The sequence below is a fragment of the Medicago truncatula genome, chromosome 4 (genome assembly GCF_003473485.1).
Source record: "Medicago truncatula cultivar Jemalong A17 chromosome 4, MtrunA17r5.0-ANR, whole genome shotgun sequence".
NCBI lineage: Eukaryota > Viridiplantae > Streptophyta > Magnoliopsida > Fabales > Fabaceae > Medicago > Medicago truncatula.
The window spans coordinates 12,425,127-12,497,215 of record NC_053045.1 but is presented as its reverse complement, the minus strand read 5'-3'; the positions used below and the strand labels follow the sequence as shown (position 1 = coordinate 12,497,215).

The 72,089-nt window shown below is 35.4% G+C and overlaps 5 protein-coding genes and 2 non-coding genes across 7 annotated transcripts; 4 read left to right on the top strand and 3 right to left on the bottom strand.

Moving 5' to 3' along the window:
* Window positions 1–21: 21 nt before the first annotated feature.
* On the top strand, window positions 22–12,868 carry LOC25491813 (phospholipase SGR2). The gene is made up of 21 exons (XM_013599843.3): window positions 22–424; window positions 638–738; window positions 828–980; window positions 1,088–1,243; window positions 1,373–1,444; window positions 1,569–1,721; window positions 2,344–2,394; window positions 2,541–2,711; window positions 3,707–3,856; window positions 4,802–4,867; window positions 4,953–5,504; window positions 7,870–7,945; window positions 8,030–8,145; window positions 8,334–8,406; window positions 8,600–8,702; window positions 9,729–9,822; window positions 9,906–9,968; window positions 10,396–10,444; window positions 11,166–11,263; window positions 12,174–12,220; window positions 12,335–12,868. The coding sequence occupies exons 1-21, from the start codon at window positions 235–237 to the stop codon at window positions 12,588–12,590; spliced, it is 2,790 nt and encodes a 929-aa protein (XP_013455297.1). The 5' UTR covers window positions 22–234; the 3' UTR covers window positions 12,591–12,868.
* A 5,695-nt stretch (window positions 12,869–18,563) lies between these two features.
* LOC25491811 (uncharacterized) lies at window positions 18,564–25,600 on the bottom strand. The gene is made up of 4 exons (XM_013599840.3): window positions 25,146–25,600; window positions 24,988–25,041; window positions 19,781–19,906; window positions 18,564–19,177 (listed from the first exon to the last, which is right to left on the bottom strand). Exons 1-4 carry the CDS (start codon window positions 25,515–25,517, stop codon window positions 18,992–18,994), a joined length of 738 nt encoding a protein of 245 aa, XP_013455294.1. The 5' UTR covers window positions 25,518–25,600; the 3' UTR covers window positions 18,564–18,991.
* Window positions 25,601–33,488: 7,888 nt separating this feature from the next.
* On the top strand, window positions 33,489–34,359 carry LOC25491809 (SKP1-like protein 1B). The gene has a single exon (XM_024780982.2). The coding sequence runs from the start codon at window positions 33,656–33,658 to the stop codon at window positions 34,136–34,138; it is 483 nt and encodes a 160-aa protein (XP_024636750.1). The 5' UTR covers window positions 33,489–33,655; the 3' UTR covers window positions 34,139–34,359.
* On the top strand, window positions 34,209–34,798 carry LOC112416105 (SKP1-like protein 4). The gene is made up of 2 exons (XM_024780454.1): window positions 34,209–34,296; window positions 34,491–34,798. Exons 1-2 carry the CDS (start codon window positions 34,209–34,211, stop codon window positions 34,796–34,798), a joined length of 396 nt encoding a protein of 131 aa, XP_024636222.1.
* Window positions 34,799–37,197: 2,399 nt separating this feature from the next.
* On the top strand, window positions 37,198–38,037 carry LOC25491808 (SKP1-like protein 14). Its single transcript, XM_013599837.3, has one exon. It carries the CDS (start codon window positions 37,304–37,306, stop codon window positions 37,784–37,786), a length of 483 nt encoding a protein of 160 aa, XP_013455291.1. The 5' UTR covers window positions 37,198–37,303; the 3' UTR covers window positions 37,787–38,037.
* Window positions 38,038–45,710: 7,673 nt separating this feature from the next.
* On the bottom strand, window positions 45,711–45,817 carry LOC120580372 (small nucleolar RNA R71). The gene has a single exon (XR_005646096.1). It is a non-coding gene; the product is annotated as a small nucleolar RNA R71 (small nucleolar RNA).
* An 18,984-nt stretch (window positions 45,818–64,801) lies between these two features.
* On the bottom strand, window positions 64,802–64,908 carry LOC112421477 (small nucleolar RNA R71). The gene has a single exon (XR_003011803.1). It is a non-coding gene; the product is annotated as a small nucleolar RNA R71 (small nucleolar RNA).
* Between the last annotated feature and the right edge of the window lie 7,181 nt (window positions 64,909–72,089).

The following is a 72,089-nucleotide window of genomic DNA, read 5'->3' as shown; positions in this document are numbered from 1 at the left end:
AACTAAAAATTGAGAAAAGAGGAGTTTTGGGAAACAACGACAACAACAACCAGGCAGCGGTGAAGCGGTTGAATTTCACCTGACATTCAACAATATCATCATCATCATCATCATTCCTTTCTTTCTCTCTTTCTTTCTTTCTTCCAAATTTTCAATTGAATTTCTCAAATTCGTGTTGTTCACGTCACGCAAAGAATTGATTGATCATCATCGAAGAGAAGTTGTTGTTTAACAATGGCGGAAGGGAGTAATACTCCTGTTCTTCTTCCTGATTTGTTGAAAAACACGCCTTCCAATATAGCTAGATTGGAAGATGTTATTGAACAATCTAAAGCTAGACAAAAGTATCTCGCTCATACTAACAGTTCTTCTGATGGCGGTGATGTTCGTTGGTATTTTTGTAAAACCTCTTTAGCCCCTAATGGTATGTATCATCAATTTCTAGTTTTTGTTCTATTAATTTACTACTTTATTAGTATCTATCCCTTTTGATTGATTAGTATGTTTTGTTCTTCTTTGACAATGATTATGACAATGATTTAGGAACTGTATTAGATTTGTGTGACTGTATTAGATGTATCAGCACCTAACTCCACTATATGTATTTTGAATTGGTTTAACTGGTATTCTGTTGCAGAGTTGGCGGCGTCAGTCCCGAGCACTGAGATAGTCGGGAAGAGTGACTATTTTCGTTTTGGCATGAGAGATTCTCTGGCAATTGAGGCATCTTTCTTGCAGGTACTTTTATAAAACGTATCTTGATTTGAATCATGGCCTTGGTGATCTTTAGATAGTGAGATTCTTTGTTTGTGTTTGTTTATTCATAGAGAGAGGAAGAATTGCTTTCTAGTTGGTGGAGAGAATATGCAGAGTGTAGTGTTGGACCAAGAGAACGACAAACTACCAAGTTAGATAGACATCAATTTTGTGAAATTGAGGAAGAGAGAGTTGGAGTTCCTGTCAAGGGAGGACTGTACGAGGTACTTGTTTTAAACATATTCATAACTTGAGTGAATACGACTTTCCTTTCTTTAAAAAGAAACAAATTGGGAACTTCTTTCCAAGGTTGTGATGCTCATCAATACAGGTAGATTTGATCAAGAGACATTGTTTCCCTGTTTATTGGAATGGAGAAAATCGACGTGTTCTAAGAGGCCATTGGTTTGCTCGTAAAGGGGGCCTCGACTGGCTACCACTTCGCGAAGATGTTGCAGAACAACTAGAGATTGCGTATCGTAGTCAGGTCTGAATAATTGTTCAAATTACATTTTTTTAATATAGAAGTCATTGCTAAAATTTTACAAATGATTAGCTGTATGTAAGTGTGGTTCTGAAAGCAAAAAATTTATTTATTTTTGACGTGGGTCTGTAGGTTTGGCACCGGAGAACATTTCAACTGTCAGGACTTTTTGCTGCTCGAGTTGATTTGCAAGGCTCCACCCAAGTATGCAGATTATTTTGACAATGATGATCTGTTTATTTTTTTATTTTTTTATTGTTTTATGGATCGAGATTGTTTTGCATTTAAATGCATGGTATGTTATTGTATATTGATGTTGAACATGCAGGGCCTGCATGCCCTTTTCACAGGAGAAGATGATACCTGGGAAGCCTGGCTAAATGTTGATGCTTCTGGTTTTGCTAATTTTGTGAGTCTTACTGGACATGGAATCAAACTAAGACGTGGTTACTCCCCATCAAATTCGCCAAAACCAACCCAGGTTTCTAATTTTTTTCCTTGGTAGTAGTGCTATAATGTAGTGATAGTCTGCCATTAGAGTAGTAATAGCAAATATAAAGACACACACACCCCTTATGACTATAAAATCATGTTTATATTGACATAAAAAGAACTTTGGTATAGTAATATCCACCGTGCCATATTTATCTTTTATTCTTCAATACACATTTTATAATATAAAATTAGGAGCTGCATCATAATCAACAGTGATAACTGTTGAAAAATATATCTGAATATTATTGAAAATATGTAGATACAATCACAATGCTTATATAAACTACACTATACTTAACGGGCCGGATTAACCCACCGAGAACAATTATTATTATAATTACATGATATACACCTATTTACAACAACAACGTTGGTAATGGGAAAATTTTCTTGTCTTGTTATAACAATATTACAATATTATCTATTCACACACACACACACACACACACACGCACACGCGCACCTTGTTTTCATTGTAATGAAGTGTTCATCTTGTATTTGTGTATGATATTCTACTGTAGATAGTTGAATAAACTAAGCACCAGTTCTTTTTTGAAGAATGTAAGTGCAGATCCGTTCTATTTGTATTAACTTGTAACTTCTAATAGGATGAATTAAGGCAAAAGAAGGAGGAGGAGATGGATGATTACTGTTCGCAGGTATGTAATCAGAAGTCCAGGTTATGATCATCATTATACTAATGTTTCTAGACTCTAGTCTCCTTGTGTTCTCTATGGGGATCCATACGTTTCTTCTGAAACCTGGAACTCTTAATGTCATCTAATTCAAACAACTGAATTTGTAGGTTCCTGTTCGACATTTGGTGTTTATGGTTCATGGGATTGGGCAAAGGTTGGAAAAATCTAATTTGGTTGACGATGTGGGCAATTTTCGCCATATTACAGCAAGTCTTGCGGAGCAGCATCTTACTTCACACCAACTTGGCACTCAAAGGGTCCTCTATATCCCATGCCAGGTATTGGATGTGTTTATCTTTCACTGTTTGTGTTCTGAGCCTTTTATGATGCTTTTGTCCCTCTGTTTTAAGGCCTTTTGCAATGTACCCGTCTACAAAATTAAGCTGTCTCACCCCTGGCATTTCATTTTGGCACATTGGACCTTATTTTATATTCTGTTAATATTAAATCTGATTGTATGCTAATTTGTAGTGATTGAATTGCCAATATGTATCATTGATTTGATCTTCTAAACTACTGTTTTCTGAAATGTAACCTGTACTGCCTGATGAGAAACGTGCACCAGCTCCCTAGATATCCCTGTAAATCTTTGCAGGAGTTGTGAAAATTTGTTTGCCAGTTTCACTTGCTTTCCTTTCCTACCATTTTGAGTTTTTGTGGTGCTGTTGGATTTTTGTTTCCTGGAAACATGCATTATTTAGAATAAAAGTGGTATGGTAATTTGAGCTACTTATATACTGAATGCCAGAATTGTTTTTTTAGAACTGGAATTAAGTATGAAGTGAGAAATCATACAAAATTAACATACTTTTTTTTTTTCTTACAAAGGATAAGAAAAAAAGAAGAAAAGCAAAGTAACGAAACACAACTAACACTAACAACCGAGTAAAAGATACCTTCATTGTATCAGCCAGTAAACACGGCTCATATCAGAAGGAGGTTCATGAAGCATTGCCTTTTTTTTTGTTTGCCATTTTTTAAATTTATATGTTTATTTTTAAAAGACGACGTGTTCTCTCTCGTAGCATGCTGGTACAGTCTATCATGTCAGATAAAACAATTCTTTAAACATCCATAATTTGAACGCCTTCAATCCCAAAGCTTGTTTAAGGGCAAAGAGAAATACTTTGAAATCCTTGTAGCGTATTTGTGACATTTCTCTTTTTTTGTTGAAACCTTACTATTACTTCAGTCAGTGTTTTGAAACTTTTGTTATAATCAATCATTTATTTGACTATAATTAATAATTAATTGTTGATTTCATGTTATCTAGTGGAGGAAAGGTTTGAAGCTGAGTGGTGAAACGGCTGTTGAGAAAATAACCTTGGATGGAGTTCGAGGATTGCGTGTCACGCTAAGTGCAACTGTTCATGATGTTTTGTATTACATGAGCCCAATTTACTGTCAAGACATAATTGACTCGGTAAGAAATTCTGTGCCAGTGTTCACTGCTATCATTGTTTGTTTAAATCTTCCTAAAAGATAATCATCAGATCATTTCATTTTTTTTCTTATTTTTCTTCATTTAAAGTTTTGACATTTGCATAGCACATAAGACATATAAAGAAAAGAAATGAAATAAGGAAACATAAAGAGGCAGTTCACTAATTCCACAATGCCAATATTTGAAAAATTTGGATGATTACTAGGGTACATCATTTAGCTGCAGATGTTTTGATAGAAACTTGGTATTTTATTAGAAAAAGTAAGGAAACAGAACAGCAATGCTGATTTATGCACGAGTTCAACTGTCTGCAAAACTTCCATAAAACGTTTAGCTTATTCATACTTCTTACTTTAATCTTCTCTAGATTCTGTAGATCACACAAGCTATAAATTTCTTATTTTAAAAGCTATCAAGAGTTTTAGTTCTGTGAACCTCCTTGTATGTGCATGCTTGTATCTTTACATGTTCTGCAATTACAAAACCTGCAGTGCAAAATAAATAAATAAATGGAACGTACTTTGATAGGAACTGATATCAAAATATAAACTAATAGTTAGATTACAATATAATCCCAAGAAATTCGAGAGTCTTGGTTCTCTCCCCTCCAAGTGTTCGAGAGCTTGGTCTATCCCTACCAATCCTTTACCCCAATGCCTGAATACCTTTCTTTTCCTCTGCATCTTATTTATAATACTAAGTCCTATAGCTGTTACATAGAAGTTTAGTAGACAGCAATTACTACACACAAGTAACAGTTACTTATTTATAATATTATTAAATAAACTACTATTATTCTATAACTGCTGCCCTTAGGAGTCCTATTACTAACATACTTTTCATTTTAGAATCACTTATAACTGCAGTGCAGATAGAGAACTAAACAATGTTCATTCTTTGACCTGTGAATTTACACTTCTCTAGGTATCCAACCAACTGAACCGACTATATCTGAAATTTATTAAGAGGAATCCTGGATATGATGGAAAGGTATGCTTGTGGAAAATTGCTTCGTTTTTCCCTCTATGCATTTTTAATATCTATAGTGGTTGACTTTATGGCGACTTTTATGTAGATTTCTTTATATGGTCATTCTCTGGGAAGTGTTCTCTCATATGATATCCTCTGCCATCAAGACAATTTGTCATCCCCATTTCCAATGGACTGGATGTACAGGGAACATAGTGAAGACGAAGAACCCGTCCCTGATGAGAAAAATAATTATTTTCAGCACTCATCGGTCAATCAGGATGACACATTGAGTGGGAGGATCTCGTCTAATGAAAAGAAGAGTACACAACAGACTTCTTCAGAAATGGAGGCAGAATTTTCCGAGGAGTCCTCCATTTTATGCCCTGCTTCATCAAGTGGGCACAACTTCATTGCAGAACCCAACTCCGTGAGCCCAGGTAACGAGCGAGATGTCTCTGACTGCATTTCTGATTCTAGTGACACGTTTTTTGCGAAAACGGATGCATCGGATAAACTAGAGAGTGTGAATCTTGGGCTACCGGTGCCTAATGCATCGGATAAACTTGAGAGTGTGAATCTTGGGCTACCGGTGCCTAAGGAAAAATGTAATGGGACAAACAACAAAGATGAAGAAATAAAAAAGCTCCGGGAAGAGGTTGGTTTCCGATTTCTACTTTCTTTTATTTTGGTTTTTTTTAGACTTCTCTAGCAAGAGAGGCATGTTGAGAGGCCTTAAAATAAGGAACCATGCCCTGGAATGCTTTTGTTAGGAACTCAGAAAATAAGATGGAAAACCAAATATAGAGTCAAAAGATTGGAGATATTCTTTTACAAGGGATATTTCTTTTCACTCAAAAGCAGTCAAATGTACATAATGCCCCTCCTCATTCTGATTTCCCCTATTTAGCTAATTGTTTTGTGGAAAAACTATTTATCGAATTGTTCTCTTCTAACTAATTAACCAATCTAAATAAATAAGAGAAAATTACATTTACCTCCCTTGAGGTTTTACTTAATGACACTCACACCCCCTCTAGTTTTAAAAAACATTTACCTCCCCGCATGTTTACTCTGTTAGTCACCATCGTTACCAAACTTTCAAGGTTCCTTCCATGGCACCTCTAAATTTGACACTCATTCTCAGGTTCCTTACAAGAAATCGAAGAAAAATCCATCATATTTCCTCAAATCAAAGCATAGCAACATGAGATAAAAAAGATAGTATTTTTAAATTGGTAGATTTATAAATCAATTTGTCAGGACAAAATAAATCAATTAGTTGAATAAAGATTGCCATTGAGTGACTTATATTTGCCGTCATGTGCTATAGTTATATTTTTTGAGTCTAATTCTCTTTCAAAATTTACAGGTTCATCATTTTAATTGGTTGATCTGCATATTTACAAAATTCAATTAATAAACAACTTCAAATTAAAATTCATGTTGGATTGAACTTGATACAAGACCTGGACCATGATGAATACGACAAAACAGAATTTAAAGTGCAACCTGGTTAAACAAAAATCAACGTGGAAGAGTTCATGGTAGTAGTAGGAAAGTTACAGAGTTAACGGTGATTAAACGGTGTTAAAGTGGAAGGGTGGTGTTTTTCAATTTGATAACAAAATAAGGGAGGTTTGTGTTTAGTTTAAAACTAGAGGGGGTGTTTGTGCTATTTAACTAAACCTCAAGGGAGGTTAATGTAATTTGCCCAATAAATAATAGTCTGCTTGATTAATAGATTTCGTTGTTATGCACATCGCTTCTTGCGGTAGTGTTGAAATATATATTGTTTTCTTTTATTATTATTCTATTTTAATGGTTGTTTATTTTTCATTATATCACTCCTTAAATTAAGGAGTTGATTAGTTGTATTCTCTCCTATAAATGGAGCACCATTTTCATTGAAATAAAATACTCTTAAGTTAATAGAGTAATTTCTACATGTAGTCTCCCCATCTGTTCATGAAAGCAGAAACAAAGAAGTTGTGGAGTGATATAGGGTATGTAATCCAGGGCAATGCTAGGATCTTGATTCCATACATAGCGAGGGAGGAGAGAGAGCTTGAGCTATATCATAATTTCATAGTACAAATTTAGTTTGGATGCTAGTGTGTGTGTGTGTGTGTGTCTGTGTGTGAATTGCCTCAAATTGTGAAGTTTTGTAATGTATGTTTATTCTTTGAACCAAAAATTAAATATTATTAAATCATATTTGATATTAATTACATATTTTAGCAGATATGTTATATTTATATATAAACATGTTCGGTAAGAAAAATAGTAGCGATTTATACTAATAATTTCCGTATAATGGTTTATTCAGCTATTAGGACTTAGTTGTGTTAACTTAAATGTTTTTGGCTTTGTATTGCTTCATTAGTAGGCCATCTGTAAGTACTATAGTTCGTTTTGGATGGGTAACCTAACCTGTCCTCGTCCTAAATATCTCATAACAAAAAAAAGGCAAAAATGAAGTTATTGTTTTCATGAAATTTGAATATTGTTTTTAATTTTAACCAAACTTCGACTTATATATACACACACAAGACATGATTCAACTTATGATATGACACGGCATACATGTTCACAACTTCTCATGTACTGGTGAGCAGGTTGCAGTGGTTGCACAGTGAAACAAAAATTTCATGATAAATGTCTGAATTATTTGCGCAAAACTATTTTACTAATTCAACAAAGCTAATATCGACTTATCCTTCAACGTGCTTCCAATATGTTAAATAACGTGTGGTGTACAATTCTTTGGGTTATATAAACATCTTGCGACCTAGATACTTGGAAGCAGTAATTCATTTGGGTTTGGTGTGTATATTTGTACACTACATACAAAGGGTGCATTGTTGAACTCATATGAGTGATGAAAATGAAAAACCTTCATATTTATGACTATACAAAGGGTGCATTGTTGAACTCATGAGTAATGAAAATGAAATACCTTCATACTACTAACATTGACTTCCTTTATAACTTGGCCTTCAGCTGACAATTTGTTTGTTTAGATTGATTCGTTGAGCGGGAAGCTAGCTGATCTGGAATCATGTGATGGTGATCATACGAAAGAAGAATTGGATTCTGGTAATTACTAGATTTTGTGTCCAATAAAAAGCTTAAGATGTTTTCCCATGTTCGTCTTGATTTCTAATATATAACAAAATTCAGTTAAAGATGTTCACATGAATGTGGAAGTACCAGAGTCATCTCAAAAGTTGCCTCCTATGCAAGATGTAATAAAGCCTTACACTCCGTATATCAATTATACAAAGCTTCTATTCAAGGTATTAAAACTACCACAAACTCTGTTTCTAGGATATGAACTCTTGGATGGCTTTATCGAGAAGTACATTTGCTTTAGTATTTTTAACATATTCAACTCTTGAAAAAAAAGGGTCATTGATAATTCTTAAGTATATGTCATACAATATATACTGTGTTGCTCATATGACTAACAATGAATTTATGGCAGGTTGATACATTCTTTGCTGTTGGATCCCCTCTAGGTGTATTTCTTGCACTCCGCAATATCCGAATTGGCATTGGTAACAATTTCTTAGCTTGTCTTTGATACAGTAATAAACAATTTATTTCGGGTATTGATAGATCTCTTTGAAGTAAAATAGGAGGACCAAAAGTGCATTTAAGCCTAAAAAAATTATGATTGCAAATGGCAGTTACTTTTAAAGGTCCAAATTTTTATATGCATATAAGTTGATAAATTCTTGTTAATTCCAGGAAGAGGCCAAGAATATTGGGAACAGGAAAATATTATCGAAGAAATGCCAGCTTGTCGGCAGATGTTTAACATTTTTCACCCATATGATCCAGTAGCATACAGGTTTGTTATAATTCTATCCCTAATGAACTTTCCCGGGTGAATGTGTTAGAGGTTCCTAAACATTGATAATTTTCTACAAGTAATTTAAGTAGAGCATAACTACCAGCTTGTTATATCAATTAATTTGTTAAGAGAGGTTAGAAGGACGAGCGATTTAGCATAAATAGGAGCAAGATTGAGATTTATTACTTTGAAACATTAGAGCAGTGGTTTAGTTGTAGAAGGATCAACCCTTGTAGAAGAGTTATTTTCCGATGTTTTTATTCTATTTTACTCAATCAATAAGAATCATCTTTACTTGTACACAATTCTTTTCGAGGTTCCATTCAACGTGAGTACACAATATAAAGTCTTGCCACCAGTCAATTTATGCAATTTTCCTGATTGTTTATATTTTCCGTCTCTTCATTAAATTCTTCCGCCGCTTTTTGGAGCATCTGTTCTAATGTTTTGATTGTGTTGAAATAGAGAAAACATGCATGAGATGGTAAAAAACCGTGTTTCAGCTACAGTGCTACACAACATAGCCATTTATATAGGCCTAATGTGATAAATATATGACCTAATTGTCTACAACAATATATAAAGGCGATGCAATTTTCGATGTACACATTTTCTTTACAATTTTGCCCTTGCCTCCAAGTCAATAAATAGATATTGTTTTCCAAAAATAAGTAATACTTTAAATTTAAATCTACTTGAGGAGAGTGAAACTAAAAATGTAGATAGAGAGATTGAAAAGTAATATACTGCAGTTATTGTGCTTGTCTTTCCTGTAGTTGTATAAATAGGAGTATTATGTTACATAACATGTTACATGACCTTTAACTCTGTTACATAACCAGTAATATATTCGGTCTTATATAAGCTATAGTTCTTTAGTGTATGCACACCAGCATGTGGAATGATATTAAATCAATTGAGATTTAGCTAATCTTTTCTATTTTCTGATACCGTATCTGCTGTGTGAAAATTTATACAAACGTAAATTTGTGACATCACATGCTATTTTTAAATTCACAACAGGGTAGAGCCACTTGTCTGCAAAGAATACATTGGCAAACGCCCTGTCTTGATTCCTTATCACAGAGGAGGAAAGAGGCTGCATATAGGATTTCAGGTGAGGCAGCAGAGATACTAGTGTTACAATCCTAGATTGAACAATTTTATCCGTCTCAAATAACACTGCAAGTCTTTTTGTAGGAATTCACTGAAAATCTAGCAGTTCGCACTCACGCAGTGAAGAGATACATGAAATCTGCAAGGGTGAGCTCCTCTCTTCTCGTTGTATAATAATGTAGTGAGAAATGCTAGCTAAACTAACACACTCTTTATCGATTGAAATTTATATTGCTCTACTAAATTCATCTGGGAACCACGTGATTTAGTGGGGCTTATTCCCAAAATGGTGGGACTGAAATTTTAGGAGTAAGAAATCCTGTTGAAAGTAGATAATTATTAACAAACTTATTACAAGTGTGGTAACTTGGTAACAGGCCCAGCTCAATATGGATTCCGCACATTAATATTATTCTGATTGGCAGAATTGAAGTTTGAAACTGAAGAAACAAATAATTTATGATGAACCTGTCAAATTAATTAGAAAACACACACGAATGCCCACGCACTGTCTTCTGATATTCACTTTTGTACTCGTGCATGGTAACAGTTGTAATTTCTGTTTCCTAAGCAGGATAGGGTACTAGCAGTTTGTCAATCAAAACTTTCAGAGAACATAGAAGGTAATATAGTCTCAGGTTCCTTTTTATTTGATAGCCATTTTATGAATGTCATATTTATATAACAAGTTTGGGAATTCTATCGCTGTTCAGAACATTGACGTAGTAGCCATTAAAATGACTAGTAGTCTTTATATGGCTTTTCCTGCTTGCTGTTTATTTAGAAAAAGCTTTTATTTTGACAGGCTTGTGAACAGATATGATGTTATGCTTTTCCTGTTTTGTTTTTGTTCAAAAGGACGTCTTTCCTCATTGTTTTTTATGTCTCGTAAGGAAACTTACTCCTATACACCCCTTCCCACCAATAAAGTTAGAAACTGTAATGCTACAGTACGTAGTTTTGGTAAATATTTTAGAAGGCAATGTAATTTCTTTGTCTTCTACATTCTTTTTTAATTATGTCTCTTAAAACAACTATTTAAGTCTTATAATGACAAACCTCAAAAGTGTAAGGCATATACGACCTTACGTTTCTATGAAGTGTCCATGGCATATCCTAGAAGTGTTGGTGTCTGAGACAAGGGTCCAAGGTGTCTTAGAAGCGTCACTGTCTAATACATGTTTGACACCTGACACAAGTTTGGAAAGCTGTATGTGCTTTATAGTTCCTCACGTAGATATATATGTTGGTGCATCTATGGTTTGATTGTAAAATGTGTATTACATTACATACTAGATTGTTCCCTCATGTTTTTGTTCAAATTCCTATCTATCTGCATTTCAGGTGAGAGCTCTGAAGAGGAGGAAGAGACATCATATGGATCTTTAATGATGGAGAGGTTGACTGGAAGCAAAACTGGACGAGTTGATCACATGCTTCAGGTATGGAGTTATTACATTCCATTATCTATCTAGTTTTTGAAACACTTTGGTGTCAGGAGTATTGTGCAAAATGACAACACACATAACTGAGTTATAAAACTTTTGGTGCTCAAATTGATGTATTTGATTGTATATTTGTATCCATGGATGAAGTCGATTTGAAATAAAACCGACATTTTGTCCTTGGATATATACATTGCCCCATCTTTATTTTCAAGGACCAGTAAAACTGAGAGATAAGGTCACTGTAATGTAATGACTTATATTATTGAGTCTGGAATCTTCTACTACTTGGTTTAATAAAATAGTTGTTGCCTCCATAAAAAAATTCTTTTAAGAAAATAATAAATGTAGACAGCTATAAGAGATAAAGTAAAACAAGTTTATACTAATTTTAATAATTTATCCTTCTAATTTTCATCATTCCTTTAACAGTAAGCACATACATTGATACAAAATATATTATAGCTCATTTTGGAGGATTTTGTCTATAAAATTGTGTAATTTGTAAAAGCTTAATATACTTTTCTATTATTATATCCTCACCACGAAAAGTTACTGGATCCTCCATTGGGTGAAACAATATCTTAAGAATACTTGTCCAACTTTTAGTCTGTATCCTAGATGTTTTATTTTTAACTAATATTCATATCAGGTCGTTTTTCCTTATTCTCAATACAAGATTTGAAATAAGATATTGGTTGCAAGAGAAAATGAGAGTTTAGTCATAAATATTGAACCATATTCTAAATTGAAAATACAATTTTTTTTTGCAAAATTTAACATGGGCAAAAAAAGTTTCGAATGAAATGGCTACCTTATCCCTAGGTTCTTTCATTTGGGTATTTTTATGTCCAATATAGTGGTCTTTTCAGTTTTTTTATTAATTCAACCTGTTTTTGCAATGCAGGATAAGACATTTGAGCATCCATATCTGCAAGCCCTCGGATCACACACGTAAGTGTATTTAGAATTTCTCATTGTTGTCATACTATCAAGATCATATTTATTGGAATGGTTTCGTTTTAGGACTCAACTTAAGGCAATTTCCAATGTGTATCTGGTTTACAGGAACTATTGGCGAGACTATGATACTGCTCTTTTTATATTAAAACATTTGTATCGAGATATACCAGAAGAACACAATTCGTCAACTGTGTATAGCGCTGGAAGCTCGCATCATGAGACTACTTCTGTTGGTTGGTATGATCCAAGAGACACTGTTGAGGAAGACGCTCCTTTGACTTTCACCGACAAGGTCAAGGCCAGAAATTTCTCAACCAAAGCTAGAAGGTTTCTTGCAAAGAACACTGCATCCGATTTCTAAACACATTATTTTAGATACATGTTGGGATGATATTTCCATGCATACGTAGTTGATGTTATCTCCTTCTACACGATGTAATTAAGATTATGTAATGTAATATACGAAAGAATGTAACATTAGAAGGATTCTCTATATTAGAGTAGTTTCATACGACTGACTCGAGTTAATGTTAGATTAGTCCAACTTCCACTGTACATAACAAAATTGAAATCATCTATGTAAATTATGGTGGGTTGTATCAATTTATATAGCACTACAATCTTACTGCTTGTAGAGTATGTTTATGGTTTTTTTTTTTGGTTTATGGTGCCTCTATTTTTTAGGCTTTAGATGATTATTTTCCTTATGGTTATACAATGGAACCTTTATACTAAATTGTTCCTCCTTTTCCCTCCAAATTTTATCCTTCCTACCTCCATTCTTGGAGTACTCCATGGCCGTATTTGTGCATCTGCCAAACAAATGCATTCTTTGTGCTCAAGCAAACAAAACAGAATCATCTATTTGGTTTAGACATAAAATTGCAATACCAGGTGTGGAAGGAGATTTATTCTCCTTCCACAAACACACTAGTTTAACGAAACTTCTCCGCTCATTGCCAAACAAAAGCGAAGAATATAATCTCAGCCACATATCTTATTTTCATCCTGCGGTGTGTATTCCACTACGTCCTACTTGTTTTGTTTTTGTTCCTTGTGTAAAAGTAATTATTGCATTTCTTGCTGATTGTTTTCGTGATAAATAACACAACCCCTAGTTTAAAGAAGAGTACGTAGTGCTATTTATGAAAACTATCGGCAAGAAAGAAAAAAATTACTGACAAAAACAAAATAGTGAGTTGTGACGCAATACATGCGGTAGTTTGAAATAAGATCAATGGTTGCGATTCATTCTTCACTTTCGTCTTGGCAATTGCTATTTGACGGTAACAACTAGCATTTTCCTTTAAGTAAATGAATTAAGTTCAAATGGTATATTTTTCTCACAAAGAAAACTCTACTTGATTACGGTCCTACTCCCAACTATACTCTCATTTCCAAATTCAAGAATATTCTCAACTGAAAAAGAAATCAATAACAAGTAATTGCTATTAAAAAAAAAAAAAAACAAGTAATTCCATTTACACACGCTTGTGCAACAAATTAACCAAGAATAAATGTCACACTATAAATATACCTAGAAATATATATGAGAGCAGAAATAAAATCAACAACAAGTGTCCATATTTGAAGTGAAGACAAATTCATAATCAATGGCCAAAACTCATCATCACACTAAATTTCCATTTGCTAACCATTTTCCCATATCATTTAACTAAATAATTTCTAATAACCATTCCATAACAATCAACCACTCAACCCACATTAATTTTGTGAACATAATTTATCCTCACAAAATCAAACTAATTCATTCACTTCTCATTTAAGGAAATCACTAGTTCTATAAATTAGACTAATTTAGAGCCCTTTTATTCCATGCAAAGCAATATGGCAAAACTTATTGGTTCACTTGTTCTAATTCTCTTTGTTGTAGCAATTATTAATGTCTATAGTGCTGAGGGTTTGGAGACAGATTGTCCCCATTTGTATAAAATGTGTACTATTTTCCATGATCCTAATGCTTGTTCTCTGTATCATGAGTTTTGTACTCCTAACAGTAGCTAAAAGTGGTGATTCTAAAGGTGAAATTCTTCCATGATGAGAGCAAGATTGTTGTCATGGTTTGTGTGTGAGTGTGAAAATATTATGATATCAAATATTATATAGCTAAATAATACCCTTTATGGACCTTTATTGGTTGTGCTTTACCTAGACAGCTAGCATCTTGGGTGTATATATATATATATATTATTACTATTATTATTGTGCTATAGATTTGTATAAGTGTTATATGTTATGGTTATATATAATTTAAATAAAATTTGTGCGTGGTTTTGTTTCACATAGTATCACAATACTTGAATTTTTTTTTTTCCTTGACATATTATTTTAGTTCCTATAAATTTCCATCATTTCTTCACCAATTAGAGGGAAGAAAAATACGAGTTTATAAATCACGGTAGTGTTCACATAAAATTTACATGCTTGAAGTTTCAACTTTCAACGATGGTTGAAATTGAATCGAGCCTTAAAAATCATTATATTTTATTGTGAGCTATTGCAACTATATACGTATTGAAATATATATTATATAATTCTCGTCAAGAAAAATCATTATATTTTGTTTTGATGAATATGATTAGTATTATTTTATTTTTGACGGAAATACATCTTTGTTTTTTTTTTGTCTGAAAGAAGGTGGTATATCTTTGTTATGCACCAATAATTTATAAAAAACTTATTAAGTTTCATTTTAATACATTGTCAGTGTTCAATAATCGGTATATACAATTTTTCAACCGAATAAACTACCAATTTAGCTCTTTAAGCTATCACACTTTCACCAAATTATTCTTTAACTATTAAAATCAACGAAAAGACCTTTAAACTATACTTTCATCCATCAAGTTATTACCCCTGATGAGGATTAAAATGATGGATGAAAGTATAGTTTGTAGACCTTTTAATTGATATTAATAATATAGGGATCAAGGCCAAGGGCTACATCGAATCGGAGGCGTTTGGATGTAAAGGAAGAACGGACGGCGCGGTTTGGAAGTGTTTTTTTTTTTTTTTTTTTTGTGGTGATCGGGGTTTGAATCTCGGACCTTGCATATATATTATACGTTGTTCCTACCAACTGAGCTTAACTCACGATGACAGTTTAAAAGTGTTTTGTTGCCACATGTTTGCGCATCCAGAATAATGTATTTGTTGTGATCTTCAAGCAAAGAAACAAAAACAAAGACCTAAATTGCAATACCAGTTACAATGTATATCCGAGGAGATCTATAATAGAGATTACAAAATAGGGTAAGGACAAAAAAGATGTTCCAATCCTATGAATTGAATAACATGATATCAAAGTCGTGTTAAAGATTGCAATTAGCAACGGCGAAGTAGAAATTTTTTTATGCAAGGGCCAACTATATAAAAAAAAAAATTATGCAGGAGTCAACACATTAAATTTAAAGATAAAATATGTTTTTAGTCTTATAAATTATAATTTTTTAGGTTTTGTCCTTACAAAGAGATTTATTCAACTTTTGTCTCTATTTTTTCAAATTTTCCAAAAAAAAAAAAACGGTTTTTGGTCTTGGATTTAATCTTTGACAAAAAATTAAGGATTAAAATTAAACAAAAACTTAGAAATTTAACTTAAAAATCGTAAGTGTTGAAAAGACTAAAAACAAAATAATCTAAAAATTAACCAATACATGAAAATTAACTAAGAGCAGTAACAAATGATAAAAATTGACAATAGCTATTTAGAAAAGTTGGACAAAATCTGCTTCAAGAAGCCAATTTAATTCATAAATGACTATTTACAAAATAGATTAATGATGTCTTTTCCGATGTACACATATTGTCTTGGTAATTATTATTGTTGAAAATGTTTTCTCTATAATTGTTAAGTACCAAACCAATACAAATAAATCTATGTAATAATTTTTTTACTTTCTTATTTATGCTAATTTTCGACAATTAAACTTGTTTAAGGTAGATAACTGTTTATTATTTGGGGTATCCTTGACAATGAAAGGATACGCCCCTGGCAATTAGGGAATTGGAGTCATGATGTTAGGCGCAAGGGTGGGTATTGAAGTTGTTTGAAGTCTCTCATTACTCAGATTCTAAACTGTTGGATGTATAAATATATGATTGAACATCCTCATCTTTTCAACCAACTTTCGAGATGAGATTTCAGTATATTTAATAAGATATCTACAAACAACGTTATTTTCAACGACTTCTTAAAAAAAACGTTATTTGAGTGAAGAAAAATCTTATCGATTGGTCCTATAAATGTGTTGGTATAGGGTTCAATCGTGGAAGGAGGAAAATTTAATCCCACCCATTTAAATTGTAACTCATAGGAGAAATCGTGATTGGAGAGTGAAATATTATTAGCACTCATCTTATGAACACCATTATTAGCATTTCTCTAAATAGATTAACTAATGAAATTGAAAAATGTGCATAATGGAGAGAAAAAAAGGGAAATGTTAACATATATATATTAAACTATGTTAACTTATTTCTTAAAATTTTCCTTAAAAAAAAAACTTATTTCTTAAAATTTGAAAATTATTATTGTTACGATAAATACTTACTATTTGTGTCCTCATGAGCTTAGCTCAGTTGGTATGGACAATGCATAATATATGCAAGGTCCGGGGTTCAAACCCCGACCACCACAAAAAAAAAAGACTTACTATTTATCCTCGTGAGCTTAGCTCAGTTGATAAGAACAATACATAATATATACAAAATTCGGGGTTCAAACATCGACCTCTAAAAAAAATATACTTAGTATATGTGGAATCCTTTAACCCATAAAGTTAAATGCAGCCAACTAGAAGATGTAAGTTGGACTCTACTTGATTACGACCCTACTCCCAACTACACTCCCATTTTCAAATTGAAGAGTACTCCCAACTGAGAAAAAAATAATCAACAACAAAAAACTAATTCCATTTACATAAGCTTGTGCAACAAATTAATCAAGAATACATGTTACACTATAGTCTATAAATATGACTTGAAAATATATATGAGAGCAGAAATATAATCAACAAATAAATTTCCTAAAAAAATGTGTACTTTTTTCGATGATCCTTATGCTTGTGTTCTGTATCATCAGATATGTTCTCCTAACAAAGATCTCAAATCAACCGTAGCTAAAAGTGGTGATCCTAAAGGTGAAATTTTTCCATGATGAGAGAGAGATTGCTGTCTAATTTCCATCTTTTCTTCACCAATTACAGGGAACAAAAGACGAGTTTATAAACCATGGTAGTGTTCATATAAAATTTGCATACATGCTTCAGGTTTCAACTATGATTGAAATTGAATCCAGCCTTAAAAATGATTATATTTTATTGCGAAAAAGAATTAATTACAGAGATAAATGTCGAGCAAAATATTGTGAGCTGCAGAGCTGGTGTAACTATATAATTCACGTACTGAAATAGATTATAAAATTCTTGTCAAGGCAAATCATTATATTATATTTTGTTTTGATGAATATGATTAGTATATCGTTGTTATGCACTAAGAATTTATAAAAATATTATCAAGTTTCATTTTAATATATTGTCGGTGTTCATGATACACAAATTTTAATAAACTATCTCTAAACTATTAAAATCAACCAAAAGACCTATAAACTACATTTTTACCCATCAATATAGTCCCTTGGTATAGACCAAATTAATCGATAAAAGTATAATTTAAAGACCTTTTAGTTGATTTTAATAGTATAGAGATCAAATTCCTTCAAAAAATAGTATAGAAATCAAATTGACCAGAAAGTGATAGTTTAGAGACTAGATTGACTATTTATTCATTTCCAACATATACTTTCATTACTACAAGCAACGTGCAAATACATATCACATATTTTGTGATTAAAAAATAATCACATATTCTCTTATGATGAGTGACTTTATTTGATCTTCTAAAAAGTGACATTGTATTGCATGCATTACAAAACACATAATTTATAACTATTATTGGACTTAAGAGGAAAAAAAAAATTAAACAACAAAGTCGTATGTATATATGGTATTGTATACATATACGGTGTTGGACAACTAAAAATTATCAATTATTACTGAAAGAAACATGTTCAATCGTCGTAAACATAACTGAATTGATAGAGACATTACATGTAATATACAAGGGTTGAGATTCGAATCCCAGATTCTTCATTTATGCACTTTATGGGTGACTATCTAACCACTAAACAACTTGAATAAAGAAAAAGAAGAAACATGTTCAGTATCCACTACCCAGTTAGAAACTTCACATTATTCCTTGGAGAGAGTAAATAATGATAAAAAGGTAAAAGGGAATACTGCAGCAACGTAAATAATACCCAAAATGGAAATCATGTCATTTAAGAGGTATAAATTATTTGGAATAAGTAATGCTAATCCTTGAGAATTTGAAACCCTCCCATTATTTTTAGGGGAGAATTTGAAATCCTCTCAATACAGTAAATATCCAAAACTTATGAATCCTGCCTATATGGCTCCAAAACTGTATGCATTTTGAACAAACATTTTTTATTGTTTCTTTTGTTTCATGTTTCATGTTCTTTCCCATCTATGCTATCATCATATTATAAAGATTTACAACTACACCGAAACTATATGCGCTTCATATAGAACAAATGTAAGAACAAACTTCAATCAAGGAATAACCCGGAGATAATAAACGAATATATATGAGCACTGTTATCCATCTGTTTGCAGAGTCAGATCCAGAATGAGAATCGGTAACTTGATAATGTCATCATCATTTCTCCTCGAAGTCAACATCAATGATGTTAGGGTCTGACTTCGATGATGAGTTATTTCTACCGCCTCTTGTGAAGAAATCCCCTTTACCTTTAGGTTGCCACACAGTGTTGCCGCATTTTGTACATCGAACTACTTGATTCTTGTAACCGGCAAACTGCGTCTTGCAATTTGGACAAGAGCCCTGTCCAATTACAGCAGGAGCATAATTTTTTAGCGAATTTCAAAACGAAGCACATAAAACGTTAAAATTCAAATGGTCATTAGAACACAACTAAATTAACTACACACTTTAACTACCATAAATAACTTCCATAGTATTCTAATCCGATGTACTTAAGTATGTGCTAATTAGCATGAATTCGAGTTAACTAAGATTTTAGCCCAACTTACATAAGCTTCACATAATTGGTATGACCAAGCTAACATAAAATTAATTGAATATATACAGTACCTCAGTTTTTGAATAAAACTAATGAAAACTTGGTATTACTGTTTCAAGGAAAATGTAATTTTAAAAAAAAAATTACAATATTGGCATGCAAGGCTATTTTTGTAATATTTCACACTATTATCCATGTGTTTTTCTTAAGAGAATTTCACATCCTCCTTTATTATTCCCCTTTTTCCCTTCTTCATGGAATTCTCTTCTAGAGGATACTCAAAGAAAAAGCAAAAGTTCATGCTCATTGGAATTGATTAAAACCGTATACTGTTGAGTACAATTGTCATTCAGGTATTATATACATGCACATATTATAAGTTAAAAATCCAATAGCAATGATACCTTAATAACTAAGTTGTTGGCCAATGTCCCAATTAGAAGAGGTCCAGCAAATGGAAGTACCCATGTTGCGATTATCAGGAACCGAAAAAGCCAGCCAGAGAATGCAAACCAGATGAAAAAAATTGTCTGCAAAAAGAAAATCAATTGGTAACATGGATATTGAGTACAATGAAAAAGATAAAGACTAGAAGAAATAATATATACCAAATATCAAATAATACACTATGTATGTTTGATATGAACAAAACTCAAAACATATGATAAATAAAATTCAAGACAAAACAGGACTAAGTGATAAATATTTGATATGTATACTGTTGGCTTCTTTAGGACTAACTAGTTAGAGTTCAAATTGGCTTTTACATCTTAAAAAGGAACACAAATAAGTGGAACAGAAAACAAATGGATATAACTTAAATAAGATTAGAAAAAGCAAAAGAAAAAGTCCATCCTCGTGTGTTTTACACAATTTCCTTACAATTATAGCGACTCGCATGTATGCTTAGTTTTTTTCTCAAGTAAAAGAAAGTTATCACATTTGGAGCAAAACAAATGAGAGGGAAGACCAAAAATTTTCTCCTTTATAAGAGAAACAACTGCAACTATTGATATGCATGTTATTTAAGAAGTCCAGGACATGGAAACAACAATACAAGGCATTGCACCTAGCTTAATCCAATCAAGAAGGCAATACTAATCCTAGTTTTTTTTTTCTCTCTCTCTCTCAGCCACCACACTTTTTTCACAGTTCTAGTTTCCTTCTCTCCCAGCCGCCACACTTTTTCACATATTTAGTTTCCATCTTCACTTTTCTCATGATTTTTTTGTACGATTTGCTTGTTGTTTCATAAATTAAAGCATGTAAATCACAATCATCTTCATCATTTTTATTCCCAGATCTCTACTCATTCTTTCACTTCTTCTCCTTCTTCTTCATTTTGACTGTAAAAAGGATGATGCACCCATTTTGACCCGATTTTGGCTGCTCCGCTCCACCCAAATGTGTCCGCTTTGACCGCTTCGTCCAAACACAACGCTCCGGAGCGCTGGGTAGCATTATGGCCTCTGTTGTCAATAGCAGCCGCTACCGGCGCTATCGCGGCCAAAACGCTACACAACGCGATGATGCGGAGCGTTTGGAGAAAGTGGGCATTTTTGCGGAGCGGAGCGGCCAAAACCGGGTCAAAGCGGGCGCTATTTGGGTTGTGTTTAAATCCTGGATTGTCCTTCACTTAAAACCATTTGGAGGGTCGATTTAGTAATTTTCGAAACCCTAACTTACTCTTCTCCATCAGAAGCAACACACAACCTCTTCTCTTCATCGTACAACAACACATCCCTTGTCTTCACAACCTCTCTGTTCTCTCTTCATCTCTGTTCTCTCTTCACCTCTTCATCTTTGATCTCTGTTCTAGTGATGGTGGAAGTGATGATGAAGATTTTCATGATTTTTGAACTTTTATTTCATGTTTAGTACTTTTAGGAATCTGGGCTCAAATTAATGTTTAGTACTTTTGTTACTTTAAGCTTTAGAGGCTTAAAGTGTTGGTTTCCTTGAATTTTATTTGTATTTTTTGCAAGTATGTTCTTATGTTTTGCTTAGGACTTGTGGCTTTTATTTCGAATTATGAATACTTCATGAATTTTGAGTAATGTTTAAGGTATTTTAGTATTTGTTTTTGAACAGTATAGTATTTTAATATTAAATATATTAATTATGAATACTTCATGAATTTTGAGTAATGTTTAAGGTATTTTAGTATTTGTTTTTGAACAGTATAGTATTTTAATATTAAATATATTAGTGCCTGCATCACCGAAATAGCGCCCGATATGCGCCTGCATCCCGCGCCGCATTTCCGCTTTGACAACAGAGGTTATGGCTGATTTGGTCGCTCCGCGCCGCGATAGCGCCGGTAGCGGCCGCTATTGACAACAGAGCGTGAACTCAGAAAATGTGCAAATCAGAGCAACAAATATGAACGAATTACATCAGTGAGAATAAAGCGAGAACAACAGTAGAAACAAAGTAAACAATAAACAACAGCTGCTCTGCAGCTCCAAACTATAAAACTATGAAACCAGAGCAACAACACAGATGCAGAAAAGAGTAGAGCTTGAGAGGAGCTCAGGCAAGAAAATGACACGGGAACGCTGAAAACGGATCTAGAAGACCATGCAATTACAATCCCTAACCGGTAAAAAGGAGCTCCGTTTTGATGTGCTGAGCGATATGGAAGTACAAAAAGTTTTTTTATGGGTTGTGAAGTAAGGAAACAGAGTTAAGTGGCAAAAAAAAAGTAAGTAAAAAGTGGTGCTACCAGTGTCATGCGGTATCTGGGACTGGGTGACAATTGTTTTTAGTTGGTAAGATGTATCACATATATATCCGAGATACATAGGGAAATTATTAGAAAAAAAAAGTATAATGATTAGTTTCTTTCTGGATACGTATTGCGACATATAAGGATGCATATTATTATCTGATACTCGTTAGACGGCAATACTTTTCCATTTCTGAAGTATTTAATGTAAGGGGATGAAATGAAGTGGAATCATAACAGGTTTCATTGCTTACAACAGAACAAAATGGAATGCGCATTGCGATCCATTCTATCCAATACAATGTTTTTCCCTCCCTTTCAATTCGGGCAAAATGAGATAAAACAAGCTAGGATTTTCAAAAAGGACTTGCAGCCATGAATCTATTATGACCATGAGGTCAAAAAAAAATTATTTTTACAATTGCCGAAGCATCAGTCGTATCCGACTTGACCACAATTATTAGCAATATCAATCAACACAATCACAATGGCAAAGATTGGCTCAATTTAAGTATATACACATTGTGACATGTAAACAAGTATTTACAGCACCCGGTGTCAGTGTAGCAATACGGAGCAGCACAGTGGTAAGGATATTTTTGTAAACAAGGCAAACCACGTTGGATTTCATGAAGACACACTTGTCAATTTGTTAATCAATTTTTTAGTGTGTAAATGCGAAAAAAAACAATCCTTAGGAACCGATAGCAATACCAGGAATGTACAAAAGCAAGGATTAGCCACTGCACACCACCCCCAATACATATATCTTAGAAGACCAGATACATATATATAATAAGTTTCAGGGTATAAAAGGATACAGGGCATTTTAAAAAAAATCAAGATATGACACCACCTAGATATGTAAACAGATATTTATAAATAAGCATATATGAACATAAATGGACAATCGTTAAAAAGAGATACATAAAAAGTAAACCAAGAAAGGATCTTAGGGAAGCAAAATAAGAACATGTGAACACAGGAAATGTGCAAATCAGAGAAACAAAGGTGCACAAAATACACAGTGAGAATGAAGCGAGAATAACAGTGAAAACAATATAATCAATGAACAACAGCTGCACAACTCTACAGCTCAGAACTTCCCAACTCTGCAGATGGACCAAAGAGTAGAGCAAGACAAGAGCTTGGACAAGAAACTGACATGGAGAAGCAGAAAATGTATGAAGCAGAACAATGACACAGGTGCACTAAACACAAGCAACATGTCATAAAGAAGTTCCAACCAGAGCAAAAATAGACCTAACAGTGCATGTAATTACATTCCCTGAATGGAAAAGTAGGGATTGTGAAGTAAGGAAACAAGGTTAAATGGGAAAAGAGTAAGTAAAAAAGACGCCGCTATCAGTATTATGCAGTATCCGGGTGACAGTGGTGTCTTATGTTGGTTAGATGTATCAAAGTTGTATATGGAATTTATAGGGAAATTAAAAAAATATAATTATTTGTTTCTTTCTGAATACATATTGTGACATATCAGAATGCATATCAGTATCGGATATGTATCAAGACATTGATACTGTTCTATTTACTAAGTATTTAAGTGAAATTAAGTGGAATCATAACAAGTCTCATTGTTAAGAGATTGAAATAAAATGGAACACGCATTCCATCCATTCAATCAAATACTCTGTTTTTTCCTGCCTTTCAATTTGGGCAAAATGGGATAAAACAAACTAGGTTCCAAAAAAGGGTCTGCAGCCGCGATTATGGCCACGATGTCAAGATTCCTTATTCTTTGCAATTGCAACCACATCAGTTATATTTGACTTGACCAAAATTATTTGCAATCTCACGACACGCAACCACAATAACAAAGATTAGCTCAATTTTTTAGGGAACCGAATAAACATTTTTAAGCAGCTCTCATAGCTCTCAGTTGGTTAGATCACCCGTTTAGTAAGCGGGACGTCTTGAGTTCGACTCTCAACGAGAGCTAGTACATATTTCTTAGGGAACCAGATTTAAGTATATATACATTGCGACGCCTAAGCAAATATATACTGTGCCCAGTGTCAATGTAGCATTACAGCATAACATGATGGTACAGATATTTTTGTAAACAAGCCGAACCACGTTTGATTCCAAGAAGACACGTTTGTTATTTTTAATCAAATTTATAAAGTGCAATTGCAAAATACAAACAAGTAGGAATCGAAACTAGGAACGTTACAAAAGCAAGGCTTAGCCATTAAACCAATAGAAATATTAGCAATTATTAACGCTGAACATAGTATGCATTTATATATAACCATGCAACTATCTGTATATAAAGCCAAGATCCGTTGACACCCACGACGAAATAAACTTCAATTTGACGCCAAAATGATGAGTTAAATTAACTCACATATTTTGTCTAGACAATTGAGATTGGTGTCAACGAATCCTGACTCATATATTCATACATTTTTCCAGAGCCATGACTCCCACCCACCTATCATTAAGAATCTCCGCACCTAGCAATGAAAACCTATAAAACTAATCTTTTTCCTTCATTCCATCCTTACAATATCAAAAGGATATGATAGTAATTCTAATTTCCTCTCACGCAATTCTATCTTACTGCTACTTCACTTTTCATTACATATATCCACAAACACAAAATGCAAAAGAGTAAAAAAGAACAAGAAAAGATCAATGCTAACCTTAAAACCTAGAAAATCAAGTATTTTTTTCCTCCATTCAATCCATCCTTACAAAATCTAAAGCATATAATAGTAATTCTAATTTCATTTCATGCAATTTTATCTTACTACTAATCCACTCTTCATTACATATCCTATCCACAAACACACAATGCAAAAGGGTATAAACAAGAACAAGAATACATCAAAAGAAGAACAAGAAATTATCAATACTAACCGTAAAGCTTTTTCCAACTGGGCTATCCAAAAATTTACTAATCTGCATCCTATACTGCAAAAAACAAAAAACCCACAAAAAAACGATGTTGATATTGTTATCCCAAAACACAAAAATGAAAAGAATTAAAAAAAAAAAAAATGTAGAAAGTAACAAACCCTAGGCCAGTTAAGGGCAAAATCGGAAGAAAAGTTACGATATTTAACACCAATTTCAAAATCACGATCAATTTCACGAGCTCTATCAGCAGCAGCAGAAGCAACAGAAGCAAAACGTTTAGACACGGAATACTGACGGTCAATCCTTTCAGCGGTTTTCTTAGCTTCAAATAAAAACCGCTCAAAACCATCGTTTGCGTTTTGCCACGCTTCTTTCAAAACCCTATCCATATCATTTGGTTTATTGTTATTGTTGTTGTTCTTGAAAGATACTGTCACGGGTTGCCGGTGACGGCGGTTGAAGGGTGGGAGGTGTGGTTGTTGTTGCCATCGGAGTGATGTACCTGTGCATGTGTTTGTCATTGTGAACATTCTTGTGTTTTTAGATTGTTGCGTCTGTTTGGTTTGGTAAATGGAGTGTTTGTGTTTGTGTTTGTGTTTGGTTTTTCTTTCTTCCCTTGCTGGCACCTCCACTCCCTCCACTTTTACATGGAGATAATAATATAATATTAATTAATTAATTAATTAATAATATAATAATAATAATAATAATTGATAATAAAAGAGTCTTGTGAACATGAGTCAATTGAACGTTGGAGTATATAAAAGTTGAGGTGTTTTCATGAGCTTAACTTAGTTGGTAGGGATAATGCATAGTATATGTAAAGTTTGAAGTTTAAACCTCAGTTACCACAAAAAAAAAATATGGGTTAGGGTTGAAACCCGGTTCTTCATTTCTTCACTTTTATTTTTGAATGAAAGTATGCTTATGACATTTCATTAATAATAAGATTGTTACTGCAATGGAGAATATCAAAATAAATGTTAGGGCTTGCTAATAATGTTGCATCTCCTGCAAAGACATAAACTACCTCATTTGTTTGTTCTCGATTAATCTTGACTAAAAGTTTGTAAATTGAGTAGTAAAGGACTTTTACAAGCTCTAATAATATGACTGAATTCTATATTGTCATTTTGGTTGGAATAAAAAGCATCATTGGTTATTTTTTAATCCACCATGAAATTGATATTTTCAAACAGCACGTCGTTCAACTATTACCTATTTATATCTTTATTTTTCTGTCATTTACTTTTCAGTCACTTATTTTTTCGTATTTTATTTTTCTGTTTTCAAAAATTCAAAAATATCAAAAAAAGATAATCCAAAAATACATTTTTTTTTTAGAAGAGATGGACATTTTGGGTAACTTAGAAGCCTTCCCGTAGCTCAAAAACATAGAACTCGGAGAAATCGCAGCGCTGCGCTTTAGTTGGGGCGCATAGCGCCCACAAACCCGAGAGCTAACGCCTCAGGTGTCTGTCCCTGGCGCCTAGCACCCAATTATGGTGTTCTTGACCCATTTCTGTTCCGAACTGGGTTTTGCTGTAAACATAAAAGTTGTAGGTATGGATGTAAGCTTTCCAATGGTTTTTATCTCACCTCCATAAGACATCTACATCGTGAGTTATGATCAAAATAATACACAGGGGTCAACACGGTCATGCAATCTGCCTAGGTCCAGAAAAACTAATATGTCCTCCCTTCTCTGTACCGAATTGAATTTAAGTCTCTTTGTATAAAATGTAGATATGAATGTTAGATGTATTTTTGTTTTGGTCATTTTAGACTTCTACAACTTGATTTATGATCAAATTACTGTACCCAAGTCATGCTGCATTTTTCGTGGAACTTCAGCATAATCTTTTCTATGAGCCTTAAAAAAATCCTAGAGAATAATAGCAATTTTAAGAAGGTTGTTAACGTGAAAGGTAAGGGTAAGGGTCCTAAACTATATAACTAAACGAGGAAGTGGGTTTAAGCGTAATTAGAAGTAATCATCCCAAAAATAATATTAAGCCTAAAGGATGAAGTAGTTAAACAGTAGGAGGAGAAAACTAGGGAGATATAGATTTGTAACTCATGAAAATTAATAATGTCGGTGATGAAAATGGTATGTATATATATATATATATATATATATATATATATATATATATAGTTAGGATCCGTTGACACCTAGTGTCAACGGATTCGTTGACACGAAATCTCAACCTTCAATTTAGTTTGATCATAAGGTTGAAATTAATTCACTTAAAGTCCCATCGTGTACCCTCTCTCCTGATATGTGTGTTGCTTGCTTCCTTTAGAAATTTCATTGAAGCATGTGTCTTCTCTCTAATATCAATTTTACAATTGCCTCTTTATTCAGACACAACAATTATAGTGATTCATGATTCCTCTGCACACTGAGATTGGCTAGCAATCCAATTCAATTCAATATAAAGGGTTTTCTATACAAAATTTAATGGGTTTTCTATCGTAAACCACAAATTGATTTTATAGGTCCAATTGAAGCCAATATTTTAATTGTTCCATAATTGCAAAAATCTGAATCTGCGGCATCTGCAAAATTAATAATCAAAATAAAACTATATCCCAGAATCCATGAAATAGAAAGAGTAACGTTTATGTTGTATATTATACCAATAAGATGTTTATATGAGCAAGGACATGAAAAGAGTAATGGAGAGAGCACAAATCAAAGAGAGTGAAATTGTATTAAAAGGAATATGTCATGAGAGGTGAAGCCAATTCTTCACCGTTAAAAACAGAGGTACTAGGGCAAAGTGAAATTTCTGAAAGAAGCAAGAAACATATCTAGAGAGAGGACAACATGGTAGTACTTTAAGTGAATTAATTTCAACCGTAGGATCAAATTCAATTGAAGGTTGAGATTTGGTGTCAACGAATTCGTTGACACCTGGTGTGAACAGATCCTAACTCATATATATATATATATATATATATATATATATATATATATATATATATATATGTTAATAACGAAGATGTATAGAGTTGAAGTTTGATGACAAGGAGAGTAATAATTCTATATGTTGTTATGAGAAAGAGAGTCATTAACATAAAAACTATTATGGTGATGAGAATGATGATGTTTTTCTATGATGATGATGATGAGAGTTGTAACGCCCTAGTTATTTATTTAATTAATTTAAAATTATGTGGAGTATATATATATATATTTATATATGATGGTTTGATGATTTATGTGGAGTATATGAATATGTTTATATATATGTGATTTTTGGGTGATTTATGTGGTGTATTATTTTATTATATGGTTTATTTAACAATAATTAGAATAAGTATGAAATATTAATTATTTTGGAGTTAGGGGAGTTATTTAATAATTATTAAAATTAATGGGGAGCTAAGGGAAATATTAGGGAGTTAAGTAAGAGGGAAGTTGGAAAATAGATGTCAGAAGCAGTTTACGTGAAACCAAACCAAGGGAGAGAAAACCAGGAACAAGAGAGAAGAACCAAGAGTTGATCATTGATGTGCATTTCTTCTTCAATTTCTAAGGTAAGGGTGAGGTTTACTTCAATAATGTAGTTACTGATTTCTGATTTTGAGTTTAACAGGTTTTGGTGAGGAATTGGGAATTTGGGGTTTTATGTTAAAATGATGATTTTGAAGTTGTAAGCATGATTTTGGGGTTAGAATTAGTTTCTGGTCGCATAGAACACTTAATTATGTATCTGTAAACTGATTTGGGGAGTGATTGGAAGAAAAATGGGATTTTTGGGTAAAACCAGTTTTCTGCCCGTACAGAAGTTCATCGCTCGCCTCGCGAGCATTCATGCCTCGCCTCGCGAGTGAGCAACTTCATCACTCGCCTCGCGAGCAGTCCAACTCGCCATGGCGAGTAGCCCAGATTAAAACTTGATTTTTGAAAAGTTGTTATAAGATGTTTTGGGAACGGTTTAAGGTACCTAGATGATATTAATGATGAATGGTGGAAGTTTTAGGTTAAAAAGATGAATAGGGAGCTTAGAATTGGAGTTTGAGTGAGAAAATGTCACTTTTTCCCGAGAGTACCTGATTTCCACTCGCCTCGAGTTCGCCTTGAACTCGCCATGGCGAGCTAGTGTTTTTGGTGAACTCGCCGTGGCGAGCAGATGTGCTCGCGAGGCGAGCTGTGCAGTTTTGAGTGCAGTTTTGCTTGCTTGGGTGATAAGGTTTGAGTGTTGTTGTTTAAGCATAATTATATTTAATTGTGCATCATTCTGAATGGTTGAATCTCTGTTGGTTGTTGATTGATGATGAGGAATGCATTGTATGTTTTAATTATTAATCATACATGTCGTTTAAGTGGAGTCACATGGAGTTGCATTGCATGGTCAGTTGTATGTAGATATACACAAGTAGGTCCATTGCATATGCATAAAAACAGCGGTGAGGGCTTCGGTCCTAGAGTACTAGTTGCTCAACAGCGGTGAGGGCTTCGGTCCTGATGAATGCTTTAACCATTCAAAAGCGGTGAGAGCTTCGGTCCTGATTGGTACCACATGCATAATGCATTTCATTAAGAAGTCTAAGATGGTGTCTTAGCAGTGGTCATGTCATTTGCATGAGTCTTGGTTGTTGTTCGATTTTATCTGATGTTGATGTTGATATTGAATATACATTTAATTATATATATTCATTGTGATCTTGATGTGTTGTTGATGTTATTGGTAATATGTACATTGTATACATACTTGCTAAATGGATTATTATGGTGATGTTGTTGTGGCTTGTGAATTAAATATTGATATTTGCAAGATTAATATGTTTGAAGTAATAGGGTGTTAGATTCATTTGATGATTTTAATATCTATATTTATTGTTGTGAATCTCACCCCTTCTGCTTGAAAACGTTGCCCTTCCTATGGGTAACTTGCAGGTGATCCTGAGTAGTTGGTGGTGGCTCATTGTTGTGTCTAGGGCTCTGATACGTGGGATGGGAATTAATATTTATATTATTGTTGTTTTTCCTTCCTATGTATCAATTTTTGGAACTTGATGATGTGGCCCTTTGATGGTTGATATTGTTGTTAGACTTATGCCAAGATATTATGTTGCAGGTTTTTAACCGTTGTTGTGGTTATTTGAAATGCAAACTTTCCGCTGCATAATTGTTGAGGTTATGAATGATGTCGATTTAAATAGTTTTATTTTCTATTTAAGGAATTTTGAATTTGCAATGTAGCATGCCCGTTGGTGCTTAACTCTGATGAATAATTGTTATTTAATTACTTTTGGGTAACGGGGTGTTACAAGAGTGGAGATGATATTTTGTGTGCTTGCATTAGAGTCGTGCATCTTAGGGGGTGTCTTACATTAATATGTGGATTATGTGCTTAAGTGTACATGTGTAATATTTGCCCAATTTATTTCCTTGTGTTCATATAGAGTCTACGACATGATTTCTTGTATTGTTATGCAGTGAAAGTCCAGTAACATACCTCTGGCAAATTATGTAGGTGAAAGTCCAGTAATATAACTCTAATGAATGACGAGTATGTGTGTTGCCACGTTCATATAGGTCATTAAGGGTGTCCATGTCCATTATATATGACGATGTTTGTACTTGTGTTTGAAAATGTGGAAATGGTGTGTTGCAGTTATTTGTGAAGAGGAGAGATTATACTTAATAATTGTTGAAATTTGATGAGATAGTAGAGATTGTATCCTTATGTTATATAATTATAATGTGTGCTTTTCCCTATTATTATATGGCAGAATTTCTCACCCCTTATTTTTGTTTTGTTTGTTTCCTTTATGATGATTGTACCGTGAGTACAGACACTCAAGTCGACGAAGTGTAGTTTTGAGACGTTTAGAAGGTGGCGAAGAGAGATGCTCTCCGCATCAATTTATTTTCTTTTAGTAGTTGAAAATAAGAATGTAAACGTTGCATGCTTTGATTCCTGTAACACTAGGGTTGAGAGAAAACGACTATATGTCTTGAATTGCAAATTTGATTTCCTTATGAGAACCTTATTTATTTTATTTATGAATATCGAAGAACAAGTATGAGATATTATTATTATTATTATTATTATTATTATTATTATTATTATTATTATGAATCATTTGACAACTTATTCTATAAAGGTACAATTTTTATTAAGGAAGCATTTGGTGTGCTAACTTAGTGTTAAGAGTGTTCGAGTTATGTAACATCCTTGCTATTAAAAATATAATCCTTTTTACTATTAATATTTATAATATTCTCAATAGAAATAAGGTGTTACAAGTAACGTCCCAACGACCTCATTACTTGTATAGTCTACATAAGATAAATAAACGCGACAATATTATTATTTAATCTCCAACGATATAAATAGAGGGGATTCGAAGAATCCTAACCACTGATTACTTTTCTGCAACCAAACAAAGGACATTATTGTTATTACTTGGTAACGATTTGGTACACTAGCCTAATCCGCACATCAAGTTTTTAGCGCCGTTGTCGGGATTGTTGATATTTTCGACTAAGCGATTCAAATTACTTATTTTCTATCTTTATTTTTCAGTCATTTATTTTTTCGCAATTAATTTTTTTGTTTTTAAAAAAAATTCAAAAATACCAAAAAAAAAATCATTTTTTTTAAAATACCAAAAATATTATCCCAATTGACTATGTTCTACTAAGAACTTTGTATAGTTTGTTTTATGCGTTATACCAAAGCAGGTGTTCTGCAATTTGATCCAAACATAGACAAAACTGAACGAGCACTTCAGAAAGCAGCCCGACTTGCAAGAGAAAGGACAAAACAACTAGAAACAATCCCAATTCACGACAATTCATCAGAGGAGTCAGAAATGGTTGAAGAACGTCGCATTACTCTAGGAGACTATGAGAGGCTGAACAACTTGGAGGAAGTATCACTTGGTTCCCAACCAGCAAACCAGATGGTGTTTGACATCAAGAACAATGTTATGATGAATTTGAAGTCTAACCAATTTTCTGGATGCCTACAACATAATCAACCCAACTGGGGTGTCGGAATCAAACAAACAACTTAGGTTGTTTGGTTATTCTCTAATCGGAAGGGCAAATGATTGACTCGATACATTACCAACTGGTACAATTGAGACTTGGGATCAACTCAAAAGAGAGTTCTTGGACATGTATTTCCCAACTGCAAAATACTTGGCGCGGAAGATGGAGATTTCCATCTTCAAGCAACAAGAGGGTGAAATACTTTATGATGCATGGGAAAGGTTCAAGATACTGTTGAAGAGGTGTTTCGGTCACAAGTTGTCAGAAATGGATATCATGCAAGCCTTCACTACGGGACTAAAACCAGATACTCGGATGTTACTAGATATTTCTGCAGGAGGAACCATGAAAATAAAAACAACTGATGAGTTACGAGAGCTGATTGACAACATGTCTCTGAATGAATATCGGGGACACTCTGAGGAAGAGGGGCCTCAAAGAAGAAAGGTATTATAAATATAAACACTCGGGATGCTTTACTTGCTAGTAATAAACTTCTCAGCATACAACTAGAAACATTAGCAAAAAGGTTAGAAGCTCATGAAGTTGCACAACTATCTACAAAAGCCAACTGTGATGTGTACACGTGAGACTCATTTAAGAACCCAAAAATGGGTGTCTCAATTGTGGATGCTCTTAGATACTTAAATATTTTCAATTATGAGTGTTCCATATGAATGTTATTTTTGCTTGAATTATGAGTGTGCCACTTTAAGTTCATGCTTCAATTACCTTTGAATTAACAAGACCCCGCACGTAAGGATCACGGTGCGATCAACAAGTGCAGTTAGCCATCGCAGAGATAGACTTATAATTAATTGGGAGAGTAAGGCTTCACACGTAAGGATCACCATACGATCAGAAGGTGCAACTTGACGAACGACCAGGTTAGAAATGTCCCACGACCTCATCACTTAGATAGTTCACTTAGAATAACTAGATGCGACTTGTATAGTAGTTGAATATCCAACAAATAATTAGGGGGATTCGAAGAATCCTCTAACCGCTATTACATTCCTGCAAGCAAAATAAGTAAACTTTCATTGTTACAAACAAGTAAAAATTGAACATCTCTTAACCCTTGTCTCTTTATTTTATCATCAAATTAAAATAAGTAACGCGAGTTGTTTGGACGAAACGACAATCCATGTGGTCACGATACTCACTTATCACTTCATTACTTGGTAAACGATTAGGAACACTTGCCTAATTTGCATCTAAGTAAACGATTAGGCACACTTACATCTAACACGGTTTGTCTTGAATGATTTATTTGGTTTGGTTAATAAACTTCATTTTGGGCTTGCAAAAAAAACTATAATCTACAAATCTCTATTAAAAAAATAATACCAAATTTTTTTTATCAGTAAAAAAAGGAATAAAATCAAAACTGAAAAAGATGGTGTCCTTAGCACACTTGATATCTACGAAGACGAGACATTATTTGTATGGGTCGGGTTCGGATCTTGGATTCCCAATTTCTATTACCTACTTTAAAGAAAAAAACTTGTGGAGACCTTAATTGCATTGTAGCAAAGCATAATAAATACCAGCCGCAACGCCTATTCTTTCACTAATTCAATTCAATTCACTCACTCTATTTTCTAACCTAGAAATAAATTTAGGGTTAGGGTTTATATCCAAATCGAGATCATGTCTGATCGTGTTGAATCATCGACAAAGAAGATCACCCTGACAAGTTCTGATGGCGAGATCTTTGAAATCGAGAAGACAGTGGCGATGGAATTTAAAACCATCAAGAATTTGATCGAGGACGTTGTTGACAACAATCGAATCCCTATCCCTAAGGTAACCGGCAAGATCTTGGCTTTAATTGTTGAGTATTGTAAGAAGCATGTTAATGCTGTGAATTCTGATGAAAAATCTTCAGAGCATGACCTTAAGACGTGGGACGCTGAATTCGTCCAGCTTGATCATCCCGTGCTCTTTGATCTCATCTCTGCTGCTAGCTTTTTGGATATCAAAAGCTTGTACGATCTTACGTGCAAGACTGTAGCAGACATGATGAACGGCAAGACACCAGAGCAGATTCGTGCGATGTTCAACATTGTGAATGATTACAGTCCGCAGGAAGAGGAGGAAATTCGTAGCGAACACCCATGGGCCTATGAATAAGTATATTTTAGGTTTTAGGGCTTCACTATTTTGAGTGATTATTATATTTGAACATTTTAGAATCTTAGTCATGGATTTGACATGTGGGTTTGATGTTTTGTATCGTTTAATTATTGAAGCTACATTTTTATATTTGGACCTATTTTCAGGAATTCTAAGTATCTCTATATATTTATCGAAATTATTAAATATTCAATGATATTGATATTGCATTTGGATAATGCTTATTGTTTTGTATTGTTAAATTAACATTTTTAGTGTTGGTATATCTTTAAAGATTTAATTATTATTGTAAGACTCGTTTACATTCTTAGTATTGGTATATCTTTAAAGATTTAATTATTATTGTAAGACTCGTTTACACTAGTGAATTTGATCGAGGATGTTTTCGAGGACACTAGAATCCCTATTTCTGAGGTAACCGGGAGGATCTTGGCGAAGGTTATTGAGTATTGCAAGAAGCATGTTGAGGCTGAGAGTTCCGATGGAAAGCCCTCCGAGGATGAATTGAAGAAATGGGATGCTGAATTCGTCAAGGTTGATAAGCCTACACTCTTTGATCTTATCTCGGCTGCCAACTATTTAGACATCAAGAGTCTATTGGATCTTATCTTCGGAAAGAGATGTAGGAACTTGAAGCGGTACTTTATATTTCCATAACATAAATTTGTTTGATTTGTTCTTCTTCTTCTTCAAGATTTTCAAAAAGCATAAATCAAATAGGTGAGCTTATCATTTCTTTGTTTTGGTTTTCAATTTTCCCTTGGTATTAAGTTTCTTACACTTATCTAAGATATAAGAATGTATGAGTAACAGGTTTGCTTGATTTGGATGAATTTTAAGGTTTCGTTAGAAGTGTTTATGATCAGGACACAAACAGCCATGCGCAGAAGCTAAAGACAGATCGTTCATTGCTTAGAAGGTATTCATTTTCTGTTGAAATTTATTGTCATCATACAATCTGATAACATACTGTGTAGTCATAATAGAATTAAGGCCTGTTACTGGTTTAAAATTGAATTATTATAAGGCTGGATGGCTGATTGTTCAATTCCTTGTATCATAAGATAGTTAGCCTCTATGAAGCACGGACACTCCATGGATTAGGTGTGTCCTGGTGTCGGACATGCGTCGGTGTCGATACCGACATGACATCGACACATATATTTACACTAAATTATGTGATTTTTTCATATTATTAACGGTGTCGGCATGGCATTGTCCGTGTAGTGTCCAGTGTCCGTGTCTATCTCCGTACTTCATAGGTTAGCCTACATAATATGATTTTTTTTCAATATCAATACAAACACAATGATTTTCAGTCTATAACAATCAAGCTTGTCATCAGTGTTTTTTATTTCCTAACTTCTTATATATCTCTTGAATACCATCTGTACATGAATGAAGAAAGTATGAGACATTTGGTAGCAATTGTTTATATTTTCATTTCCTTGTTATGTTGTTGGATCCGCACATATGTAGCTACAGATTACTTGGAATTTATTTGGGTTTGTTTCATTAGTTATTTGGGTCCTTTTGGTATTCATCAGGATTTCCTTTCTCTATTAGTGCAGGAGCTTTGATCATTGTTTTTGTGGCTGCAGTTTGTTCCTTAGTTCATGAGTCTTTCTACATAGCATACGTGTGAGTATTGGATGTGTATGCTCTAGTAAGAAAAAAGTAATGCGTAAACTCATTTAGTCATCGGAAAAAAGTAACACAGTTTTTCGGATAATGATTTTACCAAAAAATTAGACTTAATTAAAAAACGACATGTCATTTTAAAATGTTCAATAAACATGAATTTTGTCATTTATGGTTAGAAACTGATTCTCAATTGGTGCTGGTGGATTTTAAAAATATATCTTTGGTTCCTTAGAGCATAAGGAATATATGGATCAACTGTTTGGAAACTATTAGAAGCATGTAAACAAAGATGATTTGTATGTTTTCTTAAAAAAAAAAAAAAAAGATGAATTACATGTTATAACCTTTCAATTTACGATGAAGTTTGTAATACATGAATTTGATATAAAAAATATTATAAAGAGAGAATAACATAACATTATCAAGTACTATTTGTGGTGATTTAATTTTTATGACGCAAAGGATAACTTAATTCTTTTTTCTTATTATTAACATTAATATAGTAATGTATGCTTTTCAACATGTTGGGGAGTGGACGCAGTGGCGTGGAAAAATTTGATTGTTTTGTAGGATGGTATGGCAAATAGATGGGTCTAGCAGTTACATTTGTCCAAAATGTTACAATCTCTTTGCATGTCATCTACTTCTTATTCACATTCCAACTTAAGATAATTTTCTCATAAGAGGGGTGATTCTAAATAATGATCAACAATGTATGAGAGGTTGCGGTATGAATGAAGATTCGGATCATTTATTTGTCACATGTGATTTTTTTGCAAGAATTTGGTCCATCTTTCAGAGTGGCTCGAATTTGTAGCACTAAACTTCGGCTACAGTTTAGATCAAGTTTTTCAATTTGGGTGAGTTCTCTAAGAATGTAAGTATGGATTTGCAAATTGTTTGGCTCTATTGTTTTTGGGTTATTTAGAAAGAAAGGAACTGGCAAATGTTTCAGCACAAAGGAGAAGAACATGCAAATGTCATGTGACAAAATCAAGCATAGGTGGTTAAAAAATAGATATGCAATTTTCGAGTTTGACTACCACGACAATTGGCTTAATCCTCTTTAGTGCCTGTCTTCAATTTCATAGTAAACTATCTTTAAGTTTAGTTCTAACACAATTTGTTCTTGAAGGATTTATTTGGTTTGGTTAATAAACTTCATTTTGGCCTCATAAAAAAACTATAATCTACAAATCTCTATTAAAAAAGTACCAAAATTTTTTATCAGTAAAAAAGGGAAAAATTTCAAGACAAAAAACATGGTGTCCCTAGCCAATTTGATATCTACAATGACGAGACATTATTTGTATGGGCCGGGTTCGGATCTTGAATTGCCAATTTCCACTAGCTACTTGAAAGAAAAAACTTGTGGAGACTTTATTGCATTGTAGCAAAGCATAATAAATAAATACTAGTTGTAACTCCTATTCTTTCTCTCATTCAATTCAATTCACTCACTCTATTTTCAAACCTAGAAATAAATTTAGTGTTAAGGTTTAGATCCAATTCGAAATCATGTCTGATCATGTTGAATCATCAACAAAGAAGATCACCTTGACAAGTTCTGACGGCGAGATCTTTGAAATCGAGAAGGAAGTGGCGATGGAATCTAAAACCATCAAGAATTTGATCGAGGACCTTGATGACAACACTCGAATCCCTATCTACAAGGTAAGAGGTGAAATCTTGGCTTTGGTTATTGAGTATTGCAAGAAGCACGTTAATGCTATGAATTCTGATGAAAAACCTTCAAAGCATGCTCTTAAGATGTGGGACGCTGAATTCGTCCAGCTTGATCAGCCTGTGCTCTTTGATCTCATCTCTGCTGCAAACTTTTTGGACATCAAAAGTTTGTACGATCTTACGTGCAAGACTGTAGCAGACATGATGAACGACAAGACACCAGAGCAGATTCGTGAGATGTTCAACATTGTGAATGATTACAGTCCGCAGGAAGAGGAGGCAATTCGTAGCGAACACCCATGGGCCTATGAATAACTATATTTTAGGTTTTTGGGCTTCACCGTTATGAATGATTATTATATTTGAACATTTTAGAATCTTAGTCAAGGATTTGACATGTGGGTTTGATGTTTTGTATCGTTTTATTATTGAAATAACTTCAATGCAGATTTATAACTTCTTAGTACTTATTTTGAAATGGTTTATATATGTTGTGTCTTGTCATGAATCATCATATCTGTCACAACACATTCTATCAAATGACATTATTTTTATCTCACTCTTTATTATTAGTGTTTGGTGTGTGCTCCTGTTATTCAATATAGTGCATGTACTTGTATGGAGGTGGGGCATAAATTTTCAGACTATTGTTTGTGTTTTGAGTTAGAAGTGCTTTGGTGAAGATTGTTTGGAATTTTTTTTGGGTATGTTAAGTGTTTCTTTAGTGTTTTTACTTTGCACTACTTTGTGCCCGAGCTTTCATCATTGTTTTTGTGGCTCTAAATCATCTGGCTTTCGTTTTGGTATTCAAAATTTCATTTTTTTTAGTATGTGAGTCCTTCTGTATGTTTCTACATAAGTGTTATCATGGTTTTTGGGTGCCAAGCCATTAATTGGACTTGTACCTTTCGACCGTTGATATCTCTCTTTTTTCTTGGGAAGGGTAAAAGGAGAAAAACCCTTGAGTTTCCGAATTCGGGGGTCGTTTTCGCTACGGGAAGGTGTTAGGCACCCGGAGCGATTATGGTATTCCATAAGAACCGCTCTCCTAAGTTGATTTCTACGCTTTATTTTTATCGCTTATTTGTAAAAAAGAAGGTATGATTAGTTAAGAATGGGGGGTGAGAAGAAGTAGAATTTGATTTTATTTCGGCTTGGATGAGTTTTGACTCATTGCCTACGTACCCTTTTAAGGGATCAAAACCGGCGTAGTTCTTGCTAAGAAAGACTACTTTTTTGTTTTAATTGTTTGATTTTAAGTTTTGAAAAAAAGGTTTTGAAGAAGGAGATTGGGAGGCTTCATGAGCATTAGATTTAGCAAAAAAAAGTGGGGTTTGATTAGTGATTAGAAAGAAAGTCTAAATGATTAAGATGAATTGAATTTTTCTTAAGAAAAAAGAAAAGAAAAAATGAAGTGTTGACTTCACACTTATTATGAAAATTTTTGAAGTGAAGTTCAATTGTTTTTTTTTAAAAAAAGATGGATTTTCTCTAAGTGTTTAAAACCTAAACGCTTATTTAACCATACAATCCTATGCATACATCTAAGGTGAGTGTGTGCGTGTCGGTGCGTCATAGTGTCCATAGTCCATATTACAAAAATTGCCTAAATACATTCTATGGCCCCTTTGCCAAGCTACAAACCAATGATAACAAATTACACCTCTAAATGAATTAAGACTTGTAAAAAATAAATGCTAAGCTAGAGAAGGTGGAGGAAATGCTAAATGGGATGCATGAAACATGGAAATAAACTTGTTAGTGAAATAAGGCATAAAGAGTAGCAAGAGGCAAAAGCGCATAAAATGCCATAAAGATAGTAACAAAATGGTAATAAAACCTAAAATTTTGATATGAAACCTAAGGCATTTACAGCTTCTAATTCTCATGCTATAGCAAGTTTGAAATAGTTTCTTTTATCTCAAGCTATAAACATAGGATCATTAGAAACAAACAAGCTTAGCTTCATACCAATCTTTTGGAATGGAATTAGCATTTTATTACTTTCTAGAATATGCATACATTGCTCACAAAATCAAAGCTTCATGAATCAAACCAAAACAGCAAGATCAACACATGATTATAGGCATAAGCATCTCATATTAACATATCAAAAGGCCTTTGTCACATACCCACAAATCAAGGAAAAATATAACAAAAAACATAAGGAATAGGCCAAAAAGAATTGAAATGCCATGAATTAACCATGTAATATTTTTGCCAAGCTCAACATGCAAAAATGTCATAAAAACAATAAGAAATCAACAAAGAATATGCCTAAAATTTCTAGGAATTTTTATCAAAATTTCAATCAAGGCACAGGTTCAAATAGCACAAAAAGAAGGTGTGAATAGCACAAAAAAGACAAAAACGCAGAAAACCAAAGAAAACAAGCCCAAGCCCAAACCTAAAAGATCCGGATGCACAGGAGCCACAGGATTGATCCAGGGTTCTGAAACCCTAGATCAAACGGCCAGGAACAAAGGGGAATGGACCGGACTGGACCGGTCCGGTTCACTGGCTTATTTAAAAAGCAATGCTCCGGTTTATTTCATTTTCTAACCCCCTCTCTCTCTCTAAATTCAGAGCTTCTCTCTCTAAACTCTCTCATCTCACCTCTCTCCTCCCTTCTCCGGTGGTTGTTGGCCGGAGAAGATGAAGGTTCCACCGGAAACTTCATCTTCTCCGGTGAGAAGTTAGGGTTCCGACGAGCAAATCACCCAGAATTCCAATTTTTTACATTTTTCTTGTTCGTTTTTAAACCCTAAACACTAATCTGACCTTGATTTTCACAAATAAAGCTTGAAACGACGTAGATCGAAGAATTTCCACACGGTTTTGAAATGATTTTTTAGGGTTTTGAATGCGTGCGTTCAATACTCTTAAGGATCTACATCGTTTCGCATTTGTTACTTCTCTGATGCTTGTTCTTGCTTACAAAACTTGGATCCTTATGGATTTGTGTTTTGGTGTTTACGGTTATGATTTTTCTTTATGATTCTGGAAATTTTTTGGATCTTGTTTGCAGGTTTAACAGTGATTATACTTTTTAAAGAGAGAAAAATGAGTTTTACCTGAATTTTGGTTGAGATTCTTGAAGGAGAAAATCTTCGGAAAACTTGAACGTTCTTTGATTTTCTCTGGACCGAAAATAAATCGGTTTACTGGCTTGGTTTCTTCATCTTCTCCGATTCTTTCTCTCTTCTTCTCAGTGTCTTCTTCGTGATCGTGCTTGAGTCCGTTGCTAACAGCGATGGATTCGCACTCGTATTGTGAAGGAGGCGATTCAATGATGAAGATTCAGTATTGAATCTCTGAGAATTGCAGAGAATTTGATGAATTTGTTGATGATTCAATGATTCTGGAAAAACGGTTAGGGTTTTTGTTCTTGGTGTTCTTGATGAATCTGAGAAATTTTTCTGTTTTGATTCAGTTGCTGAGAAAAAGAAAATTGTATTTGTGTTTATGAGTTGGCGTGTAATCATTGCTTCTGATTCTGACTCAATGCTTTTATAGCTGACATGTGTGCATCTGAACCAATGAGAACAGGACACCTGGATCTTGGAAAAGAAATGGCACGGCTTTGGACTTAAAATGGACTTTGGACCTTTCTGCAAAAAATAAAACTTCAAGGACTAAACTGCAAATAATCCAAAAAGGACTGGAATGAGAATTGGAAAAGAAACTAGACTGAACTGCAATTTTGGAACTCTTTGAGGACCAAAAATGCAAAAATAAAAAAACAATAAAAATAAAAATAAAAATTGGTAATTTGACCAAACGTAAAGCGAAACACAAATAAAATTGACAAAACGGACTAAAACGAACCAATGGCCTAAATGAGGTACTTCAAAGTAACCTCCCCATGCCAAAATTTTATGTGAAATGACCAAAATGCCCCTAGGGCTAAAAATGACCTAAACAGAATCAAATTAACTCGATACTGACTCAGATGCAAGTTTGAAATGAACTTAACAAGGTTTACTGATGAAATGTTAAAAATCAATCTGAAAAGACTCAGAGACAGTCACAAGGATGAAAATGGGTCCCACTGCAGGAAATGACCAAAATACCCTTCTGTACGACTTTTTGCAAATTTTGAAGTAAACTGTAGAAAAAGCAATGTAATGATTCAGAGACACTTTTGAATGACTTACAAGACAAGTAAAGACATTTCGAAAAGTTTTATGCAAGAAAAACATAGGTAAAATTGTGATTGAAAATACTGCGAGGCAGAGACAATTTGAACTGTGCAGTTGAAATTTGATAATTGACAAAGTTTGAAATGAAATTGGGCCCAGTATTTTTAGGTCCAAAAACAGGGTATAACAATAAGGCCCTCATGTCTTGGTTGTGTTTTGTTGAAAAGATGTTATTGAATTGGCATGAAATCTCTAGCTCTAATTCGGGTATGTCTTATGCGGGTTTGAGTTGTGTTAATATGTAGTTGTTTTTAAAATAAAATAAAAAACATCATTTTGGTGCCAATTTTTCTTACACGTTATGAAGTTAGTGAAAGAGTTAATTATTTAATAATTGTTTATGCTAATTGAATTTGTCCTTATGAGGTATCAAATATTAATATGGTTATGTATCTTTGTGTAGATAGGCATATCTAAGATGACTTTGAAATTTTTTGTGAAAGTTGCCGGCTTGGATTGACTTATTTGAATCTGTATATTATCATAGGAACATGTGATACTGTTTAGAAGAGCTTACAAAAATAGGTTATGATATGCCCATAAGTTATTTTCATCTTATTTTTATAAACTCTAAGATATTTTATGAAAAGGAAATAAAAATTATATAAAAATATATTGACTTTATTTTTTTGTTGTTGTAAAAACATGTTATGCAGAAGCACTAATTTTATAATGGCTTAAGTAAATTATTTATCCAAATGTGTGTGTACAGTTTTATGATCATGTTCTCGTGTCCCTTGTAACACCCTAAACCACATGCAATAAATCATGCAACTAATTCAACTAATCAAGAGCTTAGATGCTACGTCTACATTTTTCCAAAACATGCATAATATAATTTTCATAAAAATTCGCAACGGAAGACAATCATCATACATAATATCTCATTACCAAGTAATAATCCTCAATACATGAGTACATAAAATCTCCATACTACATCTCAGGTTTCAAATACATAACCATAATCTCCACAAATAAATTCAACAATAGATAATGTCAATAAACATAAATTCCCGACTCCCTAATCAGAGCCTAACTAGACTCGAGCAAAAGAGAAAGGAGGTAGCTCCACGCTATCCTCAAACAACTCACTAACGAAGCAAAACAACTCAATCCTGCAAGCCGTCTACTTATTCATACAAATAGGCAGCAGGTCAACCAAACGACCACTGGGGGTTAGATATTATTCTACATAATAATCATAATCAAATAAAACATTCAAGGATTTCAAATAAATACACTTGTACATATTCAACATTCCTAGGTTATTAACTCCACATGAATATTATCACACCACCATCATAGTATATCAATCAACATATATAAGTCCACAAATTCACATCATCACAACATTCACCAAATCTAACCAATGCACATATTCACCAAGTCACACATTCAAGTATGACACATTTCACCAACTTCACGTGCATGCAATGTTCTAGGCACTTCTACATGCATGTAATACTAATTGGAGTTCGGAGATAATTTTACCGTATGAATCCACTAACGTAATAAACACATCAATTACGTTCTTCATCAACTAATGTAATAAACACCACAAATTACATTCTTCACCAAAAAACTCGACATGACTGTGAATGCATGGACTTTCAAGTAAAGACTCGACAATGCACAAATCACCAAAACTATATTATATAATTTACACCACCATATAATATCTTCACCAAACACCACCATTTGCATTATCAAGTACTTACATCCACACAATCAACAAGTCATAATTCAACAAGACTCATCATCATATTTAACATCCACAATTATCGCCACAAGTAAATAACATTGTCTCAAAAGGCACAATCCACATAAAAGATGACAGACAACCACATCATGATAGCCAACATATCAAACACCCAACAAACATTATTTCATTCTTATTTCACCATGTTACCATGTTTACAAAGCCATTTGTAATTATATGAGCATAAAACCTTATTCTGACAAAGTTCGTCTATTTTCACAAAATCACCTATTTCTAATTTTCTCAACAAAAGTAGGATTCCAAGTTCTTACACATCATAAAAACATCCCTACATATCGCCTAACATCAACGTTAATCAATCATGGTATATTCACTTCACAAAGTTCATCGTTCTCTCTAAATTCTCAAAGTAATCACTTCAACATGTTACAACAATGAAAATTAAGCATCAACAACAAGTTTATAACAAATTTCACATACCCAAATTTACCACATAATTATGAGCACGAAAATTAACATCAAAATCACAATTCACTTGATGAGTCAATAATTAGTGATTTTAATATAATATTTGAGTCTATTTTATTTAGATTGTATATGTTTTTATTTCCTTTTTAGAGCTATTTTAGTTCCATTTGCAAGTTATTTTATTTCATGAACAAATATTTCAAAGATTGTGTATTGGAGCAAAAGAAAGGAGATTTGGAGTTTATTCAGGCCAAAAATATGAAGATTTGGTGCAAAAATATGAAGCCAACAAATAGAAGTTTGGCGCGCCCCCATATTTCCTTTTGCTATTTTTGCTTCTTCGACAAGCTACCTATTTTAGTTTATTTCTGACCTAAAGCCCTTGGTTTCTTGTGCAACACTTTAGTGATCTATTTCTTAGGGCTTAAGTCATTGTTAGGCTATAAATAGAGTAGCCATCAAACTTGTATATTAATATTTTGTTCTTGGAAATAATAAGTGACAATTGTTTCTTTTAATAAAAGTTCTTCTTTATTTTCTTGTTATTTTATTTATGTTCTTCTTCTTCTTCTTCTCTTCTATGTCTACAATGAACATGAGTGGGTAGACTCTTCTTATTTTGGGATAGATGGATGAGTCTAATGACCTAATCCTAATCAAACCAAGCCTCGAACCCTAATTTTATGTAAATCTATTTTCTAATCTATTTTACCGTTCTTATAATCAATAACAAATATTAATCAATGGATCGAAAGATGAAGTTTAGTAATTGTTATTGATTCATCACAAATATTAAGCGATGGATCGAAATATGAAGTCTTAATATTGGAACAAGTGAATTTAGACAAGGATTGCAAAACATGAAAATAGTCTAGTAAACCTTGAGACAATAAAGTTTCGAGCTTCAATGATTTCAATAGCAATCAACCATGAAAATAGGCGTGGTTGCTAGAGAAACACACTCACTGAGACCGAAAGGATATGTGATAGGCTAAAGAGAAACTTGTCTTTAGAAATAGGTCCAACATAAAGTTATAGGTTTAGGGTTTGGTTTGTGAAGGGTTTGTCACCATGACGAACCAATAATCCCAAGGCGCTTTTTATTATTGTTTTGAAACCGTTAAAAATCCAAACTTTTCAACTAAACTTTCTTCTTCTAATCATTCATAATAGTTAATTGAATTCAACAACTCCCTGTCGGAACAATAGTCTTTTTACTACTTCGGTAAACCGTGCACTTGCAGATTTACTACATCAAGTTTTTTGCGCCGCTGCCGGGCAGTTAAGCAATTTAATTAACTTTTTAGTAGTGGTTAGAATTATTATTTCTTTTTTTCCTTTTCTTCTTCTTTCTTTCTTTTACCATTAACTTCTTGGGTTCTTGTTCTTTTATGCGTAGAAGCAAAAGTCTTGGTGAATTCGTTCCCGAGATCGAAAGGTTCTTGCATAAAAGAAAGAGAGAAGCACGAAATAATAATGCTATGGCTGTGAAACACTCTCTTAAGGAGTATGCAACCCCTTCTACGGAAGAGCCACATGCTATTATTGTGCACCCAACGGTTGAAGGTAACAATTTTGAAATTAAGCCTGAACTACTTAACTTGGTGCAGCAAAACCAGTTTTTCGGATTACCCACTGAGGATCCGAATCTGCATATTTAAACTTTTTTAAGACTCAGTGGAACCTTGAAAGCTAACTAAGAGGCCGTAAGGCTACACCTCTTTCCTTTTTCCTTAAGGGATAGAGCTAGTGCTTGGTTCCATTCATTGAAAGTTGGTTCCATCACTTCATGGGATCAACTGAGGCAAGCATTCCTTGCCCGATTATTTCCCCCTTCTAAAACTACGCTAAATTGAGGGATCAAATCACACGATTCACTCAGAAAGATGGGGAATCTCTTTATGATGTGTGGGAGAGTTTCAACGAAATGCTTAGACTTTGTCCCCACCATGGTTTAGAGAAGTGGCTTATAATCCACACTTTTTATAATGGCTTATCATATACCATAAAAATGACTGTTGATGCAGCTGCAGGTGGAGCTTTAATGAACAGGAACTATACAGCAACATATGCCTTAATCGAGGACATTGCCCAAAACCACTGTCAGTGGACTAATGAGAGAGCCACCACTGCTTCTTCACCCTCTAAAAAAGAGGCAGGTATCTATGAAATTTCTTTCCTTGATCATCTAGCTGCTAAGGTTGACGCACTTACACTAAAATTTGACAAAATGAATGTTACTGTTGTCACTCCTGTTCCTGTATCACCTCATTGTGAAATTTGTGGTGTATTTGGCCATATTGGTGTTGATTGCCAGCTAGGTAGTGCTATTGAAGGTGTTGAGCAAATGAACTACGCTCAATACAACCAAGGAATGAGGCAAAATCAAAAATTTTATAAAACCCCTCAGAATTCCTATGGACAAATGGCACCACCTGGCTATGCAAACAACCAGAGAGCCCCTCAGCAATCTAGTTTGGAACTTTTAATGGAAAGTTATGTCATGAATCAATCTAAGCAGCTCCAATAGCTTAAAAACCAAACCGGATTTATGAATGACTCTCTTTCCAAACTCAATTCTAAGGTAGATTCTATTGCTACTCATACTAAAATGCTTGAAAATCATATCTCCCAAGTGGCCCAACAGGTGGCTGCTCCCTCTCAAACACCGGGAGTCTTTCCTGGTCAAACCGAGGCCAAACCCAAACCCCACATAAATGCTATTTCATTAGGGGGTGGTAGACAATTAGAGGATGCCATTGCAAAAGCTAAGAACATTGAGGGAGAGAGTGTTAAGCTTCAAGGTGAGAAAGCCGTAATAGAGGATGAAAAACCGCTTGATAAACCTAAAGTCCCTTTCCCACTAAGGCTTGCTAAGCTTAACTTGGAGGCACAATTTAATAAGTTTGTTGATATGCTTAAAAAGATATGCATTAATATTCCTTTTGCGGAAGCTTTGTCTCAAATGCCTCTATATGCTAAATTTTTAAAAGATATCTTCTCAAAGAAAAGAAAGATAGAGCATGATGAGACAATAGCTTTGACTAGGAAAAGTAATGCTATCATAAAGAAGTTGCCTCCAAACCTCAGAGATCCACGTAGTTTTGCCATCCCTTGTCTGATTGGAAGTGAGACCATTGATAAAGCCATGTGCGATCTAGGAGCTAGTGTTAGCTTGTTGCCTTTGTCCCTCTTTAAGAGGATGGGTGTAGGTGAGTTGAAACCTTCCGAGATGACCTTGAAGTTAGTTGATCGTTCTACTATCTACCTGGCCCCATTTTTGCCTGAATTGCCTTTTCAGGTTTTCAATCCAGCGGGGTGCTCATTCTTGCCTAAGCCGCCCTTTCGGGTTTTCAACTTAGCGAGCCTTTTCATTTTCATGCATTTTCATTCTGTTTTTTCATTCTTGCCATTGACCACAGACTATCCTGGAGGAGAACCTGCTTGTAACATATATTGAAATAGACATCAACATACTCTCGCTCATGCATGTTTCATTTGAATGTACCCTGTTGCTCAGGTTTGCTTTTCAAAATAGACAAAAAGTTTTCAATTTTCAAAATGTTTGTTTCAAGCATTGTCATTATCAAAATAGAAAGAAAATGTTTTTGTACATAGCTTTGAAAGTAAAAAGAAAAAAATAGAGTTTCAAACAAAAGCAAAGGCTCAAATTGATGTATAAGAGTGGTGACCAGCCAAAGGCATGACTCCACGGATTCACAAAGCTTGGAAAATGGTAATTTTATTGGTTGGTGGTACATTGAACACAGTAATCATGACATTTCCTAGAAACTTTGAATTCGCAAGCATAGGAGCTTTTGATGAAGATGGTCATTAACGGCAGCAGATGCCCCAAGGGGGACGGTGGTTGGCCAGATATAGTTACTTGCCTTTTGTTTCAATCTCATTTTTGCATGAACCGCCCTTTCGGGTTTTCGGCTCATCGAGACGCTCATTCTTGCCTGAGTTGCATACAATCTCAGCGAGCTTTTCATATTTTTTTTTTGTCCCTTATTTTTGCCTGGACCGCCCTTTCGGGTTTTCGATCCACCGGGAAGCGCATTTTTGCCTAGGCCGCCCTTTCGGGTTTTCGACCTACCATGCTGTTCTTTTCATATTTCTAGGCAAAGTATTTCTTGACTATATCGGCATTCACTGGATTCGGAAGTTCTACACCATCCATGTGTGTAAGGATTAAAGCACCACCGGAGAAGGCCTTCTTTACAACATAAGGACCTTCATAGTTAGGCGCCCACTTGCCCCTTGGGTCGGGTTGCTGGCTTATCCTCCTTTTCAATACCAGTTCCCCCACCTTGAATTCTCGAGGATGGACTTTCTTGTCAAAAGCAGTCTTCATTCTTGCTTGATATGAATGTCCACGAGCCATGACATCCATACGTTTTTCCTCAATCAAATTCAACTGGTCATACCGGCTCTGGCACCATTCAGCCTCGGATAACTTTGCTTCCATGATCACACGGAGAGATGGGATCTCCACTTCCAAAGGAAGAACTGCTTCCATACCATATACAAGAGAGAAAGGGGTTGCCCCGGTTGAACTGCGCACAGTAGTACGGTAGCCATGCAGAGCATAGGGTAACATCTCATGCCAGTCCTTGTAAGTGGTTACCATCTTCTGGACAATTCTCTTGATATTCTTGTTGGCGGCCTCAACAGCACCATTCATCTGAGGTCTATAAGGAGAAGAGTTATGATGCTCAATTTTGAATTCTTCACAAAGAGCTTGCACCACATTGTTGTTCAGGTTGGTACCATTGTCGGTAATAATCTTACTGGGAACACCATATCGGCAGATGATGTTGTTCTTGATAAACTTAGCTACCACTTGCTTGGTCACATTGGTATAAGATGCTGCTTCAACCCATTTGGTGAAGTAGTCAATTGCCACTAAGATGAAACGATGACCATTTGAAGCCTTCGGTTCAATTCTTCCAATCATGTCGATGCCCCACATTGAGAACGGCCATGGGGATGACATAACATTGAGAGCGTGCGGAGGCACATGAATCTTATCAGCATAGATTTGACATTTGTGGCATTTTCTGGCGTACTGGTAGCAATCATGCTCCATAGCCATCCAGTAATAACCTACTCGTAACAACTTTCTTGACATAGTATGCCCTGTAGCATGGGTCCCGAAGGTACCGTCATGTACATCATGCATTAACTGCTCTGCTTCATGTTCATCAACACATCTTAACAATACCATGTCATAGTTTCTCTTGTACAGAATCTCTCCATCTAACAGGAATCTACTGGCCAATCTTCTCAAGGTCTTCTTGTCTTGTTTGGAAGCACCCGGCGGATACTCACGGCTCAGCAAGAACTGCTTGATGTCATAGTACCAGGGTCTATAGTCAACCACATTTTCACCAGCCTGATCGATCACATCCCCAATAGCAAACACATGTGACGGTCTTTCAAGGCGTTGCACTTTGATTATTGGCACATCATTCCAATGGTTTACTCGAAACATGGAGGATAGAGTAGCAAGAGCATCAGCCATTTGGTTCTCATCACGAGGAATATGGTGCAGCTCAACCTTTGTAAAATATGTCAGCAAACGCCTCGCATAATCACGATAAGGAATCAATTTAGCATGATGTGTCTCCCATTCACCCTTTATCTGATTGATGACGAGCGCGGAATCTCCATAGATGTCGAGGTGTTTGATTCTCATGTCAATTGCTTCCTCGATCCCAAAGATACATGCTTCGTACTCAGCCATATTGTTGGTACATTCGAACAAAATTCGGGCGGTAAAAGGAATGTGATGCCCCTGCGGGGATACAATGACTGCCCCAATTCCTTTGCCATAAGCATTGACAGCACCATCGAAGACTAAACCCCACTTGCTATTGGGATCTGGACCTTCATCAATCAACGGTTCTTCGCAGTCTTTGGATTTCAAATACATGATCTCTTCATCGGGGAAATCGAATTCAATTGGTTGGTAATCATCAAGAGGTTGGTAAGCAAGGTGATCGGCAAGAATGCTACCTTTGATTGCCTTTTGAGTTTTGAACACAATATCATATTCAGACAAAAGCATCTGCCAGCGTGCAATCTTCCCAGTAACGGCCGCTTTCTCAAAGATATACTTTATCGGATCCATTCTGGATATCAGCCAAGTCGTATGATTCACCAAATAATGGCGCATGCGTTTAGCAGCCCAAGCTAGAGCACAACAAGTCTTCTCAAGCATTGTATACCGAGTTTCACAATCGGTGAACTTCTTGCTTAGATAATAGATAGCATGCTCTTTCTTTCCAGTTTCATCTTGTTGACCAAGTACACATCCCATGGATTCATCAAATACTGCCAAATACATAATCAAAGGCCTTCCTTCCACGGGAGGGACAAGGATAGGTGGTTCCAGCAGGTAATTCTTGATGCTATCAAAAGCTTCTTGGCATTCATCATTCCATACAACAGGCTGGTTCTTTCTAAGTAGCTTGAAGATCGGCCCGCAGGTTGCAGTCATATGAGATATGAATCGGGAGATGTAATTCAAACGTCCCAAGAAACCTCTGACTTGCTTCTCTGTCTGTGGAGCTGGCATTTCTCGGATGGCCCGGACTTTATCAGGATCGACTTCAATGCCCTTTTGGCTGACAATGAAGCCTAATAACTTCCCAGACCTGACACCGAATGTACATTTGTTGGGATTCAATCGCAGCTTGTATTTTCTCAACCTTTCAAACATCTTTGTTAAATATTCAACATGCTGCTCCTCATCTGCTGACTTCACAATCATGTCATCCACATATACCTCAACTTCCTTGTGAATCATGTCATGAAACAGAGTGGTCATTCCCCTTTGGTAGGTAGCACCAGCATTGATTAGGCCGAACGGCATCACTTTGTAGCAGAAAGTACCCCATGGAGTGATAAAAGATGTCTTTTCTCTATCTTCAGGAGACATTTTGATCTGATTATAACCGGAAAAACCGTCCATGAAGGAGAACACCTTAGATTGAGCAGTATTATCAACAAGCACATCAATATGAGGTAATGGAAAGTTGTCTTTTGGACTGGCCTTGTTCAGGTCTCTGAAGTCAACACACATCCGGACTTTACCATCCTTCTTTGGCACAGGCACAATATTGGCAACCCATTCAGGATACTCAACTGTCATTAGGAAACCCGCATCAATCTGCTTTTGAACTTCACTCTTAATCTTGAGAGCCATATCAGGATGAGTCCTTCTCAATTTCTGCCTGACGGGAGGACATTCAGGCTTGGTAGGGATCCGATGCTCCACGATCATAGGGTCTAGACCTGGCATATCTTCATAGGACCATGCAAAAATATCTGGATATTCCCGGAGGAGCTGGATGATCTTCTGTTTAACCCCCTCCTCTAGAGTAGCACCAATCTTGATTTCTCGCTTGTTTTCCTCGGTACCTATGTTGATAAGCTCAATCTCTTCTTGGTGAGGCTGAATGGCTTTCTTTTCTTGCTCGAGTAACCGAGTAATCTCATATGGTATGTCATCACCTTCCTCATCTTCGGCTTCATACACAGGGAAATCAAAACTTGGAGGAACCGTAGGATTACTGTGTTCAACGGGTTTATTATGGTTCAACCTGCATATAATGATTGGATGATTTTAGAAAGAGTTTTTTTTTCATGCAGATTTTTGAAATTAATAAGAAAATACGGACATTTTGGTTTTTTTCTGGCATTACCATTATTTCCAAGGGAAAAAGCACTAAAAAAAGTAGTCGTGGAAGAAACGACAAAGTTTTATTAATCAACGGCAATGCCGAAACAAACATGCCCTTACAGAAAATATCACTCTCGCTTTGGGCAGAGCGAGAGGATTGTTATTTTGAAAACAAAGCATTAAAGCAACAAGACACATTACTCAGAAACATGCATGATTGAAGGAATGTCAATGGCATCCCAATCTCTCGTAATGCCTCCTGGTGTAACAAATACAGGCCTGAGACCAGATCCAGTGGCTTCTTCAGAGATAGCATTAACAAACCCTGCACTGTGGAAGACTCCCGAGGAAACCCTTGATGACGGGGAGAACCCGAGACCTTCTTTACGCTTGTTCTCACAGAGCTGTATCACCTTGCCCCAACCGGCAGTCTGACCGTCCTGAATAACCTTCTGAGCATCTTTCAATGAAGCCATAGCAGCCCCAGCTTTCTTAGGTTCTGCACCTTCAATGGTCAAACCCTGGAAAGCAGTCCCTTCAGCAGACCCTGCTTCAATACAAGAAAAGGAAGACAGCTGGCTGACTAGGTATGCCTCTTCACCATGAATGGTAACAAGCTTTCCCTTCCTTGTGAATTTCAACTTCTGATGTAAGGTAGAGGTTACCGCACCTGCATCGTGTATCCACGGTCTTCCCAGCAGACAACTGTAGGATGCATTAATGTCCATCACTTGGAAGGTAACCAAGAAATTCTCAGGGCCGATGGTTATCGGCAAGTCTATCTCCCCCAGCACATTCTTTCGAGATCCATCAAAAGCTTTGACCAAGAAAGTACTCCTCCTCAAAGGGGTCCCACGGTAGCTCAACTGGTCTAGAGTCGTCTTGGGCATTACATTGAGGGAGGAACCGGTATCCACCAACACATTTGATATCATGTCTGATTTGCAATTCACCGAGATGTGTAAAGCCAGATTGTGACTCTTTCCCGCTTCCGGCAACTCTTCTTCACTAAACCAGAGGTTGTTACAAGCAGTAATATTTCCCACTATGCCACCGAAACGATCTACCGTAACTTCGTGGTCAACATAAGCCTGCTCCAGCACTTTCAACAAGGTATTCCTGTGAGCCTCAGAGCTTAAGAGTAATGACAAGACAGATATCTTCGAAGGAGTCTGCAGCAACTGATCAACGATCTTGTAGTCGCTCCTCTTTATTATCCTCAGAATCTCATCTAAATTCGAATCCTCTATAGATTTGCCTGACTGGTTCACATCTGTAGCAATGGGTGAAACAACGGTTGGAGTTACTTCTTCAACTGGCGGAATGGTCGGTGTAGCTACCTTCTGCTGAAATAATGGCGGACGAACCTTCCCGCTTCTTAGCGCTGCAGAAGTCCCTTCGGCAATATTGCTTACTGTGGCGAAGGAGGCTAGAGGCACCTCTACTCCATTTTCTATCATAGTAGCATTGTATTTGTATGGAATAGCCTTGTCCGAAACATAAGGAATTGGTCCTGGCAACCTTATCACCAAAGGCTCAGCATTCTTCTTCAAAGGTACACTTTTGACAGGCGGATCGTGAAAAACTGGCACAATCACGCAAACATCACTGACAGTCAGAAGATTATCATTCATCAAGTTTTGGATGTCTTCTTGAACAGTATAACAACCCAAAGGATCACGGAGGCATCCGAGACACTTGGCATGATCATGGCTGAACAGAGAGGCTTTGCACAGCTTGATGTGTAGAGGTACCAGAGGAGTTGCGACGTTGCGGACATCAAGTCTAGGAGCTTCCTCACACACTTCGATCATATTCACAGCGGCATGATTTGGAAGAGGATTGTCGAGGACATGTGGGACATTATTCTCAAAAGTCAGCTTTCCTTGATCAATGAGCTTCTTCACAATATACTTCAAAGCATAACACCCCTCGACATCATGACCTAAGGCACCCTGATGAAAATCACATTTGAGATCAGACCTGAACCTTGGAGGCAACGGATCAGGTGGGGGTTTGCCCTGCCTAGTCGTGCAGTGTCCTCTCTGGAGTAAAGTTGGAAGCAACTCAGCATACAACATTGGTATAGGAGGAAAAGTTGGTCTGGTATATTGCTGCTGCTGTTGTTGTTGTTGAACCGGCAACTGTTGTTTCATCTGTTGGGCAATTGCGTTGACGGGCACTTGAGGCTGGCCCGGTGGCAAAGGGTACTGATGATAAAATGGCGGGAAGAAAGGATGCTGAGAATACGGCATATATGGGTATGACGGAGGCATTTGAGCTGCATTGATAGGTGCAACAGTAGCCATGGATTGACCGGCTCCAGCTGACACCATCCCCACTTCCGTTTCTTTCTTCTTGTGGTGTCCATTACCATACCTCTTCGATGCACTCGTAGAAGATTCAGCTTTCTCAAACACAATGATTCCATCCCTGACTGCTTCCTCAAGACGGGTTCCCATAGTGACCATCTCCGAAAAGTTGTTCGGGGCAGCGATGATCATCCTCTCAACGTAATCTTTCTTCAACGTCTTTAAGAACGTCTGGGTCATTTCTTCTTCATCTAAAGCAGGAGTGATACGGGCAGCTGCCCCTCTCCACCTTTGCGCATATTCACGGAAACTTTCCTCCTTTTTCTGAGATAGGGACATGAGAAACTCCCTATTCGGCTTCAATCGAGTGTTAAACCCGTAGTGGCTCTTGAAAGCAGCGGCTAATTCATCAAAGGTATGGATGTCATTCTTGCTCAAACTAGTATACCACTCAGCGGCATCCTCCATCAAACTATCCTGAAAACAGTGGATCATAAGGGAATCATTGTCTTTGTAATTGCCCATCTTTCGGACGTATTTGATGATGTGGTTTTGAGGGCAAGTTAGCCCGTTGTACCGGTCGAAATCCGGAATTTTGAACTTTTTAGGAACATCCACTTTTGACACTAAGCAAAGATCTTGAGTTTTGAAAAAGTCCGCATTCCCTCGATTGGCCTTGATCTCATGACGGAGTTCTTTAGCAAGTTCCTCCATCATCTCTTCCATGGTCTTGGTTACGGGGATACTTCCGTGCTGTGTGTTGATGTTAACACCTTGGGGCAGGGTATGCACAAGAGGCTCAGTGACAGCCGCTGTTGTTTGTGGCAAAGTAGCATTGATGGAGGCAGCATTTGTTGCAGAGATCAGAACATTGTTAGCAGTGCTCGAAGTGCCCGCTGCAGTACTGGGAGTGAAGAACGGTGGAAGCCCATACGGAAACCCCACTGGCATAGTAAAGCGATTGTCTGCAGAAGTGGTGGGGAGCACTCTTGTAGTTACTGGTGCAGCTGTGGTTGTAGGGATAGCTGTAGCTGATTGCTCTTGAGCAGCTAGTAGAGCAGTCATGACGTCATTAGCTTTAGCCAATTCCTCCTTTAGAGAGGCTAACTCGGTGCGAAGCTGAGCGTTCTCTTCTTCCATAGCCCTTTTTTTTCTTCTGTATTCTCTGGTTCGATCAATTCTATCTGGTTCGTAAACTCTCTGAGCACGAGCCACTTTTCACACTGCGGCAGAGGAACCAGGAAGTAGTGAGCAATTGGAAGCCTTTGTGACCAATGCATGATGCATATGATGCATGATATGCAAATGCGAATGCAAAAGACTTATTTTTTTCATCGAAGGATTTTAAAACGAATTAGAAATCTTGCAAATAATCAAAATTACACAACATTTTCAACAAGGTAAACAAATAAAGCTCTCAAGCATAGGAAGTAGTCGGAGCATCATCGGAATCGGAATCTGAATCACAGTATCTGTCAAAGAAGTCTCGTCGTCCTCTGGCTCTCTTGGAATCCCTCATAAGCAGCTCGTCTTTCTCTTCCAATTCCCTCCGGACCTTAGCTAGTTCCTTCTTCAACATCAGATTCTCATGAGTCTTCTGCTCATTTCTACCATCCAAAGTCATGATTAGATTCTCGGCTTGATCGTACCGAGCTTTCCATACTTGCTTCTCACGACTTTCCATAGCTAGATGTTCCTGATACACATCTTGAGTCGCGGGGAGTAAAGGTAGAGGCATAGATGGAGTGGATGAAGACACGTATCTCATAGCTGGATAAGGCATACCAATCTCCTCAGCTCGGTCTGTCACCCACTGAATATAAGCCTCATGAGCAACACCGGATCTCACACCTAGATGCTTCACACTCTTCTTTCGAACCTTGGACCAAGCATCCATGAAAGCTTTCCTTTGTCCGGTAGGAGCATTCGTGTAGAAGAAGAACTCTGGAGACGTAGCAAGATTGATGGGCTTCGACTTCATAGGGAAACCAAACTGTCTCATAGCAAGCTCGGGGTTGTAGTTGATTCCCCCACGGGTACCAAGAAGAGGTACATTGAGAAAATCTCCACAACCCATGATAATTTCCTTCACTTGAGCGGCAGGAGTGAGCCAGACGACCTCATTAGGAGTGAGGGCCATAATCCGCTGCGAGTAGGACCAGTTCTCCGAGTTATCATGGAAGGAACTCGGAAGGTGCGAAATAAACCACCTATACAAAAGAGATGTGCAGCAAAGAATATACCCACGGCCCTTGAGAGTCCTGTCATGAATGGCGTGGTAGGTATCCGCTAGCAAAGTAGGAACCGGGTTCTTGGAATGAAAGATCTCGATAGCATTCATGTTCACGAAGTTGTCAAGGTTCGGAAAGAGAATGAGCCCGTAGATAAGCAAAGCAAGAATAGCCTCGAGTGTATCCTGACGAGTAGTACCGAGATTAGCCTGATCAAGAAGATACTTCGAAGTGAACCCCCGGATGTGAGACTTGGTAATAAGATGGTTGGAGACGTCGGAAGTCTTGAGGTAGAGATCCTTAGCAATAACCAGAGGAGTAAGAGAAGTCCCGGGACCGGTGAAAGGCGTCTTCTCGGCTATAGGTAAACCCACTAGATTGGAGTAAGCCTCGAGAGTAGGAACCAACTGGAAGTCCGGGAAAGTGAAGCAACGGAAGCTCGGATCATAAAACTGTACTAGAGTGTGCACTAGCTTCTCATCCACATCGGTTCGGAGTAAAGTAAGCAATCCCCCATACCGGAGTCGGAACCCTGTTTGACTCTTGACCTTGAGTGCCAACTCTCTCAAACTAACCAAATCCACTTCCTTGAACTTGTAGCACTTGGTCTTCTTCATACCTGTGATTATTTACAAAAAATTTCTATTTGTTTAAACCCTTCGATGAATGCATGAAAAATGTTTATGCATGAATGTATGTATGCATGATTGTGTTGTTTAGTTACAATGTGGGTTTGAGATTCAAAGTAACGGGGCTACGGATGGACACGGCGTCCGGTGAACTAATGCTTTGGATAGTAGTAACCAAGGTTCTAACACAGTTCCCAAACTGCAACCTCTCTCACATATATCATGGTAGTACAGGACGACACCCGTTCCATGATTATTTGTGAGAAGGTCTAGTTTGAGTGTAGTATCGCGTGACGACTAAAGTTTGAGACAACACTCAATTTAGCCACCGCACTACGTCCTAAAAAGGCTAGGATGGGTTTGGTAACTACGGTTCATAGCTTCGTCGAACAATTGAAAGTGAAGTGCCTAAGCATGACAACACACGCCGACAATATCACCTTCAAAATGCCTCAGCTATGTGAGATTGATCGCATAATCCAATACACGAGGCAACCCCCGGATCGAATTGTCGATTATATCTCTACCTAAACATAAGTTCACTCAGCCCGGGTATAGGACTTTTGATATTCTCACCCCACACGTCAAATGAAAATAAACAAGTATTCACATATGTAAGCAATAAAACAAAGCGTAAATATAAACTAAGGAAAACTAGGCGCGACCCGCTAAAAAGAGTCCCCAGTGAAGTCGCCATTTCTGTTATCATGGTTTTTGGGTGCCAAGCCATTAATTGGACTTGTACCTTTCGACCGTTGATATCTCTCTTTTTTCTTGGGAAGGGTAAAAGGAGAAAAACCCTTGAGTTTCCGAATTCGGGGGTCGTTTTCGCTACGGGAAGGTGTTAGGCACCCGGAGCGATTATGGTATTCCATAAGAACCGCTCTCCTAAGTTGATTTCTACGCTTTATTTTTATCGCTTATTTGTAAAAAAGAAGGTATGATTAGTTAAGAATGGGGGGTGAGAAGAAGTAGAATTTGATTTTATTTCGGCTTGGATGAGTTTTGACTCATTGCCTACGTACCCTTTTAAGGGATCAAAACCGGCGTAGTTCTTGCTAAGAAAGACTACTTTTTTGTTTTAATTGTTTGATTTTAAGTTTTGAAAAAAAGGTTTTGAAGAAGGAGATTGGGAGGCTTCATGAGCATTAGATTTAGCAAAAAAAAGTGGGGTTTGATTAGTGATTAGAAAGAAAGTCTAAATGATTAAGATGAATTGAATTTTTCTTAAGAAAAAAGAAAAGAAAAAATGAAGTGTTGACTTCACACTTATTATGAAAATTTTTGAAGTGAAGTTCAATTGTTTTTTTTTAAAAAAAGATGGATTTTCTCTAAGTGTTTAAAACCTAAACGCTTATTTAACCATACAATCCTATGCATACATCTAAGGTGAGTGTGTGCGTGTCGGTGCGTCATAGTGTCCATAGTCCATATTACAAAAATTGCCTAAATACATTCTATGGCCCCTTTGCCAAGCTACAAACCAATGATAACAAATTACACCTCTAAATGAATTAAGACTTGTAAAAAATAAATGCTAAGCTAGAGAAGGTGGAGGAAATGCTAAATGGGATGCATGAAACATGGAAATAAACTTGTTAGTGAAATAAGGCATAAAGAGTAGCAAGAGGCAAAAGCGCATAAAATGCCATAAAGATAGTAACAAAATGGTAATAAAACCTAAAATTTTGATATGAAACCTAAGGCATTTACAGCTTCTAATTCTCATGCTATAGCAAGTTTGAAATAGTTTCTTTTATCTCAAGCTATAAACATAGGATCATTAGAAACAAACAAGCTTAGCTTCATACCAATCTTTTGGAATGGAATTAGCATTTTATTACTTTCTAGAATATGCATACATTGCTCACAAAATCAAAGCTTCATGAATCAAACCAAAACAGCAAGATCAACACATGATTATAGGCATAAGCATCTCATATTAACATATCAAAAGGCCTTTGTCACATACCCACAAATCAAGGAAAAATATAACAAAAAACATAAGGAATAGGCCAAAAAGAATTGAAATGCCATGAATTAACCATGTAATATTTTTGCCAAGCTCAACATGCAAAAATGTCATAAAAACAATAAGAAATCAACAAAGAATATGCCTAAAATTTCTAGGAATTTTTATCAAAATTTCAATCAAGGCACAGGTTCAAATAGCACAAAAAGAAGGTGTGAATAGCACAAAAAAGACAAAAACGCAGAAAACCAAAGAAAACAAGCCCAAGCCCAAACCTAAAAGATCCGGATGCACAGGAGCCACAGGATTGATCCAGGGTTCTGAAACCCTAGATCAAACGGCCAGGAACAAAGGGGAATGGACCGGACTGGACCGGTCCGGTTCACTGGCTTATTTAAAAAGCAATGCTCCGGTTTATTTCATTTTCTAACCCCCTCTCTCTCTAAATTCAGAGCTTCTCTCTCTAAACTCTCTCATCTCACCTCTCTCCTCCCTTCTCCGGTGGTTGTTGGCCGGAGAAGATGAAGGTTCCACCGGAAACTTCATCTTCTCCGGTGAGAAGTTAGGGTTCCGACGAGCAAATCACCCAGAATTCCAATTTTTTACATTTTTCTTGTTCGTTTTTAAACCCTAAACACTAATCTGACCTTGATTTTCACAAATAAAGCTTGAAACGACGTAGATCGAAGAATTTCCACACGGTTTTGAAATGATTTTTTAGGGTTTTGAATGCGTGCGTTCAATACTCTTAAGGATCTACATCGTTTCGCATTTGTTACTTCTCTGATGCTTGTTCTTGCTTACAAAACTTGGATCCTTATGGATTTGTGTTTTGGTGTTTACGGTTATGATTTTTCTTTATGATTCTGGAAATTTTTTGGATCTTGTTTGCAGGTTTAACAGTGATTATACTTTTTAAAGAGAGAAAAATGAGTTTTACCTGAATTTTGGTTGAGATTCTTGAAGGAGAAAATCTTCGGAAAACTTGAACGTTCTTTGATTTTCTCTGGACCGAAAATAAATCGGTTTACTGGCTTGGTTTCTTCATCTTCTCCGATTCTTTCTCTCTTCTTCTCACTGTCTTCTTCGTGATCGTGCTTGAGTCCGTTGCTAACAGCGATGGATTCGCACTCGTATTGTGAAGGAGGCGATTCAATGATGAAGATTCAGTATTGAATCTCTGAGAATTGCAGAGAATTTGATGAATTTGTTGATGATTCAATGATTCTGGAAAAACGGTTAGGGTTTTTGTTCTTGGTGTTCTTGATGAATCTGAGAAATTTTTCTGTTTTGATTCAGTTGCTGAGAAAAAGAAAATTGTATTTGTGTTTATGAGTTGGCGTGTAATCATTGCTTCTGATTCTGACTCAATGCTTTTATAGCTGACATGTGTGCATCTGAACCAATGAGAACAGGACACCTGGATCTTGGAAAAGAAATGGCACGGCTTTGGACTTAAAATGGACTTTGGACCTTTCTGCAAAAAATAAAACTTCAAGGACTAAACTGCAAATAATCCAAAAAGGACTGGAATGAGAATTGGAAAAGAAACTAGACTGAACTGCAATTTTGGAACTCTTTGAGGACCAAAAATGCAAAAATAAAAAAACAATAAAAATAAAAATAAAAATTGGTAATTTGACCAAACGTAAAGCGAAACACAAATAAAATTGACAAAACGGACTAAAACGAACCAATGGCCTAAATGAGGTACTTCAAAGTAACCTCCCCATGCCAAAATTTTATGTGAAATGACCAAAATGCCCCTAGGGCTAAAAATGACCTAAACAGAATCAAATTAACTCGATACTGACTCAGATGCAAGTTTGAAATGAACTTAACAAGGTTTACTGATGAAATGTTAAAAATCAATCTGAAAAGACTCAGAGACAGTCACAAGGATGAAAATGGGTCCCACTGCAGGAAATGACCAAAATACCCTTCTGTACGACTTTTTGCAAATTTTGAAGTAAACTGTAGAAAAAGCAATGTAATGATTCAGAGACACTTTTGAATGACTTACAAGACAAGTAAAGACATTTCGAAAAGTTTTATGCAAGAAAAACATAGGTAAAATTGTGATTGAAAATACTGCGAGGCAGAGACAATTTGAACTGTGCAGTTGAAATTTGATAATTGACAAAGTTTGAAATGAAATTGGGCCCAGTATTTTTAGGTCCAAAAACAGGGTATAACAATAAGGCCCTCATGTCTTGGTTGTGTTTTGTTGAAAAGATGTTATTGAATTGGCATGAAATCTCTAGCTCTAATTCGGGTATGTCTTATGCGGGTTTGAGTTGTGTTAATATGTAGTTGTTTTTAAAATAAAATAAAAAACATCATTTTGGTGCCAATTTTTCTTACACGTTATGAAGTTAGTGAAAGAGTTAATTATTTAATAATTGTTTATGCTAATTGAATTTGTCCTTATGAGGTATCAAATATTAATATGGTTATGTATCTTTGTGTAGATAGGCATATCTAAGATGACTTTGAAATTTTTTGTGAAAGTTGCCGGCTTGGATTGACTTATTTGAATCTGTATATTATCATAGGAACATGTGATACTGTTTAGAAGAGCTTACAAAAATAGGTTATGATATGCCCATAAGTTATTTTCATCTTATTTTTATAAACTCTAAGATATTTTATGAAAAGGAAATAAAAATTATATAAAAATATATTGACTTTATTTTTTTTGTTGTTGTAAAAACATGTTATGCAGAAGCACTAATTTTATAATGGCTTAAGTAAATTATTTATCCAAATGTGTGTGTACAGTTTTATGATCATGTTCTCGTGTCCCTTGTAACACCCTAAACCACATGCAATAAATCATGCAACTAATTCAACTAATCAAGAGCTTAGATGCTACGTCTACATTTTTCCAAAACATGCATAATATAATTTTCATAAAAATTCGCAACGGAAGACAATCATCATACATAATATCTCATTACCAAGTAATAATCCTCAATACATGAGTACATAAAATCTCCATACTACATCTCAGGTTTCAAATACATAACCATAATCTCCACAAATAAATTCAACAATAGATAATGTCAATAAACATAAATTCCCGACTCCCTAATCAGAGCCTAACTAGACTCGAGCAAAAGAGAAAGGAGGTAGCTCCACGCTATCCTCAAACAACTCACTAACGAAGCAAAACAACTCAATCCTGCAAGCCGTCTACTTATTCATACAAATAGGCAGCAGGTCAACCAAACGACCACTGGGGGTTAGATATTATTCTACATAATAATCATAATCAAATAAAACATTCAAGGATTTCAAATAAATACACTTGTACATATTCAACATTCCTAGGTTATTAACTCCACATGAATATTATCACACCACCATCATAGTATATCAATCAACATATATAAGTCCACAAATTCACATCATCACAACATTCACCAAATCTAACCAATGCACATATTCACCAAGTCACACATTCAAGTATGACACATTTCACCAACTTCACGTGCATGCAATGTTCTAGGCACTTCTACATGCATGTAATACTAATTGGAGTTCGGAGATAATTTTACCGTATGAATCCACTAACGTAATAAACACATCAATTACGTTCTTCATCAACTAATGTAATAAACACCACAAATTACATTCTTCACCAAAAAACTCGACATGACTGTGAATGCATGGACTTTCAAGTAAAGACTCGACAATGCACAAATCACCAAAACTATATTATATAATTTACACCACCATATAATATCTTCACCAAACACCACCATTTGCATTATCAAGTACTTACATCCACACAATCAACAAGTCATAATTCAACAAGACTCATCATCATATTTAACATCCACAATTATCGCCACAAGTAAATAACATTGTCTCAAAAGGCACAATCCACATAAAAGATGACAGACAACCACATCATGATAGCCAACATATCAAACACCCAACAAACATTATTTCATTCTTATTTCACCATGTTACCATGTTTACAAAGCCATTTGCAATTATATGAGCATAAAACCTTATTCTGACAAAGTTCGTCTATTTTCACAAAATCACCTATTTCTAATTTTCTCAACAAAAGTAGGATTCCAAGTTCTTACACATCATAAAAACATCCCTACATATCGCCTAACATCAACGTTAATCAATCATGGTATATTCACTTCACAAAGTTCATCGTTCTCTCTAAATTCTCAAAGTAATCACTTCAACATGTTACAACAATGAAAATTAAGCATCAACAACAAGTTTATAACAAATTTCACATACCCAAATTTACCACATAATTATGAGCACGAAAATTAACATCAAAATCACAATTCACTTGATGAGTCAATAATTAGTGATTTTAATATAATATTTGAGTCTATTTTATTTAGATTGTATATGTTTTTATTTCCTTTTTAGAGCTATTTTAGTTCCATTTGCAAGTTATTTTATTTCATGAACAAATATTTCAAAGATTGTGTATTGGAGCAAAAGAAAGGAGATTTGGAGTTTATTCAGGCCAAAAATATGAAGATTTGGTGCAAAAATATGAAGCCAACAAATAGAAGTTTGGCGCGCCCCCATATTTCCTTTTGCTATTTTTGCTTCTTCGACAAGCTACCTATTTTAGTTTATTTCTGACCTAAAGCCCTTGGTTTCTTGTGCAACACTTTAGTGATCTATTTCTTAGGGCTTAAGTCATTGTTAGGCTATAAATAGAGTAGCCATCAAACTTGTATATTAATATTTTGTTCTTGGAAATAATAAGTGACAATTGTTTCTTTTAATAAAAGTTCTTCTTTATTTTCTTGTTATTTTATTTATGTTCTTCTTCTTCTTCTTCTCTTCTATGTCTACAATGAACATGAGTGGGTAGACTCTTCTTATTTTGGGATAGATGGATGAGTCTAATGACCTAATCCTAATCAAACCAAGCCTCGAACCCTAATTTTATGTAAATCTATTTTCTAATCTATTTTACCGTTCTTATAATCAATAACAAATATTAATCAATGGATCGAAAGATGAAGTTTAGTAATTGTTATTGATTCATCACAAATATTAAGCGATGGATCGAAATATGAAGTCTTAATATTGGAACAAGTGAATTTAGACAAGGATTGCAAAACATGAAAATAGTCTAGTAAACCTTGAGACAATAAAGTTTCGAGCTTCAATGATTTCAATAGCAATCAACCATGAAAATAGGCGTGGTTGCTAGAGAAACACACTCACTGAGACCGAAAGGATATGTGATAGGCTAAAGAGAAACTTGTCTTTAGAAATAGGTCCAACATAAAGTTATAGGTTTAGGGTTTGGTTTGTGAAGGGTTTGTCACCATGACGAACCAATAATCCCAAGGCGCTTTTTATTATTGTTTTGAAACCGTTAAAAATCCAAACTTTTCAACTAAACTTTCTTCTTCTAATCATTCATAATAGTTAATTGAATTCAACAACTCCCTGTCGGAACAATAGTCTTTTTACTACTTCGGTAAACCGTGCACTTGCAGATTTACTACATCAAGTTTTTTGCGCCGCTGCCGGGCAGTTAAGCAATTTAATTAACTTTTTAGTAGTGGTTAGAATTATTATTTCTTTTTTTCCTTTTCTTCTTCTTTCTTTCTTTTACCATTAACTTCTTGGGTTCTTGTTCTTTTATGCGTAGAAGCAAAAGTCTTGGTGAATTCGTTCCCGAGATCGAAAGGTTCTTGCATAAAAGAAAGAGAGAAGCACGAAATAATAATGCTATGGCTGTGAAACACTCTCTTAAGGAGTATGCAACCCCTTCTACGGAAGAGCCACATGCTATTATTGTGCACCCAACGGTTGAAGGTAACAATTTTGAAATTAAGCCTGAACTACTTAACTTGGTGCAGCAAAACCAGTTTTTCGGATTACCCACTGAGGATCCGAATCTGCATATTTAAACTTTTTTAAGACTCAGTGGAACCTTGAAAGCTAACTAAGAGGCCGTAAGGCTACACCTCTTTCCTTTTTCCTTAAGGGATAGAGCTAGTGCTTGGTTCCATTCATTGAAAGTTGGTTCCATCACTTCATGGGATCAACTGAGGCAAGCATTCCTTGCCCGATTATTTCCCCCTTCTAAAACTACGCTAAATTGAGGGATCAAATCACACGATTCACTCAGAAAGATGGGGAATCTCTTTATGATGTGTGGGAGAGTTTCAACGAAATGCTTAGACTTTGTCCCCACCATGGTTTAGAGAAGTGGCTTATAATCCACACTTTTTATAATGGCTTATCATATACCATAAAAATGACTGTTGATGCAGCTGCAGGTGGAGCTTTAATGAACAGGAACTATACAGCAACATATGCCTTAATCGAGGACATTGCCCAAAACCACTGTCAGTGGACTAATGAGAGAGCCACCACTGCTTCTTCACCCTCTAAAAAAGAGGCAGGTATCTATGAAATTTCTTTCCTTGATCATCTAGCTGCTAAGGTTGACGCACTTACACTAAAATTTGACAAAATGAATGTTACTGTTGTCACTCCTGTTCCTGTATCACCTCATTGTGAAATTTGTGGTGTATTTGGCCATATTGGTGTTGATTGCCAGCTAGGTAGTGCTATTGAAGGTGTTGAGCAAATGAACTACGCTCAATACAACCAAGGAATGAGGCAAAATCAAAAATTTTATAAAACCCCTCAGAATTCCTATGGACAAATGGCACCACCTGGCTATGCAAACAACCAGAGAGCCCCTCAGCAATCTAGTTTGGAACTTTTAATGGAAAGTTATGTCATGAATCAATCTAAGCAGCTCCAATAGCTTAAAAACCAAACCGGATTTATGAATGACTCTCTTTCCAAACTCAATTCTAAGGTAGATTCTATTGCTACTCATACTAAAATGCTTGAAAATCATATCTCCCAAGTGGCCCAACAGGTGGCTGCTCCCTCTCAAACACCGGGAGTCTTTCCTGGTCAAACCGAGGCCAAACCCAAACCCCACATAAATGCTATTTCATTAGGGGGTGGTAGACAATTAGAGGATGCCATTGCAAAAGCTAAGAACATTGAGGGAGAGAGTGTTAAGCTTCAAGGTGAGAAAGCCGTAATAGAGGATGAAAAACCGCTTGATAAACCTAAAGTCCCTTTCCCACTAAGGCTTGCTAAGCTTAACTTGGAGGCACAATTTAATAAGTTTGTTGATATGCTTAAAAAGATATGCATTAATATTCCTTTTGCGGAAGCTTTGTCTCAAATGCCTCTATATGCTAAATTTTTAAAAGATATCTTCTCAAAGAAAAGAAAGATAGAGCATGATGAGACAATAGCTTTGACTAGGAAAAGTAATGCTATCATAAAGAAGTTGCCTCCAAACCTCAGAGATCCACGTAGTTTTGCCATCCCTTGTCTGATTGGAAGTGAGACCATTGATAAAGCCATGTGCGATCTAGGAGCTAGTGTTAGCTTGTTGCCTTTGTCCCTCTTTAAGAGGATGGGTGTAGGTGAGTTGAAACCTTCCGAGATGACCTTGAAGTTAGTTGATCGTTCTACTATCTACCTGGCTGGATTTGTTGAGGACATCCCCGTTAAGATAGAAGGGATATCCATCCTGGCTGATTTTATGGTAATTGACATTGAAGAGGACCCTGACGTCCCTATCCTTCTAGGAAGACCTTTCTCCGCTACTGCAGGAGCTATCATTGATGTTAAGAACGGTAGGATTTTTTTTCAAGTGAGTGATGAGATGGTAGGATTTGAGTTGGAGAATGTTATGAAGGGTCCTGCTCTTTATTCTTGTTGCATGATTGAAGATCATAAGGTGAAAGAACGCTTTCTAGCATCATCTGCACAATATGATCTCTTTTATCCTTTTTAATGACGCTTTCTAACCATCAAGCTAATGACTTTAAACGAGCGCTTCGTGGGAGGCAACCCACGGATTTAATTGCTTTATTTTCCAACCATCAAAACCAACATTCATCCACCCAAATCACAAATTCAAAAAATTTGTAACCCCTTTAAACCTAACCCAAAAACCACAAATTCTTCACTAATCTTCATCACTAAACTCAAATTTCTTACTTAAAACCCAACCCCATCACTACAACTACCTTTCCCACCCAAAATCTTGCCAAAACCCTAACCTTCCCCAAAACCCAAACCAAGTCAACTAGGTCAATGACACCCAAGAGGAAAGGAAAGGAGATTGAAAGCTCTGGAAGTGGTGCAGGGAGAAATAAAGCAACAGTCAAGAACCATGGCATCAATTTTAAAGATGACAAGCAAAGGAGTATGTATAAATCTCTTATCTCTAGACTTATTTCTGCTTGTAGATACCCTGATGTTAATGCTATGGATAGACTAGGTATAGAAGACCATGTGATTAGGCTGTTGAATAACTTAGGATTGGTCGAGAGGTTGAAGCCTATGCGGGGGTTTGAAAACTTCACCTATGAGTTCTTGAGCTCTATCTCCTTTACTAAGGATAGGTCAAAGACGGATAACCCCAACCATTGAGTTTCATTCCGTCTTTTAAATATTGATTACGAGATGTCTTTGGAAGCTTTTTGTTTCGAACTAGGCCTTGCAAATGCGGGGTATATCCATGACTCTTGGGATCAATCTTTAAAACCAGCCTACTACGACCCTGTTGCCTTTTGGAAGAGCATAACCGGTTTAAACCAATACAATTCCCGCTCCAATAAGGCTAGTAACATTCACAACCATGTGCTTAGGTACCTTCAAAGGGTTATGGCTTGCACCATATAGGGTAGGAAAGAAGTGGGGATGATGAGGACTGATGAACTGTTTATGTTATGGGCAATGCTCTACAACCGCCCTGTGAACACTTGCTACTATTTGCTTGATTATCTTGTTTATGTTGCTAACAAGAAACTGGATGATAAAAGTGACATAGTGGTAGGTGGTATCATCACCTTTATTGCTAGGAAGATAGGATCAGGTGAGGAGAATGAGATCAATAAGATTAAGGGAAACATTAGGCTAAACTTAGATACACTCACCTCTATGTTCTTCCTTAAACCTTATGGCCTATCTCACAATTACCAATATGAGTGGAAAGTCAATAGGGCTAATTTTTGATTATTCTACCTAATCCGGACATAACTAACCCGAAGGTGGTGGAAAAATTGTTTTATGTTGGTGTAACACCCCGTTTTCCCAATATACAAATTTCTTAAACATTTATCAGAGTAAAAACATAAACGGGATATCACATAGAAACGTAATCCAAAAAAAACAGTTAAATAATAATTTAACCTTCACATAATATCTTAACATAGCAGCGGAATATTAGTTCGGAAATCATAAATCAGTTTGGCACGTAGGCCCCATCAAAACAGTTTGTAATCCATAACATGATAAAAATAACATATTAATCACGTAAAAGAATGAAGCATGTATAACATTAAACCCCATCCCGTTACGTATCAGAGCGACCTAGACGACACAGTGAAGGCAAGGCCACTCACGACCTAGACGACGCAAAAAGCACCGGTGGAAAACAAGGAATGGCTGATGCTCTAACTGAGATGACAAAAAGGTAGGCTCATATACTTTCATTTGTGTTTTAAAGGCTTATTTGAATTTATCTACTGGTACAAAAAGTGATGACCCTAAGCGCAGGTGGTAGGGGCGAATCATAGCGGCAATATTTTTTTTAATAGTATGTATAAATATTTAGACGAGAACCAATTTTTGTAAGCAACTTATAGGTTATATGAAAATAATTTGACTTTATTTTATCTTTTGTTACAAAAATAACATAAACACTTGTATGATAAGCGCTTAATTTTTAAGATGTTGGTCCAAACAGGTCCCAAGACTAAGTTGAATCAAATGTATGACCCCCTTTCTATTTCTTATTTTTGATTTCCTTGGTTTGTATTTTACTAGATCATCTTACTTTCAACAAATAGAAGAAGATGTTCAAAAGTACACAAAACACATCATAGAATTGAGATCTTCCATTACCAATTTCAAGACAAAGGAAATGACAGAATTGATCAAGTTCCACAAAGATGTTGAATCTGTTCTTGAGAAACTAACTGATGAATCTTAGGTTAGTTTAATTGCACTACAATCTAATGCATTTATCATATTAATTAATGATTCTTTCAATAATCATTAATTATTATACAATTCTATCCTTAGGTGTTATCAAGGTTTGAAGGTTTCCCATCAAAGAAGCTAGAAGCTATAAGAATGGCAGCAGCACTCTTCAACAAACTGGATTCAATACTTAATGAGCTTCAAAATGTGAATATAGTTACACCAGTTACTCAAGTCCTTGACAAGATTGAACGTTATTTCAATAAGGTGATACAAAAGTCCTTCATATTAATATATGCTAATGCATAAATTCATTTAATCATTGTTACTAACTCAACAAGATCAAAACAGAATTAGATGCTTTGGAGCGAACGAAAGATGAAGAAGCTAAGAAATTTAAGGGCCATAACATAACATCGATTTCGACTTCTACATCCTTGTAAAAATTAAAGAAGCAATGGCAGATGTTTCCTCAAATTGCATAGAGTTAACACTAAAGGTTAGAAAAATGTCATATCAAAAAAAAAATATTTGGTAAATCTTCATTAGGATAATTTAATTTAGATTAAATTTGCATTTAAATTTAATGCAGGAAAGACGCATTAATAATAATAGTGATGGGAAAAGAAAAGAATGTGGTGGTAAGTTGCTTTGGAGGGCTTTCCAATTTGCATTTAGGGTTTATACATTTGCTGGTGGACATGATGATCGTGCTGACAAACTCATAAGAGAATTGGCTAAGGAAATTGAAAGTGACCCTAATCAACCATGGCTATGTTTTGATCTTTTCTACAATGATCTTGATAATATATCAATATAATAATCATGTAATATTTATGTTATATGTGCATGGATTAAAATATTGACATGTGTTGAGATACCTAAAGTCGGGGTTTAGTTTTTTGTTTTATATGAGAAAATGTCAAACCATATTTGTACCCATTTTGTTTAAAACTTAGTACAAATCATGTGTTTAACCAACCTATAAATTCTTATGATTGATGGAACAAAATGTGTTTAACACTACCCTTTAGGTTTTGATGATAACAAGATATTAAAAATTGTCAATTGGATATGCTAATATTTGTTTAAGTGTGCAAGATCATAGACAAAAATTTAGTGTCTCTTTAAAGCATAGGTTCTGAAAGAAAAAATGAGAGCAATGAAATCAACAAGAAGGAAGCTTGAAGCATCCGAAGAAAAGAGGTTCTGAAGATAAGTGCTCCTGAAGTACATCAGAAGCTGACGTCATCAGAAGCACCACATCAAAGCACCTCATCAGAAGCAAGATCACTAGAAGCTGACTCATTAGAAGATCTAAAGATCATCAGAAGCTGAGAGAATTGAAGCTTCAAAGGCTGCTCAAATGATTTAATCACGCCCATCATTGCAGAAGACTAAAAGAGTGAAGCAACGACTATTTCAAATGGATTTGAAGGCATTGGATGCTTATTCTTTGAAGAGCGTTGGAAAAGGACAATTGTACAAAGTGTACAACCACCGCCTCCACTACTCTGTTTTGTGTCTACAATAAGACAAGAACAACAACTATGCCTGCACCGGTGTTCCTTCATAATTGGAATGGATTTGAAATTGATTATTCATAGGACAATAACCATATTAGGCAAAAGATCATTGGTGATTTAATCTAGTTTCAAACGACTCTCTTTTGATTTGCTGGCAATCAACAACATCTCTTTCACACCTCTATATAAAGGAGTGAAGACTTAGAGAATTGCAAGACTCATACAACAATTTACAAGCGCCAAAACTCTGCTGAAATTGTTCTGCATCAAAAGTTCACTTAGAATTTCTTAACAACTTTCATATCTTAGAAATTCTAGAGTCTTAAGAGCCTGTATCTGATTTGTATTGTGACCACCACTGGTTGTATATCAAGTGTTCAACCTCAAACAAATTTCTTTGTAATTCTGTTTGAATAGAAGTCTCTTGCAGTTGTGCTTGAGCATAGGAAATCTCTTGCAGTTGTGCTTGAGTAATTTGAAGTCTCTTGCTAGTTTTAGCAATGAGCAATTGTAATAAGATATTACATTTTTAGTGAACTATCCTTGGAAGTGCAAGGGGGACAAGACTACTTCTGGTTTGTGGAAGGAACCTGTATAATTGCTCTGTGTCTCCTCTCTCTCTCTCTCTCTCTCTCTCTCTCTCTCTCTCTCTCTCTCTCTTTTATCCGCTGCATTTAGAATCTGAATATCATTTCAGAAGCTGATGAACTCTATTTGCTTCTGACCAGTGATTTCAGTAGGAGAAAACGAAGAAAAAGTTAACACAATTCAATCCCCCTTCTTTAGTTTTTCTCACCTTCAATGATGTGATGGATTATTACATCTACACCAATGAATAAGAGAGATACTGAATGAATTAATAGTTGATTTCTATACAAGTAAACTAAACAAAAAGCTCCTCAATCGCCAAATCAGAAAATTAGTTATTCAGACTTTAATTAGATAAACAACAACATGTTGTAAATTTTGAAGATATTTCAAAAGTTTAATTTGTATTTCTTTAAATGAGAAATATGAAAAATATTTTAGTAGAAAAATATTTAATTTATTATAATTATTATTATTAAATGTGTCACTACCTTTTGATATGAGTCATTAATTTTCTTATGATTTGTTCAACCTATCTGAAAAAATTTGTTTCTGTCACGTGATTGTTTTTCTCACACTACTTCTTTTGACTCATATTACTTCTTTCGACTGAGTCCCTATTATTTTGGGTTGGTAAAAGCCTTATCATAGTAGCACACGTTACCTATTTTTAATTAAGAAACTGTCTTTTTTAATGGTGCATTTACTATTTTTAGTAATGTATTTGCTCATTGCTTTGAGCAATAGAAAAGGTATCAGCATAGATATATACAAGATATACAATACACGATTAAAAACTCTTCTCCTCCCATAACAAAACAAAAACAAAATTAGTATTCTCTCCTCTCAAATATTGGATCTATGGGTTACATCTCCTGTTCCATTTCTTTTTATTCGAGCTGTTCTGTCACCTCTAGTATGATTCATACCGGAGAAGAATCTGTTGTATTTGGGAGGATATGCACTTATGAGACGGATAAATCCTTAAGGATAATGACTTCGTCACGCCTTAGGTTATTTAACGGTTGACTATTTTGTAGGTCATCGATGTTCATGATTTTTTGTTTGTTTACTTCATCGTTATCGACTTCAAATCACCACAATTTCAAGAACAGATAAGTTTCCTTGAAATCTCCCTAGATTATTCTCATTAACATAAACTGATTCTTATATTCATATGTTAATTATTATTTATAGAGATAATTTATGTCTAATTTTACAACATGGTCGTCTTAAACACTA

Coding starts and splice junctions, on each gene's coding strand:
- LOC25491813 (XM_013599843.3), top strand. CDS start 235: ATGGCGGAAGGGAGTAATACTCCTGTTCTTCTTCCTGATTTGTTGAAA. Junction 5,505..7,869: donor TAAAAAAGCTCCGGGAAGAG/GTTGGTTTCCGA, acceptor TTGTTTGTTTAG/ATTGATTCGTTGAGCGGGAA. Junction 8,146..8,333: donor ATACAAAGCTTCTATTCAAG/GTATTAAAACTA, acceptor AATTTATGGCAG/GTTGATACATTCTTTGCTGT.
- LOC25491811 (XM_013599840.3), bottom strand. CDS start 25,517: ATGTTCACAATGACAAACACATGCACAGGTACATCACTCCGATGGCAA. Junction 25,042..25,145: donor TTGCCCTTAACTGGCCTAGG/GTTTGTTACTTT, acceptor TGTTTTTTGCAG/TATAGGATGCAGATTAGTAA. Junction 19,907..24,987: donor CAGTTGGAAAAAGCTTTACG/GTTAGTATTGAT, acceptor TTCTTTTTGCAG/ACAATTTTTTTCATCTGGTT.
- LOC25491809 (XM_024780982.2), top strand. CDS start 33,656: ATGTCTGATCGTGTTGAATCATCGACAAAGAAGATCACCCTGACAAGT.
- LOC112416105 (XM_024780454.1), top strand. CDS start 34,209: ATGGATTTGACATGTGGGTTTGATGTTTTGTATCGTTTAATTATTGAA. Junction 34,297..34,490: donor CCTATTTTCAGGAATTCTAA/GTATCTCTATAT, acceptor TATTATTGTAAG/ACTCGTTTACACTAGTGAAT.
- LOC25491808 (XM_013599837.3), top strand. CDS start 37,304: ATGTCTGATCATGTTGAATCATCAACAAAGAAGATCACCTTGACAAGT.